Here is a 60,948-nt window from a genome sequence, read left to right on the forward strand (position 1 = left end):
CCCCTTGGCTGTGGTTATAGGCTTTTGTTTTCCTTTATAATACGAACTACCACATCGGGTATCAGGGTCAGGACCAAATTCCCTCTCCCATCTTAACATCAAAATGTTTCAAAAACACAATAGCGAGTTTGGTTATGGACTCATTTTCTCTATAATAACTACAGATTTATGTCTCACTCTATTGGATCGACACTTTTGGAAGAAAGTTAAGCAGGACTAGGGTAAACATCCTTTGAAAATGGCTCTGCACTTTCTAAACATATTGTCTCTCCGGGTTGAGAAGAAGGGAAACCATTTATTTGATTCATACATAAGCAAGAAATAGCAGGGTTTCTCTCTATATGAACTGGACCGTCTGGGGCCAGCCCAAGTATATCAAACATTGACAGGATTCCTTAGTGATTAGGTCTAAATTGGTCCCCAATTATTTTTTTGTGAACAAATGTATTGCAATTACACGATCATAGAAGGAAGGAGGGAACGAACAAGGAAACGAGAAATTAAAAAAAAAACTCTACAAAAACTTTATATTTCGAAACTTATTTTCTTCTTAACTCCTTTTTAGTTTCCCCCTGTCTGCTGTAATAAAGCAAGAAACTGTGCAGAATAAATTGAGATGAACCAACTGGGAATTTTACCTACAGATTCCCAGCCTGGAGAACTGCAAAGCGGGCTGTCCGCATCCCTAATGCAATTTATTTGCATACAGCCGAAGCCCTGCTTACAAACATATCTCATGCATATTCATTAGAGTATCCTGAGAAGCAAACTAAAATTTTGATCATTTGGAGTGAGTAGTTGATATGTACGTTTGAGACAAGATACGGACATTTCCTTCTGCTACTTTAGGAGCCTTCACGGTTTCTTGGGGCTTCCTCCCCCCACCCTGTTACACAGATTCAAGATATGAGATACCTGTTGTAATAATTTGTATTTCTGTAACTGTATCGTGGTTTGATTTTCTTTACTCTTCCGAGGACCAGACATTAATTTGAAATGATCCTGAATGGGGTGTAGCCAGACCTCATGGTGGGAGGGGGCCAGAGCTCAAGGTTGGGGACACATTTTGAGTGCTGCCCCACTGCCCCCCCCGTCACGCCTCACCTTCTCACCCCTCCCCCACCACCTCACCCCACCCACCGCCTCACCTTGCCCCACCCACCGCCTCACCTTGCCTGGCCCCCCCACCGGCGCTGCCTCGCCTCACCCTCTCACAAACAAATACAGTAATACCTCAGTTTTTGTTGACTTCGGCTATCATTGGTTTCGTTTTTCATCGATTTTTTCCGTGAAAAATTTGTCTCGGATTTCGTCGGTTGCCTCAGATTTCATTGGTGTGCACACGTGACCTCGCTGCTAATTTTGCGAAAACAAAGGGCGACCCACGCGTTCTCCTGCTCAGAAATAATTGCCTTGGTTTTCATCGGTTTAGGATTTTGCCGATTGTTTTCGGACGGATTATCAATGAAAACCGAGGCATCACTGTACCTTTGCTGGGTCCCCAACCCCCGCCAGCCAAAGCCTTCTTCAGCGTGGTCTCTGGCACAGCTGCATTCGCTGCCTGCCCCCTGTTCTTCTTTCTTCTTGCTCCTCCTGTGCACGCTGATGCAAGCAGCGAACGCAGCTGCGCCAGAGACCATGCTGAAGAAGGCTTCGGCTGGCGGGAGTGCCAAACCAGGGGCCTGGATGAAATTTGCGGGGGCCCATGCCCTGTGGCTCCTGATTGAGGTGAAAGTGGCAGCTTTACTAATGACTAGAGCATGAAGGAAGTCAGGAAAGGCAACAGAAAAGAAAACAGCAGAAGAGAGAGGAGGGGCTGCATGGAGAGGAGGAAGGATGGAGAGGAGGAGGAGGAGGAAAGATAGCCGTCTGGTCCCTAATGCTTGTGGCGTCTCTCTTTCGGGGACAGTTGCCATAGACAAGAGATAACATAGCCAAGCAGATTTCACCCTGTCACACTGATATCTTCCACTCAGAACAGGAAGGAGCTTGTTTCACAGAGCCTATCAATGTCTTTTCTCGGTGGCAATGTAGATGTGTCAAACAACAGCTACAGGTCAGAAAACAGCCCTGCTTTTGGAGGTAGATTTTATATTTTAAGACTATCTGTAGCTTTGATCGAGTCCACAGTGCTATGTGGGTTTTATTTATTTATTTTACTAATAGATCAGGATTTCTACTCGGTGAGTATTTGACCCATGGTAGCAAACACACTAGTTCAGCTCAGTGCCAGTGTGAACTGTTCTGACCTGCCAAGGTTTTTCCAGTCATTCTGTTGTTCCATGAAATTTGTATCGTGTTTAAAGCGGATCCTTATTACGCTGCTTGTAGGTGTTAAGTGGATTTTGCACCAGGAACTCTGCAGGACTAATAGAAAGTATACAGTGGCCAAGAAAGACTATATATTTAAAATAATCCTGAGGACTGGATAAACTAGACCTAAAACAAAGTCTCTACCATGGCTTCCAGGTTTCAGGGCTTCAGGAAAAGAGAACCCTGAAATGACCTTCTAGACAATGAAAAAGTGATGGATCACACCCCCAATCCCCATCTAAACATATACAGTGAAGATTTCTATATATTATTATTATTATTATTATTATTATTATTATTATTATTATTATTATTATTATTTTGTTGTTATCTGCTTTGGGTGAGTTTCTCCCAATTAAATAAATCAGCAAGAATATTTGTGAACAGCTAGTTTTCAGTCTACTTTCCAAGGATGCGTGTCTATCTGTCTCCACCCTCCATTCCTCCTCTTCCCCCTCCCCCCCCCCCCCCCCCCCCCCCCCCACACACACACATTGAGGGGCATTTTTGATAGTGAGTCTACCATATACAATGAGTTTATCTTGTTGGGCAGACTGGATGGACTGTACAGGTCTTTATCTGCCGTCATTTACTATGTTACTATGTAAGTCAGACTGGACAATATGAGCTAAACATGCCAAATCCGAATAAGAAATATACCCATTTTGAAAAACAGAAAAATGTCAATCTTTTTTTTTTTTTTTTGAAAATACCATTCCAAACAACGTTTTGTGCATTTTTTTCCAAAAATGGTCTATCGTTGTTTATCGTTTATTCATTTTACTATACCGTTTCAATTTGTGGTTACAAAACAAAAACGGTTTACATGTTAAAAAGAAAAATGTTAAGGATTTCACCCTAGGTGTTTTGGTTTTGTTCCTCTAGGGCTATAAAATGTTCAAATGTTAGGCAGGCCCTAATCCCGCCTTCAAAATGCCCCTGGCCTGCCCCCTTAGTGATTTGGATGCAGATGAAATGCACAGATAGAAGTCTGCAAATCAGGTTTCAAAAATGCCAGTTTGGACTTTAGAGAATAAATCCGTCCAAATGATGCTTTATGGCACATTTCGGACGTTTTTTTCCTTTTGAAAATGAGCCCCACAGTCACACAGAAAGTTTTCCTCTTCTATATGCTATGGACCCTATATTTTCAGGACATTTCAGACTTCCAAGAGGAAATGGGCATTCATCCTTAAAAATTGTCTTGATTTGCAGCCCTGCCAAGTTTATGAGGCTCCAAATTTTCAAGAGATGACAGGCAGGCCAAGAGGAGTTGGATAAAGACATTTTTTCCAGATCCACATAAGCATACACATTCAAGAATGTAGGCTTTTTACATTTATTTTTTTCCAGTTTAAGCATGTATAGCAAAAGTGATGTTCTTTGCATTAAGATTGCCTTGATGGATATCACACATCAATCATATTGTTACAAATAGGAAAAAAAAAAAAAAGAAAAAACCCTAATGTACAGCAAAAATTATTTAGCCCATAATAAGAGGTGAACCAAGCTACCACAATATGGGAGGGAGGGAGGAGAATCCAAATAGAAATGAAAGGCATAAGTCTAGTTGTCAGTTGTATGAGCCTCTAAACAATGAAGGACACCTAAGGTCTAACTCCTCTACTCTCTAGGGGAAAAATGCAATGGAGAAGGTTCACAGAAAATACAAGCATTATTCTGAATCTTCAGAAAACGTTTACATGGAAAATATAAAACAAAACTAGCCCCAAGGAATACAACTTCCTGATGCAAAGCCAGGAACTGTTTCCATATCTCTTGAGTTTTCTTAGATATATCTGGAAATATTTGAACCTTAGCTCTCATAAATATATCATTTTGATTGCAAAAATATAAAATGCACTATTGAACCTCAATCCTAAAGAAAAACAGGAGACTAGTAGCATATTCCTTCTAACCTCTTCCTCATTCAAGTAGCAACCCGACATGCCTTTCCAAGTGCTGTTCCAGATGACTTAAAGTACCCCTTCTAGAAACAGAAACATGACAGTGATCCCACATGCTTATCCCATGCCTTTTTAAATTCTGACACAGTCCTCGACTCCACAACCTCCACTGGGAGGCCATTCCATGCCTCAACCATCCTTTCCATGAAATAATACTTTAGTAGATTACTCCTAAGCCTATTCCCTCTTAACTTCATCGAATTCCCCTCGTTCCAAAGCTCTCCTTCAATTGAAAAAGGCTCTCTTCCTGTACATAAATGCCCTTGAGATATTTAAATGTCTCTATCATGTCTCCTCTCTTCCAGCTTATACATGTTGAGATTCATAAGCCTGTCCCTATATGTTTAGTGTTCAAGACAGACTCCATCCTATTTATATGTTTTCATAGGTGCGGTCTCCAGAACTGCACACAGTACTCCAAATGGGGCCTCACCAGAGACTTATACAATGGCACTATCACCTCCTTTTTCCTGCTGCTCATCCCTCTTCTCTTCTCCATAGGTAGATAACAGATCCTGTTCAAGGGAAACATAGCCAACTCAGGACCTCTCACAACATATCTCTTGGAGAAGAAGTATAAACTTGAGGAAAATTCAAAATCAACAGATTTTATTCAAAATATATTACAACCTACAAAGACTCCAGGTCCCCCCCCCCCCCCCCAGGAGTTACTACCACACCACTTTACTAAAACTCTTCACTTTTGTGTCCATAAAACATGTTTTATTAAAGTTTATTTCTTCCAAGAAGACAAGGGCCTGTCCATACAACCATTCCTAACCTACACTAAGAAGCAGCTCTCTTTGTTTTAGTACCTTGATCCTTAAAACGTGAATGGTTACAACACACTAATAAAAATAATCATAATAACCTAAATAGATCTTTAGACAAGGAGTCACTTAACTCTGACTTTCTTGTTGTTTATTACACCTCCTTATAGGAAAGCAACACTGTTTTCAGCAAGAGATTTGAAACCTGTACATGCCTTGGGTGAATTTCTTCAAAAAGGTAATCAATCAAACAAACAAACAAACAAACAACAACACAGAAGGTAAAGGAAAAAGCAGAGAGAAGGCCTGCCTCAGGAGCCATAAATCCCAATAGATGCCAGAAAAGGTTTAGCAGTCCCTTCCTGCTGTTTTCTTGTCACCCAAACAACTCCTAATAGCTTATTTCTGGACTACAAGCTCTTAATAACCAGCAGCAGTTAAGTGTTAGCACTCAGTTAATGACAAGAAGGTCTCCAAACTGGTGTGTTTACTATTTATATCTCAGTAGACACTGCAGTGCCTCCTAGATAAGGGCAAATCCTACAGGAGGACCTACTGGAAAATCAATCAAATGCAGTTTTCTTACTGTGAAAAATGTGGACGTGGCCCTTAGGTTGACACAAAGTGATCAGTAGATTGGTAAGAAGTTTCCTCAAAGGTCTTTGTAGTTTGCCAACTGCAGATTATAAAAACCATTGGATAGAAATCTCTCCGAACTACTTCCGTTGCAAACAGGAGTTCCAGAAACATGAGATGTTCGCTCTCTTCTCCTGAAGGGGTTTCCTGATCTTCGGTTTGTGGAATAATATTCACATCAAAGCCATATCAGATTCCACAACTGAACGATTGGCTTCCATAACATCTCTTCTCCCCAGGGATGGATTATGGAGAAGAGGATGAGAAAGAAAATCATGTTAGAATCTAGTTTCCACCTTCTATTCTCTGAAGTCCCCAAATATTACTGGGATAATAAACCCAGATATATCCCCCCTCCCCCTCGGGTAATGGTTGGACTATAGAGAGAAACAAGTTTTAATCTATCTTCACTCTTTACCTAGATTAAATGCCCCTTTTTTTTCCTCTCTATTCTTGCAGAAGGATAGGGCAACAGGCAGGACCCGGAAGCATAAGCATTGCTGAATTTCAATGCAGGGTCCAGCAATCAGTCTGACGAAAAGCAGACACCCCATCTCTTTAGCGGCTGTTTGCTCTATTTGGCCAGTTATTGCTGGAGTGCGACTCTTTTGTTGATACAGTAGTTTTAAAAAGTGCTAATGTTCATTTATCAGGGGGGCCCAAGCGCTGGATTCCTACTAGTCTTTTAAAAATATAAACACAAAACGAACCTCGCAGACAAAAAGAAATCCATTTGTTTCTAAAATACAGTACAAAAAGTGATGTATTGTTGAAGATAAAAGCAAGGATAAGGATGTTCTGTCTCCTGTGAATGTCTCCGAAGGCATTAATGACATTCCAAATGATAACTGAGCTTATCTTTCAATTTATCATTATATCTTTTTAAAAACCCACTGCTTGATTATAAGATCGAAAATTGTTCGCTTCGTCAGTTGCTAACGTCTCATGCACATCTTCATAAAGCAATGCAAAAATGCAGAACGTACTCTGGGACTTGTCCTCAATATCCTTCTTTTGCCCATTGGGATGGGTTCAAGGACCAGGCATCAAAGATTGCGAATGACTAGATTTAACTTTATTCACAATGAATTTCTACAAAACTTACTAATGTAAAGTGTTATTTATTTTATTTTAAAGAACTGTCTGTCACAAATTCATGCCATAATTTATACTAATCTACTGTTCTAACAGCGACTCACGGTTTATTGCTGACCATGGAAGAAGCAGGTCCTATTTTCCAAAGATATTTCCTTCAGCAGGGAAAGGGAAGCCTGGATTAAGAATTATGGAGCAGAGGTGACCACCTTTAACTGTTCTTGGCCTTTCAGACATTCAATCAACCTAGGGTGCCTTCCAAATCTGCATCTTGCATCTACTAGTAAGACACATGGATAGTATCAGAGATCATCTATCCCGACCTCCTCCGTCCAGTGGCTGCACGTTGTCAGTACTACCGTATGTATTAAAACGCCAATGACCAGAGCTTCAGAAACGCTTAACCGAAATCTGGAAAGATCCAACCGGGCCGGAACGGGTTGTTTTGTTCTGTTTGAAAGCAGAGGTACAGGACAGGACGCTTTGGGCAAAAAGTCCCAAAGAAGATGTCAGTGACCTGCACCTGGACATCAGATCAGGGTTCAGTGACCTCAAGAAAATCACCTTCCCCCCCCCCCCCCCCCAACAAAAAAAAAACACCTATGTTTTACGATTTGGAAGTTTAGCACAACTTAGACGTATCCATGTAGTCTTCGGTTCTGTCCAGTATGTGTCGTCCATAATTTTTAAAGAATATGGGTTTCACAGGCCCCCCCCCCCACACACACACACACACACACTGGTCTTCCACTGAAATCAAAAGTGAAACATTCCCATATATATTAACACAACTGTGTGCCAATTCTTATATTACCCAATGTTTATCTTGTCATGCCAGTGAAGATACATATTCAGAGTTTAAAAGACCAAAAGCTTTAATCGGCAGCTTTAAATAAGAGATTTTGGGATATTGGAAAAATGTATTGGATTTAAAGGACTCCCTGTTTACAGATACGGTTTAGGCACCTGAGGACACTAGGAAGACATTTCAAGTAAAGAAATGTGTGATCCCCCTCTCCTTCTCCTCACCTCCGCCCCTCCCCAAAAGCTGATACACATCTCTCTCCTTTATATGTCTCATATGAACCATCAGAGATAGGGCCCACTCCACTCCATGTCCAATCTCACCCCTTTCCCTCCCTTGCCCCACCCTCACTCCTACCGTACTGTTCCCCTTAATTCCTTATATAAAGAAACACAACACCAATTTGGAGTAACAAAAGGCCACAGCTTTATTAATACAGATATGGCAATTGAACAATTTAACCCAAACTACACATAATAATTTCTTGACAAACTCTGTTCCACCCCCACCCCCCACCCCCCAACCATTTGGCCAAAGTCTTCCATGACATCACATAGAAGCACTCCTTAGCCCTGCCCTAAACAGCAATGGCCCACAGAACAGGCATGGATCTCCATGCCTGTTTTCCTGGGTCATCCGACCCAATAGTTGATCTCATGGCTCATCCCCTATGAGCCTGAGTCCCTGTAGCTCAAGTGATCATCTGCTGCAACATAGGCTTCTCATCCCCTGAACCCCATTTAATACACAGAGAATCCACAACTGAGGGGTGGGAGGGTGGAACAGACACCTCTGAGAAGCAGGAAAACCCTGTGCCTGGAGTGGATCACCTTAAATAACTTGACCTCTGGTCTCCCCTAACCCTCCACTGCCCCTCATGCCTGGTTAATCCCACTCCACATTGGACCTGTGTACCTTCAACTGGGCCAATAGGGAACCAGGGACTGTGCTGGCCCAACCTGTTCCTTCCCCCTTCCCCCCTCCAGCTTCTGCTGCCTATCACCACCCTCTAGAACCTTCCCTGCCTACCAGAAGACCCAAGATGAGTGGGCCCAGCCTCCAGTTAGTAGCGCTGTCAAGACTGGCTCTCAGGCCTGTCATTACTTTAGAGGTTCTGAACATATAGGTTGCCATGGCTTAATAAGCCAACATGAAATTTAGCCAAGGATATCTTGCCTCATTAATCTATGTTTTTTGAAGACCTGAATTTTCTTAGTAGACAAACTTTAAGTTTAATAGTGGAGAGTCCTGGTGATATATGATCTGTAAAGGGGAACAGCAAGTGAGTGAATTATAAGTGCTGCTCCACTCCAATGTTTCATAATCCTTACAGTGCTCTGTCTTTTCTGAAGCCAATGGGTAATAGATATGTTATGAGGTTTTACAGTATTCATTTTATTTTCTCTTGTTGATGCGTATATTTGTGTTACTTCCCTACTAGCTTTGAATTTACCCCAGATTCTAGTGATCCACGCTGAAATACAAGCATATTCTATAACAATGCGCATAACTTAATTGGCTTAACAAGCTAATTAGCATTGATAACAGCTCTTAAGAAGCAATAATGAGCACAACTTGCTAGACGCGTTCTGTAATGTGCGCAGGCAGAAAGGGGTGTGGTTATGGGCGTGGAAATGGGCATTTCGCGGGCGTTCTGAAATTTATGAGTGCAGTTATAAACTATGGCCCAGTGCACCTAAATCTATGCGCTGGGATTTACGCCATGTTTTTATTGGGGTAAATGGAGGCACCTAGTTTTAGGCACTGAGATATCAACTAAACGTATTCTATATACTGCTCCTAAATCTAGGCGCCCGTTATAGAATATGCTTAGTCGGCATTGATTTCCATGCTGATTTTTAAGGTGCCAGATATAGAATCTCCACCTCAATGTTTATTATTATAAGTTTTTGATTTTTGAGCTGAACTTATTATTTGTTTTCAGAAGGGTGGTATACGTCAATCAATCATATCTATGTTATTTGACTGCTCTCATGGGTGGTATCCAACTTTGCTTGGGTGTTTAGACTGAAGAAGCTGTACCAGTAAGCTGGAAACTAAGTACCCTCTTATTGAAGAGGTTCTTATTGTTGAACAGATCTTTACAAAATTCTTTAATGAAAAACATTGAAAAATATATGATATTGAGAATAAAAGATGGACTAAAAGTTGAATTTATAAAAATGGATTAATGACGAGTATGTGCCCCTCCTATTGACTGCCTGGCTCAAAGTTTTTAGCCAAATGGATATGTGCACGTGTTTCTGATGTTCCAATATATGTACAAAAATCTCCTCATGATCTTACTGTCTGTAAATGAATAAATCTGTAAAATTACATTTAAGAAGTTGGGTGTATGTGTGAGTGATCGATTAGCCCCCTTCATGCGATTGAATGTGGAGTAGTGCATTAAGAATTATAGTAGATTTATTTTGTGTTGACATCATGTCACAGTGGGTGAGCTTTTTTTTTTGTCCTACAGATTTGTTTCTTTTTATAGAATTTGTATTGTACTGACATGACATCATGTTCATTATATCTATATGAAATGCTCTACTCTGTTGCCTGTTAAGGGGTTTCATTTGTATTGTACTGACATCTTATATAATACATCTAGCTATACTTAATATCCACAAATATTTGATGTATGTATTTTTAAATAGAGGAAAAGCCTCAAAATCTAGAGGAACACTCTATCATTGATGATATCAACATAAGGAGGTCCTCTAAATCATCATAGGCAAAAACCTCTTCTAAATATGACTAAAATGCTCAAAAATACTTTTCATAGAAATACCGTGTGAAAATTCACTAATTGGTTACTTATCTTTTTATGCAACTGCCGTGGATGGTGTCTGTTGACTGTTGCATAAAAAGATAAGTAACCGATTAGTGAATTTTCACATGATATTTCTATGAAAAGTATTTTTGAGCATTTTAGCCATATTTAGAAGAGTTTTTTGCCTATGATGATTTAGAGGACCTCCTTATGTTGATATCTTCAACGATAGAGTGTTCCTCTAGATTTTGAGGCTTTTCCTCTATTTAAAAATACATACATCAAATATTTGTGGGTATTAAGTATAGCTAGAGTTCCATTCTATATTTTTTGTATATCCGTGTTTGCTCTTTATGGTGTTTTAGAGTTTTCTAATCTTATATAATACATCTGTTATATATAGACCGTTTTTAAATGGACTTGGGGAAAATCCACTATTTCTGGGATAAGCAGTATAAAATGTTTTGTACATTTTTGGGATCTTGCCGGGTATTTGTGATCTGGATTGGCTACTGTTGGAAACAGAATGCTGGGCTCGATGGACCTTTGGTCTTTCCCAGTTTCCCAGTGTGGCAATACTTATGTACTTATATTTGTGATACTGTATCATGTTAGTCCTATTGCTGGGATTCAATTTATCATGTCCAAGTACACTTCATTGATTCCACTTATGCTTATATAAATGTTATGTCCATCTATACCAGTTGTACACCCCTTGGGTGACAATTGATAAAGGTTGTTAATAAATCCAGATAATTACAATAAAATAGATATTTGAACCAGCAAAATGCTTCTAACATAGTAACATAGTAGATGAGGGCAGAAAAAGACCTGTACGGTCCATCCAGTCTGCCCAACAAGATAAATTCATATGTGCGACTTTTTGTGTATACCTTACCTTGATTTGTATCTGTCACTTTCAGGGCACAGACCATAGAAGTCTGCCCAGTACTAGCTCCGCCTCCCAACCACTAGCCCTGCCACCGGATTCTATCATTAATATTCCATTCTAGGGGCAAGCAGACATCCCATTTGTTTGCAAAAAGAAAAAAAACACGAGCCATCTAACAAAAATCAGTTCCAAACTTCAAACAAACAAATACATAAATAAAAATAAGAAACAAGAGAAAAACGAAGGCAGATAATTACCATATGGCCTATCCAGCCTGCCATCTACTGTCCCTTCTTCTCTTAAAAAGAGAGAGGGGGGTGGACTTAACTGAGGACTGGGCCCTGTATCTCCAAAATAGCCAAACACTGAAATGTTTCTCAGCCGTTGTTGGTTCATATTTTAGGAAATCAATTGTCGTGTTTTTACCATAATACAGGATCTGAATGGGATCTAACTAGTACATCCGCTGGGAGATTCAAATTAAACAACAACAACAATAAAAACAACGAACGTGCTTTCTACTGTTTTCATCTTTAATTTCCATTTTAGTTTAACTTTGAAGGATAGGTCACCATGCAAAATGTGTTCTGAACGTTTTAACGGTCTTTCAATCAGCGAAAGCAAAACGAAAGAGTTTCCGACTCAAAGAAAAAGTGTCGCCCTATAACGGATGCATTTTCCCATTAAATACTAATATTTCAAGCGTCTGTCCGATTAATCGTCCCAGGTGTCATCTGAAACTGGCCAGCCAGTTCTCTAACAAACTCTAGCCGAGCACTAGCTTTCATTTGGGGCAAGAATTTTAATTGAAACGGATGTTGCTACTTCACTGGATAGCAAAAAAAGCCTCAACGTAGAAAGACAACACAGGCTGGTTGACTCCTCCAATATCACAAAATAAACGGTTTGGAAAGAGAGGGTCCGCCAGTAGTAAATAGTACTCTGACCAGTTTCCTAAACCAGCAAACAGTTTAGGATTACATATTAACAAGTGGGATCATTCCTAATTCAAATAACTAATATAAGTTGTATTCAAGGGAATTAAAAAGAAAATAAATAAATGTAAATATGTCAAGCATCTAATAGCATGACGATACGGTTCAGTAAGAGGAAGAGGTTGCTGGTTTTGGTTTGATTATAACATCGATGTAAGTTGATGCTTTATTGTTGAAATGTTGTCTCAGCTGTTGCTCCTTCCAGGTTAATAAAAAACCCAGTACCTGACCTGGGTGATAATAATCAAATTTTTTGTGTGTGTAATTCAAACATAATGCTTTTCTTATCTTATCTTCGGTTTATATACCGCTTAATCCAAAACAACTTGGCAAAAAATACAATATTACATCTTTACATAAAATCAAGAAAACTAAACAAAATATAAACTAATCAGAGAAACAATGTACCAAAAAAATCATTAGATTCGGTTTCTTGCACTTTGACACTTTTGGTTTGACCGCATTGAGACAAATAAAAGCTTTAAATAACTGAATGAACAGCAGCTGACTGACATAACTGGAAAATGTGTACGAGCTACCTCATGACTGACCTGGGATCCAGGAGAAATCTCTTTGCTTATCTGGGATCTTTGATTGCATGGTTTTTATTTATTTATTTGTTGCATTTGTACCCCACATTTTCCACCTATTTGCAGGCTCAATGTGGCTTACAAAGGCCTTTGCCCAGTCGGTGGATAACAAATACAAAGTTGTATACTGATCGTATGAGGTATATAAGTGGAGGGTCGAAATGGGTGAAGATTGCCTGTTGTCCTGTTCGATCATAGTCATGCTGTGTTGGTAGGTGAAGAGGGTTACGTGGGGTCGTTGGGGTAGGCCTTTTTGGTTATTTCAAGTTGCCCAAAGCATATCTTACTACTACTACTAAAAGTAATAATAAATTCTATTGTCCCATTTCCTTCTAAATCTACAAAATCTCCAAAAACAATACCTCCTCCCCTCCCCCCTCAGCCGCTTTGAAAAACTTTTTTTTAACAAAGTAATTGAAAACGTTCAGCAGTTTATGAAAATACATATAGTCAATATTTCAGCAACACTGATAATTATAAGATTTTCTTAGAATGCCTTTAATTATCAGTGATCTATAAGTGTAAAGACATTAAATTAAATTAGGCTCATTCTTAGAACAAGGTATTGCAGCTTATTTGTTTTCGTTTGAATGTTATTTGATAGAGATGCATTTGGGGAATGGAGATCAGAAGTAGCCCCTTGTTGCACTAGGTCGGCTCATAGAAATCCTCATTATAATCCTCTGTTATTTCTTCCTTTTTCTATATTGTTTTTGCAAATCACCTCTTGTCAATTCTTTTGCCGAAGAACTGTTGTATTATTCATATTTAACTTGATTGAGTAATACCCTTCCTTTTGTGTATCTTATGTATTAGTAAAATCAGAATATCTTTTCCCCATTCTTTCTCAACTAGCATCTGCTGGGGAAAGAAATGTGCTTTTGTGGCTATTTATTAAGACAAAACAAATTAAAAGATGAATGCGTATTACACATTCTGTTCCAAGAGAAGAATGAATGAAAGTCCACCGGAAGTACATTATCCACTCCAGAAAATCAGAATTCTTGCAATCTACAAATGACATTCCGCATCTCTTTATTAGTGTTAAGGTTGTATAAAGCTTACGTTTTTGGAATAATTGCATACTTTTCCTAACGGACGAGGAAACCTCACAGGTTACAAAAAAACGCAAGTTTATCCTAGTTTATGTTTCTGCTAGTCCGAAATGTTGGCTGGCATTGAAGAACTTGCAATAATAATTTGCTAAATGCAGGACAAATCATAACGGTAAATACAGGACGGTCCCTTTAAAAAAAATTGGGTGGGTTTTGAGCTGCATTACTATATTAGGTGAGATGGACTTGTGAATCTGTCAATTACATCACCGCCTACTGGACCAATCAAAAAGTTAAAGTCAGCCAAAACTGCTTAGCCCCGCCTTTTTCTTGCCTTATGACCTGATCTACCTGACAGGCCCCTTCACATCCCACCGTGTCTAAGTGAAGGCTATGCGGGCTTGAGATGCATCTCTTGGGAAGCCCGGTTGTCTGCCTTTAATGAGGCTTTTCAGTCCTGTGAACTGTGGTTTCTGTGGGTTTAGCTGCTGCCAGCCACCATGTTCCCCAGTCCTGTGACCTCCACGCCTTTCTCGGTGAAGGATATTTTGAAGCTGGAGCAGCATCAGACTGCTATGGCCACTGAAGACATGGCCTCCTCTTGCATGCTGTCAGCCTTTAAGCAGGAGGTCTACCCGGGGACACCAGTCCTCTCGGACATTAGCGACGATCTGACCCAGTGTGAGACCCCCAAATCCTCCCCATCCACCTTCAACAGCTCTCTTTATGTCAACAGCTACGCACAAATGGATCCCTCCAAGGACTCCAGAGCCGACAAGAAAGGTAACAGTAAGCCACGGATAATTTCTTTAACACTTTTAATTACACGATTTTGGCAGGTTAGTGATGCATTAAGAAAGCCTCATGCACAATAGCGCTCTTGCCTTATAGCCAGGCTGCCTGGTACCACTTGATTTCTGGAAAACGACAGAGACAATATTTTACACTTTAATAAAAGAAAATAAACAATAAATAATTTTAAAAAATTGTTAAAAACCTCACAGAAAGAGCCAGCTGTCTGCTGGGGCAGCTTATAAGCTTCTGTCTGTTTCTGAATCATGGAAGACAAGTAAACATTTAGGCCCCTGGATATAATTTTGTATCAATGAGCAGGGCCAGGTTACACAACGGGACTATTTCTCTTACAGTGTTAGTTTCTAAAGTGAGTGTTGTTTTGCTACAGTCACTTAAAAAATAACAGGGGATGGCAGATACCTTATCCATCCCCTGCACAATATTTAAAAATGATTTGTTGCAGTAGAAAGTTAATATAAAACTTGTTTATATGTGGCTTTTTAAGTCACCTTTTTTTTTAAATATTCCAGCCTTATCACTTTCATATTTTCCTGTTTATGATCAAAGATAGGGCAGATAGGAAATAGATGTCAAGTGTATTCAAGTCATGAATTGCCACACTGGGTCAGACCAATGGTCCATCTAGCCCAGTATCCTGTTTCCAACAGTGGCCAATCCAGGTCACCTGGCAGAATCCCAAAAAGTAGCAAAATGTTGTGATATGTAACCCCAGGAATAAGCAGTGGCTTTCCCCAGGTCTATCTTAATAAGGATGTATGGATTTTTCCTCCAGGAATTTGTCCAAAGCTTTTTTAAACCCAGCAAGGTTAATTGCTTTTACCACAGCATCCAGCAACAAGTTGAAGAACTCAACTATGTTTGTTTTAAATATACTACTTAGTAACTTTGTAGGTATAAGGGATGTGGGTTTACCTGTTCCACTCCACTCTTGATGTTATAGACCTCTATCATATCTCCCCACAGCCATCTCTTCTCCACAGGGCCACCAATTGAGGGTGCAGGGGACAAAATTTCCCCGGGCCTGGCATCCAAAACATTCTGCTCCCTTGGTCTGTCTCTCTCTTGCTTCGGTGTGTTGGGACCCGGGTGATTGCGTTAACGTGATAACCTCGGTCCCGACACACAAGAGCAGGAGAGTGACTGAGAGAGGAGAAGACGCAGGAAGGGTAAGGGGCCAGGTGGCCATGGTGACCCAAGTGGGGAGGGGGGGGGGGCAGTGTCGGCAGCTGCAGTGGCCCTGCCCCGGGCCTGGCTCTGTCTCTCTGTGGTCCCTGCTTCTCCAAACTGGAGCCACAACCTCCCTAGCCTTTCTTTATAATTAAAGTCACTACACAGGAGTGATTTTAAACTAATAACAACAATAATAATAATTCAGACTGACAGACACTGGGAACATAGGCCTAATATCATGGTAATCAAAAATAATATTCTGATTTTTCTTCAACATTGTGTAAAAAGGACCCTATGCAACCTTTGGCCAAGGCTGGACAAATTTCTACAAAACCTTAACATTTCAGATTTGCAACACAATTTTGCTAGGTTCAAGCTACATTTTATCACAATACCTAGATAGTTCCTAAGCTTCTTGATGAAGCTCGAATTCTCCAGTGATACTAGATAAATTTTTGTATCATGTGCCATGTATTATAATAATATATTATTATTACTATTGTTATTGTTAATAATAATTATTATTATAAAATAATACTAATATTAAAGTCATTCATAAACATATTCCTGCCTATAAAGTATTTTTATGGGTTTTTCTCCACCCCAGCCTCCCACACACCTGATTTTAGTACCAAAAGGAGGATGATTTAACAGTGAACTTCAGACATTCATAGTGATTGTTCATTTGATCTGAATAAAGTCCAGCCTGTTCCCACCATCCTTATATTCTAAAGTGTATCGTCTACCTCCATCTTCCCATAGTCAAACACAATCTGTACATTACTACAGAGAAGGGTGATGTTGTTCAGCAAATTCAGTTTCTGGCCAGCACAGATGTCTATAAATAATTAACTGTAAAAAGCTTTGTGGGCATAACATTTCATTCAATTTCCCAAAGGTTAAGTTCTCCCATTTTACAGCATTTCTTTAAATTATTCTATTGGTTTTACCTTGGAAAGAGTCAGTGTAATTGAAATATTCTCATTCATTCCGGTTTGGTTTCAGAACTTTGCTCTTCGCTGAAAAGTTTGGAGCAGGAGAAAAGGGACCTGGAAAGCTCCGAGCGGCCAAGACAACGTAAGAGAAGGAAACCTCGGGTCCTCTTCTCCCAGGTTCAGGTCTATGAACTGGAAAGGAGATTCAAGCAGCAAAAATACCTGTCTGCCCCCGAGAGAGACCATTTAGCCAACGTTCTGAAACTCACCTCAACCCAGGTCAAAATCTGGTTTCAGAACAGACGGTATAAATGTAAAAGGCAAAGACAGGACCAGACCCTGGAAATGGTGGGGTTGCCCCCACCTAGGAGAATTGCGGTCCCCGTGCTTGTCAGAGATGGAAAACCTTGCCTGGGGGAGGCTGCGTCCTACAGCTCGGCCTATAATGTCAGCAGCATTAACCCTTACAGTTACAATGCCTATCCTGCCTACAACAGCTACAGCAGCCCTGCCTGCAATGGCAACTACAGCTGCAGCTACCCTTCCGTGCCAAGCCTGCAACCTTCTCCGGCTGCCAATAACTTTGTGAACTTCAGTGTTGGGGAGCTCAATTCAGTTCCAGCTCCTATACAGCAGGCCAACGGAGTGGCCACATTGCATGGGATCCGAGCTTGGTAGACCTCGCCCAGAACGTGGCATGGATGCAAAAAGCAGGTCCCTATATAAAGCTGTGGAACGACGAAAGAGCGTAAACTCTTAAGGCCTGACAATTCTCTTTAAAGACGTCCGAACACTAACAAACCCTGCTGCACGTTTTCTGGGGAGAGATCAGGTCATATACACTTCTACCTAAGACTGAACGACTGTCCCTATGCAAAGGTTCTGAGCCCGTATTTTTCTGTTTTCCATTCACATGTTAGTTGAAACGTCCTTTCCTGACAGCCATTTTTACTATTTATATGGAAATCAATTGCTAGAAGCAAGAAGATTAAGTAAAAAAAAAAAAGGTTTAGCAATATTAATAAAAATTGTTCATACAGTGAGTTCGGGGTTTTTTTCTCTTTGTTTTCTTTCTTTTTTTTTTTTTACTTTAAAGTAGGATGACATTTCAGTCTTGCATCAATGTATTTTCTGTATGTTTGCACACTGGCTAGTAGAAACAAGGATTTGGTCTAAGAAACTTGAATATTTAAAAGGATATCTGCCCCATTTAACTTTGGCTACCTTGCAGGTGCCCTAATAAAATCTAATGAAAAGGTATGCTTCGGTCCGAAAATTGTTGGTGTGGTGGGATCTTTTGGTTTTCAGGCATACATAATTTATTTCCAAACATGGTGATGATTCCTAGAAAAGTGAAATCTGTACCCTGGGGATTTCAATGTTAGTACAACTGCATTTTTAAAAATTCCCTTCGTAGCAATTTTTCATTTAAATCTAGGATTCGTATTTCCGTGCCCTTTTACAACATTGAATGTTCATTTTTTTAAAATACAATTTTAATTTAAACAATGCTTTTAGGCATGTATTAATACACAATTCATGTTACTGGGTTGTGTTGAGTTATGCACTAGGAGAGGAAAAAAGTGTGAAAGCTATTTAATTTGTCTGTTCAGTGTATTTACAAATGTGGTTACTTCTAATTAAAGAGTGGTTTAACACTGACGTTTCGTTGTATAACAGTTTACTAGTAAAATTTTACAATTTAAAATAAATTATAGTTTGCATAAATATTAGAAAGGATCATATTTTTTTGCATTGGATGCACCTAATATATTCATAGAATGATTTAATTTTACGAATAAACCTGCCCCATCTAATAGAATTATCCAGATAAGATCCAGGCCTCATGAAGATATTCTGTTTAAAAAACAATGTCTATTTACCACTTCTTCCCAAGCCAACGGTTGTCCTTCAGGAAGAATTACTTCCATTTTCTTAACAATGTTTTCCAGGTAGACAAAATACGGTAATAACCAAGAAACACAGAATTAACGTGTGTCCAAAACTAGGGAGCAAATTCAGGAAGTAAATTAATACTATGAGAGCAGTTTCTTAATAATAGAGATACCGTTTAGTGTAACCACAAACTTATAGAAATAATACAGCTCCCAGAGAAAACTGAAAACTTTGGGGGACCTTGTACCGGACCAACAAATAAATCAAGGGAAGATTTCCGGACTGCATAGGTCTCTTTCTAAAATGGATCCTTACTGCTTTTATGACTGGACTCTGTGTAATTAGGAAACTGGCACTAACCCATAAGAAAATTCCCAGTAAATGCATTTTGACCCCCCCCCCAAAAGCGTAAAATAAAACACAAACTTGTGATTTTCAACTAACATTATATGCAAAATAATAATAAATATGGTATGCTTCTGTGTATCTTGGAAACAATCTAGGAAGGTCGACAGTTGAGGCGATTTAATACACTTTATCCTGCTTAATACGGATGTCATTTGGACAAGTTCTTTCAACAGGCTTCAGGTTCGCGTCCTCCAAAGATTTTTCCATAAATGACCCAAAGTTTTGGTATTTGTTCCCGGTTTCAATAGAAATCAAACAAAATAAAACCTGGAAAAGAAAATAAGATGATACCTTTTTTATTGGTCATAACTTAATACATTTCTTGATTAGCTTTCGAAGGTTGCCCTTCTTCGTCAGATCGGAAATAAGCAAATGTGGAAGATGACACTTATATATTCTGTCATCTTCCACATTTGCTTATTTCCGATCTGACGAAAAAGGGCAACCTTCGAAAGCTAATCAAGAAATGTATTAAGTTATGTCCAGGTATCATCTTATTTTCTTTTCCATGTTTTATTTTGTTTGATTTCTATTGATTACCTCTAAAAGTGGACTAACACGGCTACCACACCTCTCTACTTCCCGGTTTCAGAAACTTGACATTATCAGCAGGTTAACTGAAATACTACAGGACAGAACCAAAGTTATGAGCTTTTTGTTCTTAAGGTGAGTTAGGAAGAAAAAAACAAAACAAAAAAAAACACATTCACGTTACATCTAAAACCTGACGAGAGTGGTTCAGACCTACCAAACCGGCTTAAATGATGCAGTGAGAGATGAGTGACAGAAAGACAACCTGCAAAGTTTGAGAATCCAGTAAATTTGCGCAGGATTACTGATTTTTAACTGGTAATCAATAGAAAGAAAAGAAAACAAAGATGATACCCTTTTTATTGGATTTTTTAACAGATTTTACCCGGGGAGAACAGAGATTTTCTCAGGAGTGAGCGTTCAGTAGCAGAAGGCTAAACAGAGGAGGGGCTGGCCAGACTAGAGGCCATTAAATCTGGGAAAGGCGATGCCTTTAAGTATCACAGTGGTCACTATCAAATGTCACTTATTGGAGCGAGAAACAACAAACATTGTAATTTGCAGCGGTCAAAACATCCTCCAAGCGTCTGAGATGGGATCAGTTGTTGATAAGGCAATTAGAGGGACCTGTAGCAGCTCTTCCAGCCTGTCTATCTACCCCATCAGTAAACACAGCAGGAGACAGGGTGGCTGTGGCCCAGGGACACAGGAGGAAATGTCACCGAGCTGGATCCTAAGGCTTTTCAGTAGCCAAACTTCACCTCCCATCCCACGCCAGGATTCCACCGACAGTTTTTTGTTGGAGGTGACCAAGGCTGCAAAAACCTTGGTTGTCTATGTGAATGCGGTAGGCGTTCTTTAATCACCCCCAGTATTGAGTGAACTCCTTTATTGTGTACAAGGCAGGAAATTTTGTGTTGAGTTTAACACCTACAAGTGCTTTTTGAAAAGTTGATTCCTACCAATGCACAAATCGTAAGAGGTTTGCTCGGAACTAACAGTCACCAGTTTCTTCTCCTTAACAGACATTCAGACAATGCTTTTTTTCTGATACTGTCTGACAATACTGTTTCCCTTTGGCTGTGTCCTTACCACCCAAATATTTTCTTCCATTTTATTAAAAAAAAAAGTGAACGAATCTAAACTAGCGATCTTTCATTACAATCAGCAATAAAAGCAACCAGTGCTAGTTAAACAAGTCTGTCCACTGCCCCCAGGCTTAACAGTGCCCGATTCATTTTTCCATAAGTCCACAGATAATGGAAATAGGGACAGATTAGCCATGAATGCAAAGAGAGGAAAAGAGAGAAAACAGGGAACTGTCATCAGGAAATCCAGGTTATGTACTAGTAGGTCCTTAAATTTCAACTCACAGGGCTTTGGGTACAGACCGTGCATCATTTTTTGATAACCCCTTCTTCTCTGGATCTCCTGTGCTCTGGCTGTCTGGGTCCTAGGGAGGTCACGAGGTGTTCCCCTCCCCCCCCCCCCCCCCCCCCGAAGAGGTGCTGGATGTAACTTGAACACATTTCTGATTAGATCTATTCTCCAAATCTAGTCAGAAACGTACTGTTAGCCCAATTTATATATATATATATATATATATCCTATTTTTGTGTTGATAATATTTTTGCTTTGATTCATATTGCTCTATTTCTTCAAGGAAATATAAATTTGGCAGATCCTTTTTCTTTCCCACTCTGCATGCTAATCGGGAGTGTGCCTCTTCTTTGAGTGGCATAATGTCACCCTGACAGCCAAACGCCCTATATATTGGATGATTTGTAGTTTTCCTATATATTTAAATAATTGTCTTAAGGTTGAAATACACCAATATTACATAGAGAGAGCAAGTCGAGTCTTTAAAACTCCACCTTGTCTCAAGTCATAGGGCCAGGCAATAAATCAACTTTAAATTCAATTTAGCACTATGACAGCGAGTATATCCCTTCAGTCCTATGCTCTACATTAAAAGTATCCCTTTTTTGCATCGCATATGCAATAATTAGAAACTTGATCCCAAAGGTTTTACTATCAATCATGTGCAAGAAATGGTGGCGATGACAAGCAATTGATAAACAAATTGACTCGGTCTATTGTTGAAAACTAAGGCACGGTGTTGGCTTCTTCCATTTGGAAGAGGAAATTCACTCTAATTTAAATTGCCAACTAATTTCAGCCAGAAATTATTGGTGCAGTTTTTTTTTCTCTAGAGCAAAACTGATAGATCCTTTCCAGGGTCTATTTTTTCCTGGGTATATAGGATGTATTTGATAGGGTGGTGCTTCTGTTGTAAATGTATTTTGCAATTGAAGCCAGGACACTTGAGTGATTAGAACCAGTTCCGATCGCTTAACTCTTATCTGAAAGCACTGTGGGACCTGCACTTTGTGTTTTTCACTTTAAAAAATGCAAGAATGAAATTCCTAGGATGCCTAGAAATGGGAGCTTACAACCCAGCCTGGTTTACAACATAGGTGACCTCTGATTTATTGTCACCAGGTGTGCCACAGTGAAGGCTGAATGGGTGGAAATGGCTTGACCTGTATACCATTCTATCATTTTCTTTCTCAGCGAATGAAAATGTTACTGCCTTCACCACCCCACTTCCCCCAGATCACCCACACTGGTCATGGACAGAAAGACGGACCGGAGTTTTTGTAGCATGACATTATAGTGCACACTACAGAATTATGAGGCCCTTTCACAAAGGTGCGGCAAGCCTACCACGAGCTTGCCACACCCCAATTCAACACTACCGTGGGGCTACCACAGGAGCTTGGAAGTAGGTCCCACCCCAGTGGGGTGGCTTACCCGGTGGTAAATGGGCAGGTGATGGTAAGGGCTCCCCCAGGAAATGGCTGTGCGGCAAATGTTTAAAGCTTACCGCATGCAAACCACTTATCCTCTCATAAATAAAAATGACTGCAGTCCTGTTTATCCCAACAAAATGGAGGAAAAAGCCTCAACAGACTCAAAGATCCATGGTCATCTCTTTCAAGGTGTTCTTGCTGTCATCATTGGCAACAAACCTCCATCAATAAATCTACTCTTCTTTAATATATTATCCTTTTATTGAAATGTAAAGAAGGCAACTTTTCTTATATGGATGCCAGGCGTCACCCACAGTACCACAGCCTGCAGTAATTTTTATTCATGAGAGGATAAGTGGTTTGTTGGTGTTGACTAAGTTTCCTCAGAAGCTCATACGACAGAATTTATAACTTACCGCCTGGCCATTTCGTTTTTATTTTTAAACTTTTACCCGCTGCAGTATAAAGAGGCCTCGGTGCACAGCAAATCCACACACCTTGGTAAAAGGGTCCCTAAGAGTCATGCCGAGGACTGCAAAAGATATTAGATGGAGTCGCTTTCAATAGTCACACTTCAGCCGTGCCATTTTGAAATCAGTGGCCAAATGGGAGCGACTCTCTTTGGACACATTCCAGAAAATCTGCCTGTATGCCTGGATGGGGACAGGGGTTCTCCTCGACTTTGCCTCAGGATTAATTCCTTCCCTCCCTTGATCAGTTAATAAACTTCCATCTTACAGCACAGAAAGAGATCACTGTTGATACTTAATCTTTTCTTTTCCTTGCATAGCAACTTCAAGAAAACACAAAACAGTTTTAACCTGATGATATGCAGCATTTCATTGTTCTATTCTGTGATTTATATTCTGCCGCTATATCAATTGGGATTCAAGGAGGATTACGCTATAAGAAATCTTCAACAGAATGAAGAGATAGTACAAACCTATAAAGTGATACAAGTGAATTTAAATCCAATGTAGAGAAAAACATAAGCTTTTAAAGCTTTTGGAAATTGAAAGCATGAGGGAAATCTGTCTAATTTGTAATGGAATATTCCAAATTTTTGCACCTTGATTAGCAAATGAATGTTCTAACTCTAATTTCAACCAAATGTGTTTTACAGTAGGATAACCTAATTGTAAAATGTTAAGGATGTTGTTTTCTTTATTGAACCCTAAATCTCCCAAGATCTGATTTTCTAATTAAACAAAGACGTCTCTTTTTTACCTATTTACCACCCACAAAAATGAAGCTGTGGCCATATTTTACTCCATTAACCTTGTCTGGTGTGATTATTTATGTTTCTTAATTGCTGTAATTATTAAATCTCAAGGTAACCTGAGGGGGGGGGGGGGGCTAATGGGTTTATCCATCTTTACATATTTTCTTCTGTCATCTGAGGGAAAGGGGGGGGGGGGCAATAGTCTAATATCCCCTGTTAAAACATCTCAATAGTAACTCCCTACAATACAATTCAATGCATCAAGCACATATATTGTCCTTTTAAAATGCGTGCCTCCCAGGCAAGGCCAGTGCTGGAGTGGGGGTGGGGGAGATGGATGATATATGGCATTTAGCAGTGAGATTACACCCACTGAAATCAGCCCATAGTGCACAAAATGGTACAAATCCTGCATAAGCCACTGCAGAGCTGCACTAATTTAATGACCTCCAAAAACTTAATTTTAGCTCCACTCTCAACGCTGCTATCTCAGATTCAAGCAGATGAAAATATATCCTAGTAGACTTTAAGACACTTTGCACCTTTAGAATCAGCCCTAGTCTGCCTCTTGCATAAATGTCACCATGCTGAAGACATCATGCAAGATGATGCAAGATCAGTGCTTTCCCAATCTTTTTGTGGCTGTGACTCCACGTGGACAAATAAAACTGTGTGAACCCCTAGAGGTGCAAAATAACTGTCCTCCTATGGAGATCCCACCTAGGTTGTAACCCCATTTGGGGTCCGAACCTGCAGATTGGGAAACTCTGTGCTAGAGAGTGAGACATCACAGCAGGAGACGGCCATTAGTGAAATGACAAAAATACTGCTAGGCTAGGGCTAAACTGCTTTATTTATTTAAAAATGTATACCCCACACCTTGTCACAAATGAACATTCATAAACAATATTCACAAACAATCAAAAACAAGTTTAAAATCATCACACCCCAAAGACTCTATCTGTTCAAAGAGGCACACACAAGATGGTAAAATACAGAAATGTACACTTCTAAAAAGATTTTCAAGAATTTTATAAACCGTAGTACACTTTCACAACACCGTAAATTACTAGGAAACCTGTTCCATAGAACAGTGGAAACCTTCAAGGTTTACAGTTTAGTTTTGAAACACCAGATACTTTCTCATAACTAATCACTTTATTAGCTTGTTTGTATGGGTTGAGCTATGTTCAGCCCTGAAAAACAAAACCAAATAAAACATAGAATGATTGAATAGAGAATCCTAATTAATGGAGTTATATGTTCTTTATATTTTTGGAGATGACTTAGTTCTTTGGGATTTACTTTCAAAGACAAAAGAGGGTCCCGCTCAGGCAGAGATCTGCTGCTCAAAGGGTCTTCAGATTTTGCGTTTGGTTTTAATGTTCCAGTCCAAAGCGGGCATTATTTAATTCTCCCAATTAGTTGGATACAGTTGTACACCATTTTAGCTCATTATCTCGGCTCTGCCTTTTCATTCACCAACTGGGGAGACATGATGATGGAAAAGAAGAAGCAGGAATCAAGGTAAAGCTGAGTTACAGGTGTCCGGGCCAGGAAGGATATGAACAATTACTTCTTACTTGGCAGTTTAACTTCCCTCTGACAGTGGTGCAGATTTTGTGATGCCAGGCTTGAAGATCAATAACTGTTCAGAATCACAGTAAGGGAAATCAGATTTCCAGGCCAGACTCTTTCATTCCTGTCCTTCTAGTGTCTACACCTGACCAAGAATCTCTGGGAAAATGAAAACTTTAAAACTGCACATTTTGCTGATTGCAAAGAAATCCCAGTTAAAATTAGAGATTCCTGATTTCCAGTCTAAGAAATCAGTAGCATTTAACTTTAGAAAGATGGAGCTACGATAAAATGAAGAAGAAAACTAAAAGAAGCAGTTATCAAGATTAGAAGTCTGCATAAGAGGTAGAGATTGTTTAGAAGCATCATCTTGGAAGCCCAGATAAAGTGTTTTCCACAAGTTAAAATGATATCAAGAATTTCTTAAAGAAATAGCTCATGGAAAATTAAATAGTACAGGATAGGGCTGTACTACCACTTAGTAACATTTAGCATCTGTCCAGGAAAAGATATGAAAGCCAGAGGTGGAACCCAAGCAACAGAATTTATCAGATATCTTGAGCTTGATGGATATTTTCCATATCCAGAGGAAACTCTCACAGTAGAAGGTAAATTAAGAAAATAATAATATACGAAGTGCCTTGCTGGATAAGCAGATTGTTCACAGAGCCCAGCATCCTGTTTCAAGCAATGATTGGTCCCAATAACTTGGAAATTTCAGGAAGATCATCTCCCTATTGCTCATTCCCAGATTTCCACGTCTGCCTAATAGTTCTGCCCTCCAGACACTCACCCAGACTGTTTTCAAATCTAGCTATGCTTGCTAACATATTTTTTAAATGCAAATTCCACAGCATCCTTGTGCATTGACAAACAACAGCTTTCTCAAATGTGTCTTCCATTACTTAGCTTCCCATAGAACCTGTAGGATAGTTGTGTCCATCAACCAGCAAGTGAAACTAAGCTGAGATATATCTCTCTTGACATCCAGTCCAGCTCCTCAGTATTTTCTATCTCCAGCAGGTGGATGGACACAGTTTTCTGCCCCTGGTTCTGAGTGATTTGCTCCTGGTCCAGTCAACTGGTCCCAGTTGAGCTTTGCAGGTGGCTTGAGTCTGGAGTCATAGCTGGAGATTTTCAGATCCCTGTCTCTGGTGCCTCGTGAGTGTACTTCTTTCCTCCCTACACCTCTCCCCTCTTTCCAGCACAACAAACTTAAAAAAAAAAAGAAGGAAAGAGGGTTACTAGAAAGCATGGGAGAGAGTATCAGTCCTGATTCCTTCTCATCTGGGGTAAGACTTGTGGAGACTGTGAGATTGGGGGGAGCAGCCAGCTGTGGTAAGTTTAACTCAGAACCACCTGGAGGGCTGCAAGTTCTATTTGATGTGTGGGAGGGATCCTGACTCACCGCCTAGGCCACCATGTGCTGCACTTGTGACAGTCAGAGAAACCAGAACACCACTGAAAAGGAATATAATACTGCAAGACATTTCAAGATGTCAAAATTGATTTTACTTTGCCAAACATTAACCTTTAGCAATCTAATCCACCCTCCCAATGTTTAGTACAACACAATTAAAGCACAGCTGATGCTCAAACGGTTTATCTCTTTGACTTCTGACCTTGGCTGCTTATTTTAAATGTTGTTATAACAGCTCCCATCCCCCCCCCCCATCTGAAGTTTCTGCCTCCGGCTCCTACCATGTGGCCCATTCGCCTTGAATGAGGCAGGTTGATGGATCCACTGGGACAAGAGGGTCAAGTTTATGTTGATTTACAGGTGTCAGACATTTATTGATCTAATGAACAAGGTCCCTGAAAGGTCAGTACATTCCTCCTGGGAATGACAAAAAAAGAAATCCTTCTACATAATTTACTTACAGATGTTCCAGATGTAACCAGATCTGGTGAAAAATGTTAACAGACTCAACTAGAAGAACAGGTGCTGAGGTGGCTGAACAGCCAGGGAAAGAGAAAGAGCCTGGGACTCAGCAGACATTATTCAGACCCTCATAGAGCCAGAATGTGGAGCTACTGAGCACAGACATAATGGGGGGAAAAATCTTTTGAGGAATACAAGTCTTACTCAGTTCAGAATCAAAGACTAGGAAACAGTTCTTGCTGCCTGCTGGGTACATCCCTTTATTATGCATCACCAGTTAGTTCTGATTTGGAATCCCTCATATGAGTTTGAAAGGCATTCTATTTGCATTTCAAATGCATTAAAGTCTACAAAATGCAAATAGGATATGTTTCAAATTCAAACATATCATCATGTCGGCTTTTCGTCAGAGTAATGGCACCAGCTGGGGCCATTTCATGCCTGGCAAGCCTGACCAATGAATCCTCACTCCTCTCATCGCCAAGCCTAATGTGCGCCACCTGGTCTTGTCTCCGCTCTGCGTGCCGCCCATTTAATGAACGAGTGCTCGACGATCCACACAGTTGGAGACCCTGCAATATAGAATAGTGTGTATATTACTTAGCACCCCGAGGGACCCAGATTACCTAGTGACTTATCCCTTATGTATCCTCTGTAAGCGTCAGACTTCCATCTGCCTAATTTTTGAATGGATGTTGGCGGGAAGCCTAGAGCTGCCGCGCATGTGGCGGCTCCTATCCTAAAGGAATGTGTTCCAAAGCTCTTTGAGTCACGACCTGTCTTCAGCAGGCATTTGCGCAATACTGCAGAGAACTGGAATAGGGTCAATGGGGATCTATCCTGGTGTAGTAGGAAAGCTTCGGGGCATGCAGGCCTCATCGCTATGTATTTTTTGACATTTTCTATGGGATATGTCTGTAGTGCATCCACCTGAGTGACTGACTGCCCCCTGCCCAGTTGGTCCGTCTTAGATCTGCGGATTACGATCCGTAGTGTATTTCCTGACAACTTGACCCCATCTAGCTGGAGGCCTACTGCAGCAGCGTTTTTCTTGGATGTAGCTACCAATTCGCATACCCTCAGTGCCCCAAAGAAGGCCAGTGTGAATGCTGCTCGGAAGAGCCGAGTCTCGAATTCTGATGTGCACACTGACCGCAGTGCACACCAGATTTCGCATAACAAGTCATGCGTGATTGGTAGTCTCCTATCTGGTCTGGCGCCGCGTTCGCACCGCCAGCCCTCCAGTAATTTTTTGGCTATAAACCTGTTTCTTGGGTCGCCCCATCCTGCTATCTTTGTGAAGAATGAGAATGCGGTCAGGTGTCTGGATACAGAACTGTGGGAACCTCCCGCCTGTTTCGTGTGTATTATGTAGTCCGCGATCGCGGTGTCCGACACTGGTCCGTCTTGCCATCCCCGCGTGTGCAGGAAGGCGCTGACCCTCCGGTAACCCGCTGTGTAAGTTGCCCATGTTCGTGGTCCCAAGGATTGTTTCAGCAATTGCCAAGCCTCGGGGCTCCGAACTTCCAGAGGTAGCTGGGCACCGGCTCTCCCTCCGCCGCAGCTCGTGGTGCCAGTTTCCGGAAGTCTTCCCACTTTGAACGAGAAAGAGCGTCAGCAATTGGGTTACTTGCGCCAGGCACATGTCTCGCGAGCAACAATATGTTATTAGATATGCACAGCATGACTAGTTCGCGCGCCAGGTCCACCACTCGCGGACAGCGTGCGTTTTGCCTATTCAATATGTCTACTACTGTCCTGTTATCAGACCAAAAGACTACCCTCTTGTTGCGTAGTTTGACTCTCCAAATAGCTACCGCAACTACTATCAGGAATAGCTCCAAGAACGTGATGTTTCTAATAATGGGCTGTTCTTTCCAATTTGGCGGCCACACGTCCGCGCACCATTCCCCCTGGAAGTATATCCCAAAGCCGATGCTGCCTGCCGCATCTGTATACAGCTGTAAGTCGTTATTGGATATAGGGGCGTCTAGCCAAACTACTCTGCCACTGAAATCTTTTAGGAACGTGTACCATACTCTGAGGTCTTCTTTCATGACCTTCGTCATCCTGATATGGTGTGAGGGTTTCCGCACTGTCGACATTGAGCTGGATAACCTGCGCAGGAAAGTCCGACCCATAATTATAACTCTGCAAGCAAAATTGAGGCTGCCAACTAATGATTGCATTTCGCGCAGGGTGACCTTTTCCTTACTCAAGGCTCCCACTACGAGTGTTTTTAGCTTTTCAATCTTATCCAACGGGATTCGAGATACCATGCTGCTGGAATCCAGCTCAATGCCCAGGAACTGTAGACGTGTAGTTGGATCACATGTTTTTTCTTTTGCTAACGGGATACCGAATGATTTTGATATCTCACGGAAATGAGTAAGTGTGCATTGGCAAGCTAGGCTGGCTGCCGGTCTGACGAACAGGAAGTCGTCTAGGTAATGTATGATGTTCTTTCTCCCCGAGGCTCTCTCGACTACCCAATGCAAGAACATGCTGAAAGTTTCGAATATGGTGCAGGACACCGAGCAACCCATGGGCATGCACTTATCGTAGTAGTATTGCTCTTCGAACTTAAAACCTAATATGGAGAAATTGTCTGGGTGTATCGGCAGTAGCCGGAATGCTGACTCGATGTCCGCTTTGGCCATGAGTGCTCCCTGTCCTGATTGCCTCAGTAGTTGTACAGCCATGTCAAAGGTGGCATATTGCACTGAGCTAGCCTCGGGGGGAAGGAAATCGTTCACCGATCCGCCCACCGGATAAGATAAGTTGTGTATAAGCCTTTATTTTCCTGGCTCTTTCTTGGGAATGATTGCTAGCGGGGAGACTATGAATTCTTCGAAAGGCTGATGGCGGAAGGGACCCGCCACTCTGCGTAAGCTTAATTCCTTAGTAATGCGCGCCCTGGCCTCCTGCCGCAAGCGTATTACTGAGGGGGAGTTCCTAGCAATTCTCCCTTGTTGTGTGCCCTAGTATGGAATTCTAAAACCGTGTGTAAAACCCTCTTCGATAGAAAATGCTTCCTTCCTGCAGGGGTACAGTGCTAACCAAGGCCGCATGGCAACTAGGTTAACCAGGGAAGGAGCCTTTACACTGTTCTGTGTGTCAAATTTGGGTGGAGGTTCTGTCAGGGGCTTTCTTAACGCATTTGTTGGCTGGGTGCGGTGCTCCGCACGAGGTACAAACATGCTTGAATTTGCAAATCGGTAAGGTACATATGGCTCTGTTGAATCTCCAGCAACTTCCATCTTATGGGCTAGCTGCTCTCCCTGCTCCGTGCAGCCCCCCGGGCCGAAAGGATCTACCTTATGCGCCAGCTACCACCCCTCTGTTAGTCATCGTGTACATCCAAAGGTCCGCATCTTTCCAAACCCACCCTAATGCAGGGTTATCCTCCATCCTGTCCTTATATTCCTCGTCGTATTTTAACCATCTGTATCCCTCGTAGTCCCTATAGGCCAACAGAATGTTGTGGGCATATGCCAGCATCAGGCTGAATTGGATTGGGTCGGCATGTCCCGCTGCATCTATTACCCTGAGGAATGCCAATAACCAGTTAAATAATGATCTTGGTGTACTGCTGGCTCGTGTAACTGTCTTTTCTTTTGAGTCTTTGCTCCTTATCTTACTCTTCTTCCTCTCTTCTAACACCTGAAACATGTCAAAGTATTTTCTGTTCTTTATCTTTTTACGTATGGACTTGGGCACAAGCCGCCATATGTGTGGTAACGCTGCTAGGGGGGGTGGTCGTTCGTCCCTGGCACTCGCTGTCGCTAATTCTGCGCTCAGTGCTTCGTCGTCCCCATCCGATGAAGAGGAAGATGAGGACGACAAACTCGAACTGCTCTCTGTGTCGGAGTCTCCTCGCCCTCTCTTTTTCTTCTTAGCTTTTTTGTCATTTGTAGTCTTGGCCTCACTGGCAAGCGCACCTTGACCTGTTTTCGCCCTCTCTCTCAGTGTGTGCACCCTGCTCCCCTACCTTGGCTGCATTGTTCCCTTCTGACAAACCCGCTCTCTCCCCCTCCTTCACATCAACATTTACATTCTCATGTGCGCCATTGGCCATACCTGCGGTGTCCGTCATCTGCATATTGTCCCTCTTAGTCGGGTCCGGTATCGAGTTAACCGGGTTCGTGCCCCCGTAACTAGGGTCTGGTTTGCCTGAGGCCCCTGCGTGTGCCGGGTGTTGGGCAGCCCCCGTCGCTTGCCACGGCTGGTAAGGGGAGGGGCCAAATCCTGGCCACGCCCCGTAGTATGGCAGTTGTGGGGGGTAGCCCCATTCCATCCCATACTGCCATGGAGGCGCGATCGCGTGCTGCCCTTGCCCAGCTACAGGCCCCAAGCTCTCCTTCACCTGAGCAACTAAGGTCTGAGGCATCGTCCATCCCGGGAATGCTGGTGGGTACGGCCAGCTTCCTGCAGTGGCTGCATCTTGCTTTCCTTTGGCTTTTTCTTGTCTTTCTTGGCCGATATAGCGTCTATGGTGATGGCTGCCTTCTTTTTTTCTTGCTTTCTTTGTTCTTTCTTTTTGTCTGCGGCGCTCGGTGGTGGTGTCTTTGTTGCATCACTCCGGTCTGCGTCGTATGCCTTCTTCTCTTCTGCATGCATGGGTGATGCGCTGCGTCCGTCCTCCTCTCTAATATCCTCTGTGGGACAAGTTTTGATCACATCTGCACCTGCTTCCATTCTGATGGGGGAGGGTAATGCAAGGTAGCTGACAGACAAGGATCTAAATAGACTTAAGAGATAACAAGTTAATATCTGCCTCTCGGAGTAATTACGTAATTGCCAATATCCCCCCCCCCCCCTTTTTTTTTTTTTTTTGGATATCCGCCCATTGCTTGCTACCTGTACCCATCAATGCAGCCGCATCTCTCCTTTAAATGATGCTCGAGCTCAGCAGTTGACTCTGCCCACTCTAATATGGCTGCATTCCATAGAGCGGTATACATTCCCCGAATTTGCCCTAAGATGGCCACCCCCTACATACAAGCTAGCTAAAACCAATATGGCCGCCCCCTGCCCTCCATCATACAGTATACACTCCCGAATCGCCCTATCCAATATGGCTGCCCCCTGCATCAGGATAGCTCTAACCAAGATGTCCGCCCCTGCATAAGGATAGCCCTAACCAATATGGCCACCCCCTGCAGGCAAACATGCCTTACCCATGAGGCTGCTTAATTCTGCCCTGAGACCACGTTCCTCCCTGAACTCTTATCCCCTCATCTTTTTTTTTTTTTACTTACTGGTCACCAGCCAGTTGAGGGGTGTTCTCGAAAAAAGGGGTCCTGCACAGGGCCGTGCCTAGGGTCTCTGGTGCCCCCCTGCAGACTATCAGTTGGCGCCCCCACCCCCTCCGTCTAGCAAAGCAGGAACAGAAGGGAGCAGGCAAGTAAGCTGGACATCACGAAAAAAATAGCACTGTATGTATCCCTCATTGATAAGGCTCTGACTCTAAAGTTTAGCAATTTCATTAAAGCAAAATGTATTTTCATAACACTTCAAAGATTTCCAACTCAAAATAGGAATTTTTAGTGAAAAACACTAGATAAACCCTTCGTTTTTGGACCAAACTTCACACTTTTGATCAGAGCCATGCCCTAACATTAAGGCTGTAAACACTTCCATCATATTTTATTCATAAATATGCAAATGAGAACCTCCCAAAAACGGACTAATTTGCATACGATTTAAACAAATCTGAGCATATGACAACCAAGTACAGAGTCCCAGCACCTGAATTCTGCAATTAGATTTAATACAAATACTTTTAAAACTTATTTTTAGCACTTTTAAAATTTCAGGTTGTCTTTAATTTGAATGCGGTTCAAGCTCTGAAGCTCACCCTGAGTGAGGAATTAGTCACAAACCACAGCATATATAGCAATTTTGGTTGCATTCTTTAAAATAACTTGAAGAGCCTGCCTGCCTGCCTGCCTGCCTCAGTGAATAATGCTGTTGCTTTCACTTCCGGTTTTAGGGCAGGGGCGATCGCAACTTCAGCTAAAAGATTTTGCAAGTGAGTGGAAGGCAGGGACCGCAGGGCAGCAGCGCCCCTCGAAGGCAGGCGCCCCCCTGCATTGCTTACCTGGCTTACCGCATTGGCACGGCCCTGGTCCTGCAAAGCCGCTCCGAATGGGATCGCCAGCCGATGACTCATGAGCGACCCGCCACAGTGCGGTGCGAATCGCCGCCAAATTCGTCCTCTGCTCCTCTCGCGTGTCCGGCACGCCAGGAGCCGCTGCCTGTGCCCACGCCGAGGGATCGTGAATCGCCGTCAATGTTTCCTTGCAGCTGTGGTTCTCCTCTCTGCTGTCCTCCTCTCTGCAGTCCTCTCTCCTACCGCAGTGCTCAACAGCGATGCTCCCTGAGCTCTACAAATTCGCTGCTCCAACGTTCTGGCCTGGAACACCACCCTGGACTCACGCGGCGTGTAGGAAGGTGAGGTGAGGTGCACCTGGAGGCCGGACGCGAAAGAGGACGTCCGGGCTCCTCCCCGGGGCTTTTATAGCCCGTTTTTTTCTCCTCCTTCTCCCAGTGGGGTGCCCCTTTCATGTCGGGCACGCGACCACCTTGTGCCTGCCTGGGCACCCCGCTGGCCCGAACAAGCATGCCTCCCTCAGTGCACGGCGCCATGTTATCTTTGGCTCCGTGCACCCGAGGGGGCACTGCGCCTCTCTGGAATCAAAGACTAGGAAACAGCTCTTGCTGCCTGCTGGGTACATCCCTTTATTATGCATCACCAGTTAGTTCTGATTTGGAATCCCTCATATGAGTTTGAAAGGCATTCTATTTGCATTTCAAATGCATTAAAGTCTACAAAATGCAAATAGGATATGTTCCAAATTCAAACATATCATCACCATGGAAAACAGACTGTGTAGTACCCCAAGGATCACCACTATCACTGATCCTCTTCAACCTAATGATGACCCCACTAGCCAAATCCTTATCCAACCCAGGCCTTAACTGTTACATATGCGCAGACAATGTCATGATATACATCCCCTACAAACATGACCTAACAGAAATCAACAACAAAATCAATCTCAGCCTGCAAATCATGACCTCATGGGCGGATGCATTTCAACTAAAACTCAAAGCAGAAAAAACACACTGTCTCATCCTCTCATCCCAATACAACACGAACAAACCCAGTAACATAAACATCCCAGATTATACCCTCCCTGTTTCAGACAGCTTAAAAATTCTGAGTTATAATCAACCAAAATCTCACGCTAGAAAGCCAAGCGAAAACTACAACAAAGAAAATGTTCCACTCAATGTGGAAACTCAAACAATTAAAACCTTTCTTCCCGGGGGAAATATTCCACAACTTGGTAAAATCAATGGTACTAAGCCACCTAGACTACTGTAATGGAATCTATGCGGGATGCAAAGAGCAAATCATAAAGAAACTCCAAACTGCTCAAAACACCACAGCCAGACTTATATTTGGAAAAATGAGATTCAAAAGCGTGAAACCCCTACGTGAAAAACTGCACTGGCTCCCAATCAAAGAACGTGTCACATTCAAAATCTGCACTCTGGTTCATAAAATCATCTACGGCGAGGCCCCGGGATACATGATAGACCTCATAGACTTACCAACCAGAAACGCAACAAGATCAACACGCACATACCTAAATCTCCACTACCCAAGCTGCACACGACTTAAATATAAATCAACCTATACATCCAGCTTCTCCTATATAAGCACGCAACTATGGAACGCATTACCAAACACCGTGAAAACAACGCATGACCTATCAAATTTCCGGAAATCACTAAAAACTAACTTGTTCAAAAAGGCATACCCTAATGATCCAACTTAAATGCCTCGACCCTGCAACACAACGAAACTAATACTCGACCTGGACATAACTCTTCTCCTTGATTCCCTAATGTATCTGTCACACATGAACCTTACCACAATATCACTCTGTATTTGTCATACCGTAATTGGCAATCGCCTCACGGTACTATGTAAGCCACATTGAGCCTACAAATAGGTGGGAAAATGTGGGATACAAATGCAACAAATAAAAAATAAATAAATTATTTGAGGGATATTACATGAGCAACGGATCCTCACTCCCAGAGATAACTGAAAGACCTACAGGTCAGCTTTAGAGGTTTTCCAGCATGTAGCACCCTACACGCACCTGCTCCAAGAACTGGAGTGACCTCTTGGCTTTCTTTATAAGGAACAGCAGAGTCAGTATTGGGTTTTCAAATCTTAGCTTAAAGCACAAACAATCCTGAAAAGGGCTTTACAATCTTGAGCTGATTCCATAAGTACATAAGTAATGCCATACTGGGAAAAGACCAAAGGTCCATCAAGCCCAGCATCCTATCCCCGACAGCAGCCAACCAAGGTCAAGGGCACCTGGCAAGCTACCCAAACGTACAAACAATTTATACATGTTATTCCCAAAATTGTGGATTTTTCCCAAGTACATTTAGAAGTGGTTTATGGACTTGTCCTTTAGGAAACCGTCTAACCCCTTTTTAAACTCTGCTAAGCCAACTGCCTTCACCACGTTCTCCGGCAACGAATTCCAGAGTTTAACATTTTCTCCAATTTGTTTTAAATTTACTACACTGTAGTTTCATCGCATGCCCCCTAGTCCTAGTATTTTTGGAAAGCGTGAACAGACGATTCACATCCACCTGTTCCACTCCACTCATTTTATATACCTCTATCATGTCTCCCCTCAGCCGTCTCTTCTCCAAGCTGAAAAGCGCTAGCCTCCTTAGTCTTTCTTCATAGGGAAGTCGTCCCATCCCCGCTATCATTTTTGTCACCCTTCGCTGCACCTTTTCCAGTTCTACTATATCTTTCTTGAGATGCTCATTTGCATACAGGAATGTATGTATGTGCGGTGCACATTAGACACATATGCAATCACATGGTACATGTCATCTTATGCAAGTTCCAAGTGGAGCCCACGGCACATTGGATACCAGCTGTGACTGGTGAAAGATCAGAGGAAGCTACACGTGTCCTGTAACCTACTGAGAAATAGCTGGTTATTTATAAGACACAACTAAGCATTAAGCCTTGTTTTTCCTTCTCTGCAGCTGAGATAAAGCTTCCCCAGAATTCATTATACAGTAATATATGTTCAGATTTATAGCGAGTCAAAAATCAGCAGTTTCTTCCAGTACAGAACACAACCACGGGATCAGCAGCAGACCTGCTTTTAAATGCATGTGAGAAGATGCTGCAGAAGGACAAATTTGTGAAGGAGTTATATGGTACCTGATTCCCTAATAATTCTCTGCATCTCTGGTCTGAATCGGAGTTTACTGGTTTATTTGGTATGTAAAAAAAATGCTAATTAACACTATATACATACAAACATTGCATGGAGAGACAAACAAATTTTTAAAAAATCTAATAAGGGAAGGAGTTTTCAATTTATCTCAGAACCTTTCATCAGCTGTAGTTCAAGGCAAGTTATATTCAGGTACAACAGATATTTTCCTGCCCCTAGAGGACTTACGATCTGAGGGGCTAATGCTCAAAACTACTGCTGACATTAACCCGTGGTTAACACCAGATTTGCACGCAAGTTATACAGTACCAAATGTCCGGAGGGCTCGAGCAACAGTGTTAACGTGCAAGCTAAAGATGGCCGCATAATCATGTTTAAACGGATGTTAACAAGATGAAAAGTATTCCTTCGCAATGCACAAATGAAAGCGCTCCAAATGCCCAGAAACAAATGATGGTCCATAACCATGAAAATTTACTGCCAGGTCAGGGGCAGGCTAGAAGGTGTTCAGAAAATTTCTTATTACTGTTTCACATTAAACTGCAGGTTTGGTCTTTTGGATAAGGAAGGAAGCCTGTGCAACTTTAAGTGCTGATAGTGGGAAACAAACGTGTGTTTGAGTCCGAGCAAAACCAAACATGAATGCACACATTAACACCCATTTTTCGTGCTTAAATATGAGCCTTTCAGAAATTTAAAGTGCAAACAATTTTTGTAGGCTCATATTTAAAAATGCAGAAGAACAGTGTCAATGTATACTTGCACTTCCAGGTTTGTCTGGACATGCACACAATAGACCCACTTACAGCAAACCATTTGTGGTTATGTGCCAGGCACGGGCCTCCTCTTTTTCAGTTTATGATTTATAATTTTTATTAATTTTTATATACTTATACAGATATTATAATACTGCAAAGTGTAATATAACCATTAAGTAATAATGCTTACAGATAGGTACAAAATTTCTTCCTCCTATAATTAACAAAGCATGGCTTCATTAGAGCTCAATATAAAGAGGGGGGGGGGGGGGGGGTTAGGAATTAGTGAAGTTAACACAAACTTACAAAAAATTGTTAGAAAAGTAAATGTGGTTCCGTCAATCCCTTACTACTTAACTCTACCGTTGTTTACTATCTAGGAAGGTCTGAAGCTGATCAGGCAGGTAATATACATATTTTGTCTGATTTAACCTAATAACACATTTACAAGGGTAAGCCAGGAGGAAGGAACCCCCCAATTCCAAAACTTTTGACCTCATAGAAAGAAATTTTTTCCATTTTTCCTGGGTGGACTTAGTCACAACCGGGTAAAGCCAGATTTTCTGGCCAGCAAACACACGGTTAGTTGATTTAAAGTAAAGACGCATTATTGCATTCAAGTCCTGTTGAAAAACAAATGATATAATCAACGTCCCTCTTTCAGATGCTTCTTCAATTGTTTGTTCCAAGATGGCTGTGACATTTTGTAAATCTATTGAATTCTCTGTCCCTACTTTTTTTCATTGTACTTGATATGTAATAAATCTTATTCAACGTGGGAAACACTTCCTGAGGAAATTTCAAATTCTCTTTCAAGTATCTACAGAACATATCATTTGGAGATACCCCCAACAATCTAGGAAAGTCAGTACACGGAGATTTAATCTCCTATTATAATTCTCCACTTGTTCTATCTTCCTTCTTATTTCCATATTGTCCTTTATCACAGCCACTTTAAATTCATCAGTTTGCTTAGTCTCTTTCTGCAAGGCCTCAATTTTCGAGGAAAAATCTTGTTTCACCATATCCAAGGAGTTCTTCACCTCCTGTACATTTAAATTCAGTCTTTCTCTTTTTCAGTTTATTAGCACCAATTAACCACACATATCATTTGCATAACATTTCTTTTGAGCATCACTTTGCTATTTTTCTGTGCTGTAGTTGCACAATGGGGTTTTGCATTGTGGGCTTTGACGCCCGGCTTTGAGCATCAGCCCCTGAGTTTGTACCTGAGGCAATGGAGGATTGGTGATTTACCCAAGATCAGGAGTCACAGGGGGTTTTGAACTGGGCTTCATAATATTCAAAATGGCTGCTAGTCTCCTTCTTCCCCATTCTGTGTGCTTTTATAGTTCTTGGGCTTTTTGCACCCAACTTACTTCTATATGCAGATATAGCTTTAGCTCACTTTGCGCTGTATGAAGGGCTCTGGAAAGATCCTCACACGTTTGCGGTTAGTTATTAGAAAGGTCTCACCTACAACTCATTTGTTGACCTCTATTTTCCTTATCCAAGTGGACTATCAAGATAACCACATGACTTTATTCATAGCAATGAGGCACTGAATTTATAGTGCCATCTGGTGGATGAATGGAATATTTTCCCATCTCTTCCTTATAACCCAGCCACACATGGCAGACAATATTTATTTCAGTTTAAAGATTTGCTGAAAATCAAAACACTGCTTAGAAAAATTTGATTTGATTGACAGCAGCATTTATTTAAATATTGCACTCCAAGAAACATCTTAAGCTGTGAAACCTAGAGACAAAGGAGTATCATTTAGAACAGTTGGGAATCATCTGTACCCGAGACAAGTGGGTTAGTAAATTTCAAGTAAATGATAAACAATTTGCAGATATGAACAGCAGATTTATATCTACAAAACAGTATAAAGTATAAATAGCAAAAGTTAACTGTGTAGATTGGAGAGTGCAGACAGGAAATATCCTGGGTGTGTTCTGAGCGGTTCTTCATAATAGACATTCAGTAATTTTTTCGCATGGCAATGCATGTAAACCTGAGAAGTTTCACCCACCAGTATTTACACCTGCTGAGTTGCAGAGTCTCCAGCTAACTTCTCTTTTGAATCTGGGATGGAGGAGTGTGTTTTGGGGGGTGGGGGGAGTAACTCACCTTTCTGATGGTCAGAACTGCCTCCCTTGGCTAAATTTTGATTTTTGGAAGATGATTCCCTAATTACCTGCTCTTGTATATGCAAAATTTCAAAATCCACCACCTATACAAGTAAATAGCAGCACATATACATGAAATATCTGGCAAACTCATCATATATATGAAGCCACTTACATGTCTACAGCCTTCTTCTGATGTCACTCGTATTTTGAACATGTACATTTCTGAAATGGCCTTTTCTGTTGGGCGTGGCATTATTTCTGTCTGTGGACTCACCAGACTATTCATAAAAGATTTGCTAGTAGAGGCGGACTGACAGCGGTCGGGGCCCCTAGGCAGTAAAGGTCATTGGGGCCCTCTGGCCACTACACACTGCCCCACTCACTGACACCACCGCCCCCCTCCCTGGTCCTACCTTGAAGGGCCTGGACTGGGGAGGGCTGCTATGTGCTGTGGTGGTGGGCAACCAGGAAGAGCCTCTGGGCCCTCGAGCACTGCCAAGTTGCAGATGTTCATCCTGCCAGCAACCCTGGCAACTTAAGTTTAGCACACCTGGGATTTGCAAATAAGCAGAACGAGTGATGAAATATGAAGATCTGAACCCATGAAAAGGTGTTTTAAAAATGTAAATAGCCCTGAATTCCATCCTATTCTTACATGCTTCAGAGTACATGTAACTGTACGAGTTCTGGAGAAAGCTGGATTTTTTGCAAATTGTGATTTAACACTTGCTAAATATGTTGTTCTGCTTCTTCTGACTGTACCTACAGCTACAAAAACTTAACACTCCTTCACAGAAGCACACTCATACACTCAGAGACCTACACAAACACATTTTGGAAAGTTCAGGTTAGAGCATGCCAAGGGAAACCTCTCACAGTGGAAAAGAACAATCAGGACTCGGTTATTTCTCCTCTTTCCCTTGTTCTATATTTATAGCTAGTGTGTGCTGAGCCTGTCCCAGACCATGTCAGCTTATCTCAGGAACACAGGGTACATGTGACTTTATCATTTGGTAAAGCTCATTCCATTCAAGTGTCACTGTGAGGCAGAAAGCAGCAAACACGAAGCTCTCTCAGCTTCTCACAAACTGTCACCCCCCCCCCTGCTTTTCATATACTAACTACCATTGGAATGCATCATTTCAAACACCCACCCCACCACAATTTCGGACTCAGCTTCTTCCTAGACTCTTCCAGTTCAGTCAGAACTGCTCTTCATTAGGACAAGGTGCCATAAGCTTTCATTCCCAAGGACCCAGGGCTTTCCCTTAAGTACATAAGTATTGCCATACTGGGAAAGACTAAAGGTCCATCAAGCCCAGCATCCTGTTTCCAACAGTGGCCAATCCAGGTCACAAATACCTGGCAAGATCCCAAAAAAGTACAAAACATTCTATACTGCTTATCCCAGAAATAGTGGATTTTCCCCTAGTCCATTTAATAATGATCTATGGACTTTTCCTTTAGGAAGTCGTCCAAACCTTTTTTAAACTCCGCTAAGCTAAACGCCTTTACCACATTCTCTGGCAACGAATTCCAGAGTTGAATTACACGTTAAGTGAAGAAAAATTTTCTCCGATTCATTTTAAATTTACTACATTGTAGCTTCATCGCATGCCCCCTAGTCCTAGTATTTTTGGAAAGCGTAAACAGACGCTTCACATCTACCCATTCAACTCCACTCATTATTTTATAGACCTCTATCACATCTCCCCTCAGCCGCCTTTTCTCCAAGCTGAAGAGCCCTAGCAGCTTTAGCCTTTCCTCATAGGGAAGTTGTCCCACCCCCTTTATCATTTTCGTCGCCCTTCTCTGCACCTTTTCTAATTCCACTATATCTTTTTTGAGATGCGACGAGCAGAATTGAACACAATATTCGAGGTGCGGTTGCACCATGGAGTGACACAAAGGCATTATAACATACTCATGTTTGTTTTCCATTCCTTTCCTAATAATACCTAACATTCTATTTGCTTTCTTAGCCGCAGCAGCACACTGAGCAGAAGGTTTCAACGTATCATCAACGACGACACCTAGATCCCTTTCTTGGTCCGTGGCTCCTAACATGGAACCTTGCATGATATAGCTATAATTCAGGTTCCTCTTTCCCACATGCATCACTTTGCACTTGCTCACATTAAACGTCATCTGCCATTTAGACACCCAGTCTCCTCTTGTAATTTTTCACAATCCTCCCGCGATTTAACAACTTTTCTTTATGACCTCCTTAGCTTAGTCACTGCAGTAATAGACCTTGTCCAGAAGCCACAGACATGGCTACTTCCAAAACCCAATACATCCTAAATCCAGCCACTATGTGTCACTATTGTAGGACTAAGAAGGCTCTGAACATTACCTCCGAAGCCAGACCTGGAAATCAAACTCAGGTCTTCCACACAATAGCATAAACCATGGCCACAATTAGCAGAAAACCTTTTCAATCACTCCAATCCACATATGAAGACAGCACCATGAGCATGAGGGATCTGGTGGTCCTCCACTGTTTCTGAATTTCCCATCACTTTGCTTCTTATCCAGTCCTTGTAGTGCTGCTATTCTTAGGAAGCAACTTGCTTCTCACCGGTCTTCCACTCAGCCATCTCTTTCCTCTTCAATCTGTTCAAAATGCTGCTGCACAATTAATATTTCGCCAAAGTTGCTATGCCCATATCAGCCGTCTTCTGAAGTCACTTCACTGGCTCCCTATCCGTTTCCGTATACAGTTCAAGCTCCTCTTATTAACCTATAAGTGCATTTACTCTGCTGCCCCTCACTACCTCTCCACCCTCATCTCTCCCTACACTCCTTCCCAAGAATGCCGTTCACTAGGCAAATCTCTCCTAATTGTACCCTTCTCCCCCATCGCTAACTCCAGACTCAGTTCCTTTTATCTTGCCGCACCTTATGCCTGGAATAGACTCCCTGAGCCATTGCGTCAAGCTCCATCCCTGGCCGCCTTCAAATCCGGGCTAAAGGTCTACCTGTTTGATGCTGCTTTTAATTCCTAACTTGTCACCTGCTCGTAACCTTTATCTTGTCTTCCTCTCTTCATTAGTCCCTTCCCTTATGTCCTATCTGTCTGTCCTACCCTTATCCCTTATTTGTCCTGTCTGTCTGTCCTGATTTAGATTGTAAGCTCTTTTGAGCAGGGACTGTCTTTTCTTCATGTTAAATTGTGAAGCGCTGCGTACGACTGGTGGCGCTATAGAAATGATTTATAGTAGTAGTAGTAATAGGGAAATCAGAACTACAAGTCCCAGAATGCAATGAAGTAAATCCAGGACTGGATCAACCTGCCCAGCAGCCCTAAGGAAATCGTTCTGATCCATTCCAAAACAGTCTACAGGACAGAAAGCACCAGGCCTACTTGGGAAAATAATTGGTAAACTAGGCCTGGATTCCAACAGCACATTATGGCTTGGAGTCTGGTTAGTAATAGTGATACAGGAAGCATACATTTTAGGAGAAATCTTTTCTCTCTCATAAGGATATTCGCTTTCATAATTCTGTTTTCACAATATCAGTTACGGCATCTACATAATGAAGCTGCACAAAGCCAAATATATATTTATCTTCTCAGCCTGTGTGGTGACCCCAGCTGCTGCGTACTACAGACATTGGATGGTCACTTTCCGGTTAGCCAGTGGTTCCTAAACCTGGTCCTGGAGGCACCCCAGTCAGTCAGGTTTTCAAGATACCCACAATGAATATTCATGAGAGGGTTTTGCATGCGTTGCCTCCACTGCATGCAAATCTCTCTCATGAATATTGCATTGTGGATATCCTGAAAACCTGCTTGGCTGGGGTGCCTCCAGGACCAGGTTTGGGAACCACTGCAGTAAGCATATCATTCCTCATTATTATTAATCAAATGCAGCTTCAAAATTTATTACCTAAAACAGAGGGTATTTTGTCTGTTCTGCAGTTGACATTCCCTATAAACCTGCTGTGCTTCGGTTGTTCCTGCGATTACATCTTTCTAAATTGTGCTAGCAGGGCCGGCATTAGGGGTAGCAAACAAGGCATCTGGCCTGGGCCCCCATACCATACGGGGCACCAAAGCTGCCTCGAGTTAAAGGCCAGCTTTTGGTCCCCCTCCCCGGTTTCTGCCCTGAGCCCCTGAATGTCTAACACCAAGCCCTGTGTACCAGGGTACCCACTAAAGATGCTTATTCTCTAAAGAAAAGCAGATGCCTACTTTAATTATAGAATATTGGTGCAATCAGATGGTCTTATGGACCAGTGGGCTAACCCTCAATTTTGCTGATTTGTGGATTATTGGATTAAGTGCATCAAGACATCAAGATTTACTTGTGGACAAGTGGACTAAGCTAAAAGCCAATGAATGTTGAAGATTTTTGCAAGTGACTGAATGGGCTATCCCCACTGGCCATGTGACAACTTGGCCAACCATGTCAGCTGTGAAAAATGGGTTAGCCCACTTGTCCGTAAGACCATCCTAATATTTGAAAACACACATACATTAAGGAAAACTCACTTACATCAGCCCTACAGCTGCTATACATGCTTGCACCTAGACGTTGGCACTTGTAAATGATAGCATTCTATAACTTACCACATACCGGTATACATACCCACTGGCAAGGTATGTGCCATCAAATCACAGTGTATACTTTTCCACGGTAAGAGGCCACTTACATGCCTTTCTACAGTCTAAAATGAGCTGGTTCCTTATAGAATTACCCCCTTAATACTAAATTGTTTTACCTATCCTGAGAAGTAATGTTCCAGGAAATGATTAACTAAGAGGCTGGAGTTCATTCTCTAGGCCTCGGTTCTGACTAATGTCCTAACTTGAGTTTCTATAAGCTGCAACTGAACCAGCAATAAACTAGTTCTTACATTGCAGGTTTTAGGCCAGAGCAGCAGTTCTGGACTGCTGGTATAATCCCAGGGCTACACTGGAGACTCCACAACAGAAAACCTTCTTTGCTGCTGAAACCTTATCCATTTGAGCCTGGCTTTCCACAGAAGAACAACACAACTATCTCAACACCTTTCAAAGACTCTGGCACAAGAGAAACCTCAGCTACTCACTCTTGTAAACAAGCGAGGAGCTCCGGGCAGGAAGCAGAGCTCAGTCTGCAATGCAGAATTCTTGGCTGCTCCTCAGGAACAGCCGAGTTCTGTCTTTTAGTAATGACCTCACTCGGAAGCTAAAACCTGAGACTCTTATTCAAGTCCTGGCCCAGAAGCAAACACAGAAAGGAGTCACTGACCCAGAATTTAAGGGAGGCAAACAAAACCAGGGGTCTGCTGGTCCCCCTGACCCATGGTGCTTCTTTTAAACTATGAGTACTTGAGCATAAAACTGTATGACTGCTGCTAACTCAGTGGGTTTATAAAAGAGAGATCGGAAGTCTGTTGAGATTTTGTATTAGTGCTTGACAGAACAAGCTTGATTGGAAGACAATAGCTGAACCCTGTTCACGATTAGCAGCTATGCAAAGAACAGCTCTCCTCTGCGCAGAATGTCCACGTACAGCCAGAGCAGACAGCGCAGTTCCTGCGTACAACACACAGGCATCTGGAGTGAGCAGAAGGCAGTTCTCCTACAGCAGAGGCAGGATGGAGGCAACCAAAGCTCAATGCCATTTATCCCACTGTTTTCCAATCATTAAAGGAAAGATACTCCCTTAGGGATCAGACAACCTTCGGTCTCACAAATGTTTCTCCATGCCTTTTTTGGTCCATTTCCTTCTCTAGGGTTTGGTGATACCAATTGGTTTTATGTGTTCACGAAAGCCTTTAATTGGAAGCTAACTGCAATTAATCCTAAGCTGCAAAGACCTCTCCAGGCTGCAGATCTGTTTCACAGTCGCAGCTGTTTCAAGATCATTAAAGACCACGGCTGCAATTATTTTCCAGTATTCACATCTGTAGATTTGTTAGATATGAAAATATTTAAATGTAACATGAGCTCCAGGGCTGAAAGAAATATCTAAATGAAGCTGTTAAAACTCTAGGAACAGAGAACTGAACAGCTGGAGAGAATTAACCTTTTCAATGCAGAGGCCCAGACACATGGGAAGCAGGACAGAAGAGAAATGCAAGCCAAGACTTTTAAAAATCGTCTTTGCTATGACATTCCAATGACAACCCCTAGCGGCATCAACAGAAGCCATTTCCCCTTGCTGCCTTCTCAGCTTCCTTTGTGGTTTGTTCATCTCAGGCTTTAATGGGCTCATGTCCCTACTCCAGAAGCTCCTGAGTGGCAGCTCAGAAAGGTCCACTCTTTAAAATGCTCTCAGATTCTGAGCTAGGTGGCTCTCTTTTGAGGAATCATCACACTCTCTCTTGCCTGTTGATACAGAAAGAACAGAGGACATTACCCAGACCGTGCTACTGATATCGATGACTCCTGATGCAGGCGTTCTGCCGAAACATGAGTCTCTCATTAAACTTTGCCTATTCTTGAAGGCCCATCGTGCTTTTGTTGGTTGGCTTCATTTTTTGTGCCTTGGAAATCCCTCTCTTTTGCTGCTTTATAAGAAGCAGTTTAGTACTTCCCTTGCAACATTTCTCTAAACACAGCCACAAGCTCAACAAGAAACATTTTTGAACCCATTAAAAGGACAGTGTTTCTCTAGTTTTCAAAATTAGCTGCAGCTGTATAAATAACCAGTAACATTTGTTTGAGTCCATCCGATTTCCCCTGCAGTATCACTAGGAGATTAATCACTAAACTGTGTTCCCTACATTCAAAAGAAAACTTGGGTTCGGCTCTGAGCTCTGGGGAGAGCCACAAAAATTTAACTCCACCTCCAAAGGCTTTTTGCAAAATTCATTAATATTAAAATAAACTTTTGCATCCAGCAGACTATACTACAAGTCTGCTACAAGGAGGGCCCAAAATTCAAGAAAGGGCAGATGTCTCCCATTTACAAAACAATTTGCAGTCAGTATCTCACTCTTTCTGTTTGTAAGGACTTTTCATTACACATGGAGCTTGGTTTCGCATAAGTTGTTTAGGTTGGAAAAGGACATTCAAATGCAAGAAATTTTAGGAAAGGTTTACAGAACACAGAACCTTCTATTTCTGACAGCAGATACCATGGGTACAGCCATCCTACAAAGTACATAAGTGTTGCCATATTGGGACAGATCGAAGGTTCATCAAGCCCAGCATCTTGTCTCCAGCAGTGGCCAGTCCAGGTTATAAGTACCTGGTAAAATCCCAAAGCAGTACAATACATTCTATGCTGTTTATCCTAGAAGCCCATCTTAATAATGGCTTATAGACTTTTCTTTTAGGAAGTTATCCAACAACCCCGCTAAGCTAACTGCTTTTACCACATTCTCTGGCAACAAATTCCAGAGTTTAATTACACGTTGAGTGAAGAAATATTTTCTCTGGTTTGTTTTAAATTTACTACTTAATAGCTTCATTGTGTGCCCTCTAGTCCTAGTATTTTTGGAAAGAGTAAACAAATGATTCACATCTACCCATTCCACTCCACTCATTTTATAGACCTCTATCATATCTCCCCTCAGCTGTCTCTTCTCCAAGCCGAAGAGCCCTAGACACTTCAGCCTTTCCTCATAGGGAAGTCGTCCATCCCCTTTATCATTTCCATCGCCCTTCTCTGTACCTTTTCTAATTCCACTATATCTTTTTTGAGATGCGGTGACCAGAACTGCACACAGTATTCGAGGTGCAGTCGCACCATGGAGCGATACAAAGGCATTATAACATCCTCATTTTTTGTTTTGGTTCCTTTCCTAATAATATCTAACATTCTATTTGCTTTCTTATCCGTCACCCGCTCACTGAGCAGAGGGTTTCAACGTATCATCAACAATGACATCTAGATCCCTTTCCTGATCGGTGACTCCTAATGTGGAGATGCATGTGTAAGTGGAAGGTTTTACTTGGGCTGTACCGAATATTCAAATTCGATTCGGCCTCCGTATTTGGCTGAATAGGGATTTAAATTTGAACACAAATAATCCGGGGCTCTACTGTGCTAAATCCTACTGAAATGAACACTTGATCTCTGATCTCAAGTTGCTTCTTTTATTACTTATGTTAAAGCTCAATGCCCATTATTCGTATTCGGTTGAATAGTACAATATGCTTTTTGGTACAGCTCTAGATTTTACAAAACTGCATCTCAAGGGCCAACTGCAAAAGCTTCAAAACTCACAGTTTTGGATTTGAGAGCTAGTTTTAAATGCCTGAGAGAGGAACACAACTGTCCTCTCCAAAGCCAGGTCCAAAACCGCCTTGGGTGAATTTCTTCATAAAGGCGGTTAATAAATCCTAATAAAGAAAGTAAATAAATAAATGATAGTGAGGAAGGTTTCTGTGGTATAAGTCCTGTATTTCTGTTGTAAAATAGGAAATACTTGCATTACCTTTTCAGATCTGCCCAAACTACGCCAAGAATACAGCCCTTAAGGGGTCTTTTTACAAGCAGCGCCCCACGTGCTACTTGGTTACTGCCAGGTTAGCGCAGAAGCCCTTACTGCCACCTCAGTGGATGGCAGTTAAGTGCTCTCCCCTGCATGGCCACGCGGTAAGAGCTATCTTACCGCGTGGCCATGTATTTTTGCAGCCTTTCTACCCGCTGTGGTAAAAAGGGCCTCAGCACACAGCAAAAATGGCTGCTGCCACTACCTCAACTTGGAAAAAGGGCCCCTAAATGATGAAAGAAGAAAAACTGTCCTGATCCAGTCTGCCCAGTCACTGTTCAGGACATATCCCAGCTGCCTGTCACAGACCATGACCACCTGCAAGGTATCACCTTGGGTAGATAGGCACTGAATTCACACCCATTACCCTTCCCATGTCAAAGCACAGAGCTGCCTCCTGGCCTCTGACCCACCCAACATCTAAAACAAACTGACGTATAATCAATACAAATGGCTCCCAACTCCCAGTGGCAGCCTCCGTCAAAGAACCAGGTCTTCAACTTCCAACTTTTCAGACCCGGCCAGGGGGAATTTCACAGTGCTGGTGCCAAAAGGTTAAATGCAGAATTATCTTGCAACCTAGTGCACTATTCACCATTACAAGGCATTAACCAGCAGGGGGAGCCCTAGCTTGCAGGGACTGGGGACAGGATGATGGTGGCTGGGAGGAGAGGCTAGAGGGAGTACAGACTGATTGGGACAGGGGTGGCGGAAGAGTGTTTTAGGGGAAATGTGGGTTTGGGGAGAGAAGACAGGCAGAGAGAGAGAGACTGGAAAATTAAACTCCATTTTATTTACACATATTGCTCTGAATGCGCCAGAGTAATGGCTCTCACTTCAAAAGATCACTGCACTAGTGATTTCTGGGTCACCGATCACAACCTCCGCTCTTCTCTTCTGCATAAAAACAACAAGAGTGATTACAAACAGCCTGAACAGCCTGACTTGAGTGGTGGAGAAATGAATGGAGCCTCTGCTGAAGGCAAAGTGTGTCTCCAATCCAAGAGGTTACAGGAGTCAAAGTGGTATTACCAGAGAACCCCTCAAACAAACAACTTCATTGACTGGGTAACTAGAGAATGAGTGGAGTGGAATGGGTAGACGTGAATCATTTCTTTACTCTTTCCAAAAATACTAGGACTAGGGGGCATGCGATGAAGCTACAAAGTTGTACATTTAAAACGAATCGGAGAAAATCTTTCTTCACTCAATGTGTAATTAAACTCTGGAATTCGTTGTCAGAGAATGTGGTAAAGGCGGTTAGCTTAGCAGGGTTTAAACAAGGTTTAGACAGCTTCCTAAAGGAAAAGTCCATAGACCATTATTAAATGGACTTGGGGAAAATCCACTATTTCTGGAATAAGCAGTATAGAATGTTTTGTACTTTTTTTGGGATCTTGCCAGGTATTTGTGACCTGGATTGGCCCCTGTTGGAAACAGAATGCTGGGCTTGATGGACCTTTGGTCTTTCCCAGTATGGCAATACTTATGTACTTACGGCTTGCATGGATGGCAAAGTACTTTAGTGATGAGGCATTTCATGAAAACTGCCATATTAACAGTACTGGCTAACCAGTGCTCTAAATTATCTAGTCAGATGCGAAGAAATTTCAAATGACCTACACCCACCATGGAGGTTTATTCCTGACATTTCCATCATACAGTCTCGGATACAGACACATCCATTTTCCAGCACATAATCTTCCAGTCTAAAAAGAGCAAATCAGCCAACACCTTTCCACTGAACTAAGTTAGTTCAATAAAAAGAACCCCAATAGTTTGTCTGGTGACCCTCACTGCATCAGAAGCTGCAGGAGTAATACAAGAACTGCAGTTCTTCACTGTGAAAAAAGTGCAGCGATGGAGGAACTTTCATTACAGTGTCAGTACAGAGGGCAAAGTGAACTTGTAGGAGAAATGGGCAGATCAAACATCTCCCTCTTCTCCCTCCTGAGAAAAACAGTGTGAGGATCATCACTGAATGAATCTGCCTTTCTAAGGAAAGCATTTTCCGAGTGCTGTATTCTTCTCCCAGTGCTGCGAGTTCAGCAAATATAGTTAAGGGGACAGATAATCAAACTGGAAATTTACAACCATTTAAACCCGATGCATTTCAGGCTAGACTTGTCAGGTGCATTCTGTTATTATTCTAGAAAACATTAGGAATGTATGCTCTGTGTTCCCAGTTCAGGTACACCCTCTAACACTGATCCAGCCTCTCCCAGTATCCTGTCTCCCATCTGTAGCAGTGGGGCATCTGCTAGGAAACATCTAGAGCCTGAGACACTGGGGCTACCTGACTTCAGCTCGCCCAGTGTTCACGTCTGACTGCAGCAGTCTGGAGAGAGCAAAGCAAAGTCAGAGCGAGGGAAGGAGTCTCTTCTTCAGGATGTAGAGGACAGTGGAGAGGAAAAGAGCCAGGGCCAGGAAAATGAGCAGTTTGTCTGTCAGCTCCCTGCGGTTGTATTTGGTGATCAGTTTCCGCCCCAGCTGGATCGTTCCAGACATTGACTTGAATTCTTCGTTGGCTTCAAGAATTGTTCTGGAGGAGGAAGCTGCAAAGACAGAGGTCAGCGTACGGTATAGAAGAGCAAAGCACAAAGACAGGATGTGGTGTGCGTAAAATAGTAACCTCTAAACAGAGCTACTCATTTCATGACTGACTAGTGCGGATCTGCTGAAACGCTAGAAGGAGCTGTGGATATGCAAATGTGCGTTTGATGCTGTTCCAAGCCCTCTCTCCTCCTCCCCCTCCTTCTCCCTCCCTAGCATGTCTAGAGAGGGGATGTGTGTAGCTGATAATGTTCTCTCTCTCTCCTCCCCTTCCCCTCCAGTGTCTCCCTTCACTGAACTCTTAGGAATGCCAGCATACACGCTGGAGGGTTTGGTAAGGAGCCCGATGACGTAAGGTAGCCGATGGGAGAGAGAGGAGCATTATACGACACAAAGGTACGTAAATGAAACGTGAGGTTGTTTGGTTTTTCTTGGGGGGGGGGGGGGGGGCTAGTGAATGTTATGGCTGAGGGGTGTTGGGTTGGTTGTGTGGTGGGTGAGAGGAAGTGATTAATATGTCACCTACACTATAACAGTTCAATGTTGATTGCATTATAATAAGCAATAAAAATAACTTACATTACAACATTTTAACAGAACAAAATTAGCAATTAACAATTGCATATTCTGGTATCATAACTAACTGACAAATTAAAAACTCTTCAGATTTAATCCTCCCTCAGAACTCACTTAGGGCCCCATATCGTTAGATGCTGCCCACAATGATCTCAAAGACACAGAGTCTTGGCTACCTAGAGTCTGTATGGTCTCCTCACTCTGCTGAACCTGTTGTACCATCATCTTACTGACGCTCATCAGGCTCTCGGTGATGGCACTTGCTGACTCAGTCAGGTTTTCCTTTGTTGTTTTCCTGTAATGGACAGAAAGTAGAGAAAAGAAAAAGTCATCTAGCAAAGCTGTGATCTGCACACAGTGGTATTAGGGAGGAAGGAAAGAACAGAAACAGTTTGTAAAGCAGCAATTCTGCTCTCTTGGCAAGAGATGTTTGAAATAATGAGGCTTTGTGCAAAGAAAAGCAAGGGCTGAATAAAATGAATCTCTGCACACGGCCAGCTGGCTTCTCATTAAGCAAATTCAAATTATTGCAGCTCCCAGTTTTCCACACGCCAAAACACCTGCAGCATTTTAAACAATGTTCTTGGGGAGGAGTGTCTGACCCTCCTCCCCCCCACCCCCTGCCAGTGTTTAGATCACAAGAATTGTGAAAGCACTGCGCCAAGACCAGACCCACAGCTTGCTGAGAAATCCTGCAAAGATGCAGGTGATACCTGCTTTTCTAGTGCTACAAAGCACTTCTGAAGTCAGCTGTGAGCACCACAACTGGCGCAGAACCAAGAGTGGCAAGAGAAGACGCTACTGCGCAAGGAGTACCTTTGTCTCACAGAATCACCTCCACGGAGCAGTTCATCCTTCTCGGAGTTATCAATTGCAATCTTGCAAGCCAGGTTTGCCTTCCTCCAGACTGTCTGATTGCTGAAAGGTAAAATCTAAGTATTAGTGCACCCACCGGCACAACATGAAAGAGCTTTCTAAACCTGGAAGCCCCCACCGAACTGTCTGCAGAGGCAACAGTGCATCACTTTAAAAAACAAAAGTACATAAGTAATGCCATACTGGGAAAAGACCAAGGGTCCATCGAGCCCAGCATCCTGTCCACGACAGCGGCCAATCCAGGCCAAGGGCACCTGGCAAGCTTCCCAACGTACAAACATTCTATACATGTTATTCCCGGAATTGTGGATTTTTCCCAAGTCCATTTAGTAGCGGTTTATGGACTTGTCCTTTAGGAAACCGTTCAACCCCTTTTTAAACTCTGCTAAGCTAACCACCTTCACAACTTTCTCCGGCAACGAATTCCAGAGTTTAATTATACGTTGGGTGAAGAAAAATTTTCTCCGATTTATTTTAAATTTACTACACTGTAGTTTCATCGCATGCCCCCTAGTCCTAGTATTTTTGGAAAGCGTGAACAGACGCTTCACATTCACCTGTTCCACTCCACTCATTATTTTATATACCTCTATCGTGTCTCCCCTCAGCCGTCTCTTCTCCAAGCTGAATAGCCCTAACCTCCTTAATCTTTCTTCATAGGGAAGTCGTCCCATCCCCGCTATCATTTTAGTTGCCCTTCGCTGCACCTTTTCCAATTCTACTATAAAGTAGAATAAGGTACACGCTCAGACAGACATTATTATGCCCAAAATGGAAGGTTTTGTTCTGAAAGACCCATTAAAAAGAAAAGAGCCCTTCTCACCACCTGTTTCACTATAGCTGGATAAGGGACTATATTTTTCGCAAAGCACGAGAGGAGCTACAGTTGGAAGAGACAGATCTGGAGCGGGCAATGGGGAGGGGAGGGGGAGTGCCAGGGGATGTGTCTCTCGAATCTATGCAGCGCTATTATCCTATAGGGTACCAATCTTGAAATACACACAGCGATGGGAGCGTGACACGGGGATCAGTCATGATATGCAAAGCTGGGAGTGAGTTTTTGGCTATATGTTAAGAGTATCTATAAGTAGCTCATTGACAGAGAATGGTTACAAGATCTTGTATCGTTGGTATTATATACAATTTATCCTTAAAATCGAGCGTGGTACCGGAAGATTGGAGGGTGGCCAATGTAACGCCAATTTTCAAAAAAGGTTCCAGGGGAGATCCAGGAAATTATAGACCGGTGAGTCTGACGTCAGTGCTGGGGAAAATGGTAGAGGCTATTATTAAAAACAAAATTACAGAGCACATCCAAGGACATGGATTACTGAGACCAAGTCAGCACGGCTTTTGTGTGGGGAAATCTTGCCTGACCAATTTACTTCAATTCTTTGAAGGAGTACACAAACATGTGGACAAAGGGGAGCCGGTTGATATTGTGTATCTGGATTTTCAAAAGGCGTTTGACAAGGTACCTCATGAAAGGCTACAGAGGAAATTGGAGGGTCATGGGACAGGAGGAAAAGTCCTATTGTGGATTAAAAACTGGTTGAAGGATAGGAAACAGAGAGTGGGGTTAAATGGGCAGTATTCACAATGGAGAAGGGTAGTTAGTGGGGTTCCTCAGGGGTCTGTGCTAGGACCGCTGCTTTTTAATATATTTATAAATGATTTAGAGATGGGAGTAACTAGCGAGGTAAATTTGCTGATGACACAAAGTTATTCAAAGTCGTTAACTCACGACAGGATTGTGAAAAATTACAAGAGGATCTTACGAGACTGGGAGACTGGGCGGCTAAATGGTAGATGACGTTTAATGTGAGCAAGTGCAAGGTGATGCACGTGGGAAAAAAGAACCCGAATTATAGCTACGTCATGCAAGGTTCCACGTTAGGAGTTATGGACCAAGAAAGGGATCTGGGTGTCGTCGTCGATAATACACTGAAACCTTCTGCTCAGTGTGCTGCTGCGGCCAGGAAAGCGAATAGAATGTGGGGTATTATTAGGAAAGGTATGGAAAACAGGTGTGAGGATGTTATAATGCCGTTGTATTGCTCCATGGTGCGACCGCACCTTGAGTATTGTGTTCAATTCTGGTCGCTGCATCTCAAGAAAGATATAGTAGAATTGGAAAAGGTGCAGTGAAGGGCGACTAAAATGATAGCGGGGATGGGACGACTTCCCTATGAAGAAAGACTAAGGAGGCTAGGGCTTTTCAACTTGGAGAAGAGACGGCTGAGGGGAGACATGATAGAGGTATATAAAATAATGAGTGGAATGGAACAGGTGGATGTGAAGCGTCTGTTCACGCTTTCCAAAAATACTAGGACTAGGGGGCATGCCATGAAGCTACAGTGTTGTAAATTTAAAACAAATCGGAGAAAATATTTCTTCACCCAACGCATAATTAAGCTCTGGAATTCGTTGCCGGAGAACATGGTGAAGGCGGTTAGCTTAGCAGAGTTTAAAAAGGGGTTAGACAGTTTCCTAAAGGACAAGTCCATAAACCACTACTAAATGGACTTGAGAAAAATCCACAATTCCAGGAATAACATGTATAGAATGTTTGTACGTTTGGGAAGCTAGCCAGGTGCCCTTGGTCTGGATTGGCCGCTGTCGTGGACAGGATGCTGGGCTCAATTGACCCTTGGTCTTTCCCAGTGTGGCATTACTTATGTACTTATACACTTGACCGAACAGCAAAAATGTTTAAACAAACTTTGGGCCATTGTTGGAGGGGCTGTCAGACAGTAGGAGATATGTTTCATATCTGGTGGTCCTGTCCAAAAATAAAAAACTATTGGGCAGTATTGCTTTAGCAGCTCAGCCAACTGCTGGGAAAAGACTACCCGGCCACTGCAGATCATCGTCTACTGCATTTCCGCCCTCCAGGGTTCCCACCAGCCTTGCATCGTCTGGCCTCGACTTTCCTGGTAGCGGGCAACATAACACTGGCTTCATCATGGAAAAGTCCACATGCGCTGCCAGTGTTAAAGGTGGTTCATAAAATGGACTATTTATATCAGATGTCAAAACTTACAGCTATTCGAAATGGACAGGTGATTCAATTTTATAAACTCTGGGACAAATATAGCGAGTGGAGATCCCGATCACGGATTGACTTGGACACCCCATGGCTGGTGGTCCCAATGTTATAAGTGGTGTCTATGCTTTTTGGATCCCATTTAAATGAATACTGGACTTGGGCTATCAGTGGCCATGTGCATCTTATCCCGCGTAATAAGGGAGGGGGTGGGAATAGAGGGGACAAGGGAGGGTTGAGGGTTATGATGTTGTATACATAGCTATAAAAAAATACCTTATTGAAGTTTATGTTAAAAATTTCTCAATAAAGATATTGAAAAAAAAAAAGAAAAAGAAAAGAGAAGCCTGCAAGTACAATATCTTTACAAGAGATCACCCCCCCCCCCCCCCCCCCACTAAACTTCCACTTGCATTAGTCCAAGGATTATCAAGTAGATTTAAAACAAATAGGAGAAAATTTTTCTTTACTCAGTGTGTAGTTGGACTCTGGAACTCGTTGCCGGAGAATGTGGTGGTAGCAGCTGGCCTTACGGAGTTTAAGTGGGGTTTGGACAGATTCCTGAAGAAAAGTCCATTGAACATTATTAATTTTTTTTTTTTTTTTTTTTGGGGGGGGGGGGGGGGGGGGGTTGACAGGTTCTTGAAGCCTCAATTGGCCGCTGTCAGAGACAGGATGCTGGGCTTGATGAACCCTGGTCTTTTCCCGGTATGGCGGTGCTTATGTGCTTAAGTAATTCATATTGCCATTGCAAGCCACATACCTCCTCCTACAGCCCCTTTCCTATCACTGCTGCAGTTGGATGACACCCTGTTCTCCTGGACCTGTAATGTCTCCCGCTCACTGCTGTGCTTTCTCTCTTTATTTTTTAAAGCAAAGGCAGGGGTGATGCAAAAGTTCCACTTGCAGCCCCCAAATAATGGGAGAGGGGGGGAATGGAGATGTGTACAGCTCCAATGCACCACACAAAGGAGAATCCCTACATTAAATTAGGCAATAGCTCCACATCTGTCTACTCTCAGCGAGGGAGAGGATCCCCAAAGGGGCTGGAAGTCTGAGGTCTCCCTTCCACTCATGTTTCTTTGGTGCTATCAGCTGCATTGATCTACTTGCCACATCTCCTGGAGCCAGAGAATACTGGGGCCTGACACCCACACAGGCACTTTGCTGGGTGACATCAGAATTCTGTCATCTTCTGTATCTAACACAGCCCACGTGTCTGGACTGGTCTGGTGAGGATGAAGAGGAATATGTTATCTGTGTACCTACTGACAATAATTCCAGTGGAACTCCTAATCCCCAGCTTCTCTTTGGGTTTAATTTAAGCAGAACCTCTCCTTTGTTAAGAGCACCATATTTACTTTTCCAATGGAGTGCAAAAGAATGTCTAAAAAAGAATCACCTTCCAAAGCTATGGAGAACTGTGTGAATTCTGCAATTGCCTCCTATTTAACTCACTAATTTCTTTCCTGCCTTTCACTATTATAGTGGAGTTGTTTCTTTTCTTTTTTGTTTCTAATCTTTCCTGATTAAATAGTAGACCTCCTTGATTTCCCAAGAGAAAGATGGTGTATTAAATTACAGTAAATAAACAAGCTCTGTTCTCTAGATGCAAACTCCACGTTCTTAAGAGACTGACTCAAACGTCCTGAGCACTGACCAGTCATGATCAATTAAATGTGCTGGGTGAGGAGCAAAGTCTTTTGCCTTCTATACAATAAAATTAAGAAACTAAAGAAAACTGAACTCTATTAGCGCCGGACTAGCGCCCGCATTTGCAAGCGCACTATGCTCAGAGGGAAACAACGCAGGCGCTGAGCAACAGTGTAAATGGCATTCACATGCAGTCAAAAGGATGCAGAAGAGGGAATTTTTACTCCCCCCATTGCACAGTGAACAGTGCAGCTAATAAGGGCACCCTTATCGATGCAAACCCTACACCTTGGAGGAAAGAAGAAACAGGGGTGACATGATACAGACGTTCAAATATTTGAAAGGTATTAATCCGCAAATAAACCTTTTCCGGAGACGGGAAGGTGGTAGAAGTAGAGGACACGAATTGAGGTTGAAGGGGGGCAGACTCGGGAGTAATGTCAGGAAGTATTCTTTCACAGAGAGGGTGGTGGATACGTGGAATGCCCTCCCGCGGAGGTGGTGGAGATGAAAACGGTAATGGAATTCTAACGTGCGTGGGATAAACACAAAGGAATCCTGCTTAGAAGGAATGGATCTATGGAATCTTAGCAGAGATTGGGTGGCGATGCCAGTATTTGGAGAATAAAACTGGTGCTGGGCAGACTTCTACGGTCTGTGCTCTGAGAATGAAAAGGACCACTCATACTTGAGTATATGTATAAAGTATCACATACCATGTAAAATGAGTTTATCTTGTTGGACAGACTGAATGGACCATTCAGGTCTTTATCTGCTGTTATTTACTATGTTATGCCAGCTCCGAGCTGGCGTTAGGCGTCTGCACATGCTCAAAGGCGAGTTTTGAGGCTCCTTTCCACCTCCGGCAGGCCCACCCTCTTCCTGACCGCCAGGATCTTCCTCCATATAAATGATTTAAATCGAGGCATGACAGGAATGTAAAGTCTTGGTGCTATATCATGCTGAGGGAGATAAGATGTGAAAACGATTTTCTTCAGTGTTTCCTTTCCAATATACAAGGTGAGATTCTGCTGCTAGGAGAAGAGAGGCTGACCTACTTTCTGTAAGTTTCTGTCTCCTGTAGCACAGGATCATTCCCTCCCTCCCTGCCATAAAATAGGCAGCAGGAGGACGGGCTTAAAAAGAGCCTAGCAGCAGCAGTGGCTTAGTTACACAACCAGCCCAGCTCTCTGCTGAATTTGAGTTTACAAGCCAAACGTTGGATCAACTTTACCTGCGCAAAACTGCAGAGCTGATGCTTCCTCCCCCTGGCCATGCAGGGCTCCCTTTTGTGTGCATGTGCTGGGTACTTTCCCCCCCTCCTTACTTCCCAATGTTCAGCGCTTACAGCATGCATAAAATTTGCATGCCATTAGCGTTGAGCATTGGGGAGTTCATTTCCAGCATTGCTGAGGAATTACTTTCCAGCGATGTATTGTACAGCACTGGAGTCTTGAGCATTGGGTTGTCAATATTTAGTTAGTACATGACACGGTCATTCCAGGTGTGCTAGCTTTTAATTATCTAAATGACAATAAATACACTTACTGGAGTAAAGGTGTAGCTTAATGATTACAGCAGCAGGCTGAGAACCAGGGAAGTCCAATACTCATCCCATTGTGGCTCCTTAAAACCTTGGGCAAGTCATTTAACCTTCCATTACCTCAGGTAGAAATTTAAATTGTGAGCCTTCCATGGACAGGCAAATACCGGCTGTACCTGAATGCAGCTCACACTGAGCTACTACCGAGAAAGATATGAGTCAAAGCCAGTTAAATAAATATACGTTAATATGCTCCAATTTACTATGGAACTTTATGGTGATGAATGATGTTGAAGAGAAAATGGCTACTTTCTGACAAGCATTTCTACCTTACAGTAGTACTTAAAGCCTTAACAACAGCTAAAGCCAAGATGAACTTTCCTCACTTACTTCTGAGATCGGACCTCTGTGGTGTTCAAGAAACTGAGGCAATGCAAAAACATTATCCCATTCCATGCTGCAGGAGGCCAGGGAACCCTAGAGGACACATCTCTGAAAAGGCAGCACACACCTGAGCATCTGTTTTTTGTGATTCTCCATTTCTTTCAGTAATGTTTGTTTCTCTGATTCCTTATCCTGTTCCCTTGCCAGCTGTTCAAGGTCCTTCAAAAGGAAAATAGCCATATACTAACAAAGAATACTTTCTTGATTGAACATCTATTTAAACAGAATCCCAACACACAGAGTCATTACACTGCTTTACAAATATGGCCGCAGCCACCACTCACCTGTATCCTGAACCTTAGCTGATGAAACTTCTCCTTCACTTTGGCATTTAATTCTGTAAGAGCACTCACAGGCCCCACACAGTCCCGGATATCCTGCAAAACAAGAGTTCACAAATCCCATGTCAGGATGCAGTTGCACAAACAGCACACGAAGCTTTTCTATGAACTACAGTCTGCCACATCTCAACACTTAGGGCTAGGTTTACTAAGTAGCACTATGGGCGCATTAACGTTTTTAACACATGTAAATGTTTAACGTGCCTTGAATTTATAGGTGCGTTAAAAACGCTAATGTACCTTAGTAAACATACCACAATGAGCAATTTCTGTGTTGAAGTAAATAAATTAAATAATGTAAGGAAGGAATGAGGTTAAGCAGAATGTTTTTTCGGTGGGGGAGAGGGTGGAAAACATGCGGGAGTGAGCAAAGAACATATCAAAACTATATTTTGAAGATTTTTTTTTAACTGGACTGAGGCATGACAGAGTTATGTGAAGAACACAGAGGGGGTTTGGGGAGCAGACAGCAGAAGTACGAAAAAAGTGATCAGGCTTGAAGACTTCCATAAGCAAAGAGAAGTTGGGGATGATAATACTACTATATATTTTTACAGCACTGTATAGTGGTGATAAGTGCTCAGATACAATTTGTCCCTTCCCTTAAAAGCTTACAATCTAGGTGGGGGACCTGAGGCATCAAGAGATAAAGTGACTCGCCTAAGATCACAAGGAGTTAGTGGTGGAGGCAGAAACTGACTCCAAGTTACCTTGGGTCGCAGCCCATCGCTCTAACCACTACGCTACGTCCTCTCCTGGGCGGCTCAGGGTAGAGACAACAGAAGACTGGAAAAGGGATTCTGCCAGTGCCATAACTCAAGATGAGACTACTGGGCCTGGGGAGGTGGGGGGAAGGGGTACAGCAGTAGGGAGAAGGGATCAGCAATCAGGGATTTACAGGGGTTGGAAACAAGTGAAGGAGTCTGAGGCCGGGAGTGACAAGATGACAGGTTTTGTGTTCAGATTTGGGGATGATAGGGAGGGAAAATGATGAGTGGGTGATGGGGTAAGGGGTTCTATACTCAGATTTGGGGTGATAAGGCTGGGTGGGGTAATGGGCTCTATGCTCACATTTGGGGTAACGGGTTCTATGCTCAGGCTTGGGGTGATGAGGTGGTTGGGGGTGATGGGTTCTCTGGTTTGGGGTGTTGTGGCTGGGGTAATGGGCTCTATGCTCAGATCTGGGGTGATGAGGTGAAGGTTAGATAAAACAGTTACTTCAGCAGTAAGAGGGACGGAGAGAGCGATAGGCTTGAACCCTCGGCGCTACCTGGATCAGCGCTTTGATCTCCAAGTCGTATCTGACGATCTCCTGGTTGCAGACTCGGACGTGGACATCTTGGTTCAGCGCCATCTTTGACAGCCGCCTACGGCGCGCGGGATGGGCCAAAAAAAAAAGAGCGATCGACGGTTACAGTACTGGCCGGCGTCGTCGTAGGGTAATCGCGCCATCTAGCGGCAGCGCTCTGTCCTGCTCTCCTTAGGGGTTCCAAGGAGAATTCCAGGAGTCTGGGCTGGACACTGCTTCGGTACAGACCACAGCATCGATCGGAAAACAAATTGAGAGCTCTAATGCAAGCAAAGCTAAAGAGCTTGCAGCAGTTTATCAAGCACCCACTAAATAAAAACAAAGGGAGTGAATTCAATCTATTAACGCCTCTTGAGGAATATAGAGAAGTTACAGAAAAGACAATCCTGTTTGATGACAGTCTCATCCATTTAGTGCTACACAGCTCAAGCAATATTTTCACTTTGGTGATGCATTCTGATGTAATTATTTTCTCCAAAATATGAATTCTGTTATGTTGCTGCTTGCAGATCCTGTGGGGCACACGATCTGGTTACTTGCTCCCGCCTCCTTTTTTGCATTTGGTGCTTACTAAAGTTTCCAGATTAGTGCCATTAAAAGAGCTTTGGGGCCTGATCCTCAACTCCAACTGCTCAACCATTTTCAAAGAGCACCACAGACAGAAAAGGGGTTGAACTTCCTAAATTAGGGTTGCAGCAAGAGGAACAGAACAAAATGTCTTGATTAAGATGCCATGGTACAATGGCCAGATTGGGTCATAATCAATTCAAAGGTTAAAACTACCTATTCTATTAGGTCTACCTGGTACCCAACCCCATGAAATGTATTTTT

General features: G+C 42.5%; 2 protein-coding genes across 2 annotated transcripts; one reads left to right on the forward strand and one right to left on the reverse strand.

Annotated features, from left to right (window-relative positions):
- The first annotated feature begins 14,281 nt into the window (after positions 1-14,281).
- NKX2-5 (NK2 homeobox 5) lies at positions 14,282-17,712 on the forward strand. The gene is made up of 2 exons (XM_030212759.1): positions 14,282-14,680; positions 16,889-17,712. Exons 1-2 carry the CDS (start codon positions 14,398-14,400, stop codon positions 17,494-17,496), a joined length of 891 nt encoding a protein of 296 aa, XP_030068619.1. The 5' UTR covers positions 14,282-14,397; the 3' UTR covers positions 17,497-17,712.
- Positions 17,713-49,396: 31,684 nt separating this feature from the next.
- Positions 49,397-60,168, reverse strand: BNIP1 (BCL2 interacting protein 1). Its single transcript, XM_030211815.1, has 6 exons — positions 60,079-60,168; positions 58,752-58,844; positions 58,535-58,626; positions 51,722-51,823; positions 51,082-51,200; positions 49,397-50,331 (listed from the first exon to the last, which is right to left on the reverse strand). Exons 1-6 carry the CDS (start codon positions 60,160-60,162, stop codon positions 50,135-50,137), a joined length of 687 nt encoding a protein of 228 aa, XP_030067675.1. The 5' UTR covers positions 60,163-60,168; the 3' UTR covers positions 49,397-50,134.
- Positions 60,169-60,948: the final 780 nt, after the last annotated feature.

This window comes from Microcaecilia unicolor, chromosome 8, assembly GCF_901765095.1.
Source record: "Microcaecilia unicolor chromosome 8, aMicUni1.1, whole genome shotgun sequence".
Lineage (NCBI taxonomy): Eukaryota > Metazoa > Chordata > Amphibia > Gymnophiona > Siphonopidae > Microcaecilia > Microcaecilia unicolor.

Bases quoted from the DNA above. Each gene is read 5' to 3' on its own strand.
- NKX2-5 (XM_030212759.1), top strand. From the start codon at position 14,398: ATGTTCCCCAGTCCTGTGACCTCCACGCCTTTCTCGGTGAAGGATATT. The intron at 14,681-16,888 runs GTAACAGTAAGC...GTTTGGTTTCAG, and splicing joins CTCCAGAGCCGACAAGAAAG to AACTTTGCTCTTCGCTGAAA.
- BNIP1 (XM_030211815.1), bottom strand. From the start codon at position 60,162: ATGGCGCTGAACCAAGATGTCCACGTCCGAGTCTGCAACCAGGAGATC. The intron at 51,824-58,534 runs GTGTGTGCTGCC...TTTACCTTTCAG, and splicing joins CACAAAAAACAGATGCTCAG to CAATCAGACAGTCTGGAGGA. The intron at 50,332-51,081 runs GTAGCCAAGACT...CTGTCTTTGCAG, and splicing joins GGAGACCATACAGACTCTAG to CTTCCTCCTCCAGAACAATT.